General features: G+C 38.5%; 4 protein-coding genes and 1 long non-coding RNA gene across 18 annotated transcripts in view; 1 reads left to right on the plus strand and 4 right to left on the minus strand.

Annotated features, from left to right (window-relative positions):
* Window positions 1-18,102: 18,102 nt before the first annotated feature.
* LOC112278905 (uncharacterized) lies at window positions 18,103-22,042 on the minus strand. Its single transcript, XM_024512799.3, has 2 exons — window positions 19,833-22,042; window positions 18,103-19,716 (listed from the first exon to the last, which is right to left on the minus strand). Exons 1-2 carry the CDS (start codon window positions 21,033-21,035, stop codon window positions 18,715-18,717), a joined length of 2,205 nt encoding a protein of 734 aa, XP_024368567.1. The 5' UTR covers window positions 21,036-22,042; the 3' UTR covers window positions 18,103-18,714.
* Window positions 22,043-23,397: 1,355 nt separating this feature from the next.
* On the minus strand, window positions 23,398-26,227 carry LOC112274357 (gibberellin 20 oxidase 1-A). 2 transcript variants are annotated; one of them, XM_073532133.2, is made up of 4 exons: window positions 25,889-26,227; window positions 25,144-25,763; window positions 24,725-25,046; window positions 23,398-24,422 (listed from the first exon to the last, which is right to left on the minus strand). In XM_073532133.2, the coding sequence occupies exons 2-4, from the start codon at window positions 25,716-25,718 to the stop codon at window positions 24,135-24,137; spliced, it is 1,185 nt and encodes a 394-aa protein (XP_073388234.1). In that variant the 5' UTR covers window positions 25,719-25,763; window positions 25,889-26,227; the 3' UTR covers window positions 23,398-24,134. The 2 variants fall into 2 exon arrangements, with proteins under 2 accessions (XP_073388234.1, XP_024359558.1); XM_024503790.3 differs by having other exon boundaries at window positions 25,144-26,227.
* An 8,589-nt stretch (window positions 26,228-34,816) lies between these two features.
* Window positions 34,817-52,556, minus strand: LOC112274712 (uncharacterized). 4 transcript variants are annotated; one of them, XM_024504422.3, is made up of 37 exons: window positions 52,341-52,556; window positions 51,616-52,003; window positions 51,117-51,256; window positions 50,861-50,885; window positions 50,488-50,678; window positions 50,146-50,280; window positions 49,403-49,504; window positions 49,187-49,230; window positions 48,760-48,814; window positions 48,429-48,553; window positions 48,018-48,228; window positions 47,692-47,778; window positions 47,406-47,528; window positions 47,031-47,083; window positions 46,606-46,723; window positions 46,132-46,347; window positions 45,694-45,804; window positions 45,045-45,164; window positions 44,420-44,530; window positions 44,228-44,302; window positions 43,799-43,953; window positions 43,149-43,470; window positions 42,886-42,969; window positions 42,653-42,742; window positions 41,940-42,443; window positions 40,949-41,522; window positions 40,589-40,700; window positions 40,181-40,294; window positions 38,658-39,936; window positions 38,234-38,499; window positions 37,794-38,037; window positions 37,603-37,684; window positions 37,315-37,391; window positions 36,440-37,063; window positions 36,080-36,264; window positions 35,620-35,735; window positions 34,817-35,352 (listed from the first exon to the last, which is right to left on the minus strand). In XM_024504422.3, exons 1-37 carry the CDS (start codon window positions 52,344-52,346, stop codon window positions 35,240-35,242), a joined length of 7,377 nt encoding a protein of 2,458 aa, XP_024360190.1. In that variant the 5' UTR covers window positions 52,347-52,556; the 3' UTR covers window positions 34,817-35,239. The 4 variants fall into 4 exon arrangements, with proteins under 4 accessions (XP_024360190.1, XP_024360200.1, XP_090112582.1 ...); XM_024504432.3 differs by having other exon boundaries at window positions 43,149-43,464; window positions 48,429-48,556; XM_090256456.1 differs by having other exon boundaries at window positions 37,794-38,031; window positions 48,429-48,556.
* Window positions 52,557-52,671: 115 nt separating this feature from the next.
* Window positions 52,672-60,376, plus strand: LOC112273082 (DNA mismatch repair protein MSH4). Of its 10 annotated transcripts, none has more exons than XM_090256458.1 (24): window positions 52,672-52,828; window positions 53,241-53,441; window positions 53,579-53,614; window positions 53,934-54,046; window positions 54,294-54,339; window positions 54,516-54,562; window positions 54,845-54,949; window positions 55,066-55,141; window positions 55,573-55,645; window positions 55,864-56,006; window positions 56,148-56,230; window positions 56,345-56,484; window positions 56,590-56,732; window positions 56,973-57,023; window positions 57,186-57,249; window positions 57,488-57,631; window positions 57,720-57,790; window positions 58,079-58,170; window positions 58,318-58,474; window positions 58,702-58,754; window positions 58,869-59,006; window positions 59,212-59,326; window positions 59,509-59,631; window positions 59,822-60,376. In XM_090256458.1, the coding sequence occupies exons 1-24, from the start codon at window positions 52,772-52,774 to the stop codon at window positions 59,981-59,983; spliced, it is 2,433 nt and encodes an 810-aa protein (XP_090112584.1). In that variant the 5' UTR covers window positions 52,672-52,771; the 3' UTR covers window positions 59,984-60,376. The 10 variants fall into 10 exon arrangements, with proteins under 10 accessions (XP_090112584.1, XP_090112593.1, XP_090112590.1 ...); XM_090256467.1 differs by having other exon boundaries at window positions 58,908-59,006; XM_090256464.1 differs by having other exon boundaries at window positions 58,079-58,137.
* An 8,788-nt stretch (window positions 60,377-69,164) lies between these two features.
* The window catches only part of LOC141045112 (uncharacterized), a 2,969-nt gene continuing 963 nt past the window's right edge, over window positions 69,165-71,170 (minus strand). Inside the window, exons 2-3 of the long non-coding RNA XR_012217016.2 lie at window positions 70,792-71,003; window positions 69,165-70,520 (exon numbers count right to left, since the gene is read on the minus strand). This is a non-coding gene — a long non-coding RNA (uncharacterized LOC141045112). The remainder of the gene's footprint in view (window positions 70,521-70,791; window positions 71,004-71,170) is intronic.

Below are 71,170 nucleotides of genomic sequence, written 5' to 3' on the forward strand. Positions count from 1 at the left end.
CCTATTAGGTGCTTTAAATCCTAGTTTATAAGTACTTGAATACTATTTTTTTTATATCTCAAAAATCCAAAATTCAAATATTAAAAAACTTAGTATGTAGCTTTACAATATATTAATATATATTTTTAGAAAATTTTAGCCAAACTTTTTTCCAAATATCCAAAATATAGCTAGAATTGAATCCCTCATGCAATTGGTTCACTAAAAAATATCAATTTAGAAGTACTATCTTCAGGCAATTGTTTCTCTTCTAAATCGACTCTAAACCTTTTTTTTTTTGCATAAAAAATTTAGTTCTTTAAACCCAACTTTCAAACTACATAATTCAATCTTTAAAAGCCCTTAATATGCATATGCTATGTCCCAAAGAGTAAAAATAGGTACAAAATCAACACATTAACTTTGAACACCAATATCTCTTTCATAAAAATTCCAAATGATATATAATTTTCATCTAAATTATACAAAAAATTCTAAAATTAAAAATTCTAACCTCTAATATTTAAATTATTTTTAAAAAGTAATCCTAAATCCTAATAAGGCCTCAAGTAGCCTCCTTGAAGTCTATTAGGCATGACTTTTGGTCAATAAGAATAGAGATTTTTATCATCCATTTCCATTCATCTATACAGTTGGCCTAACTATTCTTTTTTATACAAAATCCTTCTTTAATTCTTTTTTTAATAAATTTTACATAGAATGTGTCCTAAAAATCAATTAAAAGAAAAAAAATAAGATTTTAAGAGTCATCAATGTCTAATAAAGATATTTTTAAATATATAAAATTTTTTATTAATATAAAATCAATCTTAATAATAGCCTTTTTAAACTAACTATTTCAAAATAGCAATCTAATTATATTTTGTAACTAACTTAAATCTAATAATATGACTTTCACTATATTATGTAGTAAATTATATATTAATATTATATATGCATTATTTTCACATGATAGCCAAATTACAATATGACAGCAAAAATATATATAAGAGTGATTGAATATAGCTTTAATTCTCATAATATTAGTATTGATAATAGAGCTGACTAAAAAACTTTTGAGGTCATAGTAGTGGAAAATTCCTTTATAGTGGCATATATCATAAAAAGAAGATCTATGATACCTACAAGTACTCTAGATATTGCAATCTTATTATCTCCAAAGGAAGAAAAGTTATAATACATGGAATCTTTATTACAAGAAAGTTTTGAGTATCTATTCAATTAATATGCATTCCAATAACTCTTTGTAAGCTTAATGTTGGCTAGATGATATGACTTCTTGAACAATGCTACACCTTTTTTCAAAAAGTCTTTTAAGATATCTTATTATGTTATTATCTAATGGTGTAATTGCTCTTTTTTGAAGAATAGAAGTTGGACGTATAATCCAAATGTGGTGTCCTTACCATATCTCATATCTCAATTGATTATAAATAATAGATCAGTCATGCATGAAATGACTCAAAGATCATTAGACTAAATAATGAAACTATTCAAAGAGATCCATTTTTTTTAGATTGAAGAGGTTTTTCTTGATGTTTCTTGAAAAGCATGAGGTCCTTATAGATTTTGTGTAGGTAATAACAAAACATTGAGCTGAGTATGTAAAGGATGGTATTCCTATCAAATGGTTGATTTTGGGCATCGAGATAGTAGAATCTAAGAACTTCAACCACTATGTAGAATTTTAATAGTATGTGGAATTCTTATTTTAGATTGAATGATGCTACATGGTGCAATAGAAACTAGCTATGTATTTGGTGTATATATATAATTGATGTAGTTGGGCGTAGAATCTCTATCTATGTCTATTTAATTTAGCGATAGTGTAGATCTTTAGCCTTTCTTATAACAATCTTCCTATCTTAATATTGATGATGAATTGTTGGCTTCAAGTACCTTTTTTGTTCATGATTGAGTTGGGCTTTGCCGTAGAGATGTAAATCTTACAAATAGTGAGTCACTATTGCATTATTTATCATCTACCATGCTAAGTTATTGGATTTTTATATGCTAACTTTTCATTAAAGTCTTACAATCTCTCCAAGGATTTCAAAACTTTTTGGCTTAGGATTCTTCTAGAGGCCAATGAAACCATGCATGTTGACATGATTTCCCTTCTCCTTTTGCAACTTGAACTTCTATGAATTTCGTTGCATGCATATCAACATTTCCGCCAAAGATTTGGCTCATTCCAATTTTGGATTCAACCAACTAGGTAAGACCAGAATGGAGTGGTCTTGATATTATGCTTAGGATTGAGATCTTACTAAAGATGAGTAGGAACGGAGGAATAGAATGACTCAAAGGCAAAACAAAGCAATACATTGGATGAAAACATGCATTATATAGAAGAGATACATTGCTCAACACAACTAAAGTACACCTCAATATTGTTAACGTAAGTAAGTAAGTATTATCTTAAGTAGGTTGTTAATGGTCAGAGAGCAGTAAATGAGTTAAAAGAAATAACTAAGGTAGCAGCTAGGTTAAGAAAGAACCTAGGATTTAATTGGATGAAGTAGAAATGGATGTAATATTAAGAGGATGAAAGTTGTCTCGTTGGTTAGCAACCACCACCTATAAGTAAAGAATGTTGGAAGTGGGAGATATCTCATTCCACACTTCTCTTGTGTCTAATCTTGCTGATTTCTATTTACTTGTGTCTTACTTATTGTATTTATTCAATAGGTTATGGGTCCACACACACTTGATTGTGCTTCTCAAGTAAGTTGAAGTTTTTTGCTGGTTGTTACTTTTTTATGGAATAGATCTTATGGTATTTGTTAATATTAGGATTTGTATAATCTAATCTTGTATTTTGACTTGTAGAGGTTTTGATTTGGATCTTATGGTGTTTGTTAATATTAGGATTTGTATAATCTAATCTTGTATTTTGACTTGTAGAGGTTTTGATTTGGATCTTATAGAATCCTAACATCTGTTTGACGGTTCTTAATTTCTAAGATTGAGTGATTAAGACCTCATACAAAGACCTTGATAGTGTCTTTGGTGTTGTGGAAATTTTAGTAAGAAAGTGAGTTTTATGAGTTAAAAAACTTGATGGTGAAATTGATTGGAGTCCACATACTTATTAAAAGCTTTGAAAGTTGAGTTGAGATTGTTTGGAGTGAAGAAACACTCATTTATTCACAAGAGAGCATTCTCAGATTTTGCTAGTGCAAAATTATTTTGGTAATTTTTAAGCACATAGAAACTCTTTTTTCTTGATATTTTTTGATAGACTTGTTTTTAGAAATGGCTTCTAATGAAGGTGAAGATTTGAGAGTGATTGAGAAGTTTAAAGGTAACAATTTCTACCATTGGAAGATGAAAATGGAACTTTTTTTGGCATATTTAGACTCTTGGGACATTGCAGATGAAAGTGAAGAGCTTCCAAGCATGCATGTTGATGCTAAGGAGAGGAAGGACTTTACAAGACGTGAAAAGAAGGCTTTTGGCATGTTTACCTGTCACGGACATACATATAATTACCTATATGAATAGATAAAAGTATGTAAAAGTAGATAAAAGTAGGTTAATTGTGTAATATCTTCTAGAGAAGCTTCTTAGAAGCTTCATAGACGCTGCTTTGACTTTATAGGAGTCTATAGTTGACTTTTAGGTTAGAAACTTGGTCAACAAGTTAGCCATGTGCCACACATGTTGGAAGCTTAAAGAACAAGCTAACTACGTGGTCCATCCATAGAAAACTTGCCTTGCAAGCAAAGGCATGTGGCCTAGAAAGTCAACATATATTGGAGGTCTTATAGAACATCGCCACGTGGCTTCTAGTTAGATAGTATATATAGAGGCAAGAGTGAAGCCCTCTTCACTCTTGTCAACTCCTTTCTTGCTTCTAGTCTAAGTTTCAAGGGTCTCTAGTTTTCTTGTATTTTGGCAATAGCCATTCCAGTTTCTTTCTTAATATACATATTTCTATTTTGTCCTATTTCTTTTTGAGAAAAGTCTCACTTACTCTTTAGCTTTCATCGAGTTCTTGTCCTTGACAGATTGACAAGAGTACACTTACAATATCAGAGCTTTGTCTTTTCTTGATTAAGAGTGGATTACCCCTTTTTCTTGATAAGACATAAGCGCATTAGAAGTTGCGGATTACCCTCTTTTAAACTGATATTGTTCTTAGTATTTTCTTTGTTATCAATTCCTCTCTTCTATTTGTTTTGAGCGTTATTAGACATCTTCTCTTTTCTAAGTGCTACTATGGCAGAGCTTGTTGAAATGAAGAGTGCAATGGCACAGATGCAAGAGCAATTGAGGGAGTTAATGCTTGCGATGCATCAACTCAATTTACCACCACAAGGAGCAACAAGAATGGTAGGAAGTGAAGATATAGAGATGATTGGGGCTGCTTCAACATCTACACCAAACCATGTCCCTTCTCCCAGAATGGAACACCCTTCGAGTGTTAGAGAACCGAGAGTTGCCTTGCCCGAGAAGTTTGATGGTACCAGATCCAAGTTTCGAGGATTCATCAATCAGGTCCAACTAGTAATTGAACTTCAACCCCAGAGCTATCCAACTCCAGGGTCACAAGTTAGATTCATTGGTACACTCCTTTCAGGTTCAGCATTGTCATGGTTTTCATCTTTTCTTGAACGACGAGATCCAATATTGGATAATCTGGAGGCTTTTTTGGCGGAGTTTCGATCCATGTTTGGAGAACATGATGCAATTCGTGTTGCAACCAACAAGATCCGTATTTTGCGACAAGGCAATCGATCAGTAACATTATATGCTTCGCAATTTCGACAACTTGCAACTGATATCAAGTGGGATGATGCCGCACTTGTGAGTCAATTTCTCTACGGATTACAATATGAGGTAAAGAAATTGATGCTTAATTTACCTGATCCTCAAACATTGAGTCAAGCAATTGACTTTGCTGTGAAGTGCGACAATCGACTTTTTGAATTTCGATCCGAGAGTCGTACAAGTGGGCCTCAACGTTACTACAATTCAATGGCAACACCGACGTCTCCTCAACACATACCTTCGGAAGTAGAGGATATGCAAATTGATGCGGTACGTTTCAAACCTCTTACTGAGCAAGAAAAGTCTCGTCGTCGACAAGGAGGATTGTGCTTATATTGTGGAGAACCTAAGCACACTGCTCAACATTGTCCAAAGAAGCGACGTAACTACAAAATGAGGAGTACGACTGTGAAAGAAGACAGTATGTCGGAAAACGAGTACGTCCAGCTACAATAGGGACCGTGCGGCTGGAATCTTGTACAACTTCTAATGAAGGTCCTATCCTCTCCTCAGAACCATCTCCTTGTTTTATAATAGATGTGCGTTTAGGACCTAATAATTACAAAGCCTCTGCCTTGATAGATTCAGGAGCCTCAGCTTGTTTTTTAGATGAAGAATTTGCTAGATGTCATAGAATATCATTAATACAAAAAACTAAACCTGTACACGTAGAAGTTATAGATGGTCGTCCGTTGTCTTCTGGAGATGTAACTCACGAAACACTTCCTGTAGATGTAGTAATAAATGGTCATAGTAGTTGCGTAATTTTTAATATAATTAGATCTCCCTCTAATCCAGTAATTTTAGGCTTATCATGGTTAGAAAAGTATAATCCTCGAATAGATTGGATTTCTCGTAAACTTGATTTTCCTCGGAGCATTAGTAACAGTTCTATTAATCAAGTAAAAAACCATGAGTCTAGTATAGAAAAACCCGCACTTATAGGTGCAAAAGCGTTTATACACGCAGCAAAAGAAGGATCAACTTTTGCTATTTATGCTGCACCTATTTCTGAAAGCGTAAAGACTTCAAGTGGCATTCCAAGTCAATATCAGGATTATCAAGACGTTTTTGAGAAAAAGAATGCAGATATTCTTCCTGAGCATCGCCCATACGATTGTTCAATCGATCTCAAGGAAGGAACTCAGCCACCATTTGGACCAATTTACAGTTTATCGCAAGATGAGTTGGCTGAACTCAAGACATATATTGACGAGAATTTAGCGAAGAATTTCATACGTCATTCAAAATCTCCAGCAGGAGCTCCAATTTTATTCGTAAAGAAAAAAGATGGATCTTTACGAATGTGTGTTGACTATCGAGGACTCAACAAGATCACAATCAAGAACAGGTATCCATTACCTTTGATATCAGGACTCCTTGACCAGTTAAATCAAGCTAAGATCTATACAAAAATAGATCTAAGAGGAGCATATAATCTAGTACGGATCAAAGAAGGAGATGAATGGAAGACTGCGTTTCGAACCAGGTACGGACACTTTGAATACAATGTCATGCCTTTTGGACTCACGAATGCACCAGCTGCTTTTCAACATCTCATGAATGATGTATTTCGTGAATTCTTAGACAATTTTGTCGTCTGCTATCTAGACGATATCCTGATCTATTCCAAGAACGTTGAAGAACATGAAATACATGTTCGTCAAGTATTACAAAAACTTAGAGATGCAGGATTGTACGCCAAGATGGAAAAGTGTGTATTTCACACTACTCAAGTTGACTTTTTAGGATACATCATTTCAAATGATGGTCTCATGATGGATTCTAAGAAAGTCCAAACAATCATGGATTGGAAGATTCCAAAGACTGTAAGAGATGTCCAATGTTTCTTGGGATTTGCCAATTACTATCGGATCTTCATCAAAGACTTCTCACGAGTTGCAGCTCCACTTACACGCTTGACTAGTAAAGATAAATTTCAATGGAATCAAGAAGCGGAAGCAGCATTTGAAGCCTTGAAGACATCGTTTGTCTCTGCACCAGTCTTATATCGTGTTGACTTTTCCAAGGTATTTTTTATGGAAACAGACGCATCGGATTTTGCCTTGGGTGCAGTTTTATCACAAATGGGAACAGATGACAAACTTCATCCGATAGCTTTTCATTCAAGAAAATTCTCAGCAGCCGAGATCAATTATGAGATCCACGATAAAGAACTTCTTGCGATCGTGGATTCCTTTCAAGAATGGCGTCATTATCTAGAAGGCGCTTCTAGTCCAGTCACTGTGTATACAGATCACAAGAACCTCGAGTATTTCATGTCAGCACGCGTGTTGAATCGTCGTCAAGCTCGTTGGAGTATGTCTTTGTCAAGATTCGACTTCATTATCACTTATCGGCCAGGAAAACAACAAGGTTTGTCCGATGCCCTGTCTAGACGTTCTTATTTTGCACCAAAAGAAGGAGATGCAGCTTTTGAGCAACAAAGAACGGTCCTCTTGAAACCGGAGCAATTTCATCTCCGAGCAGTGAAATCAACATTGACTGTTGATTCAACTTTTCTCAAGCAAATCCAGTCCAGTATGTCCTCAGACCCTCTTGTTCATGATATCGAGAATAATTCTTCCAAGTCTCATGATTCTTCTAAGTTCGAGTTCAAGAATAATCTATTATATTTTGAAGGACGCCTATATGTTCCAGAAGGAAAAGCACGTTTGCGTGTTCTTCAAGCACGTCATGACTTTCCAGCAGCAGGGCACTTTGGATATAATAAGACTCTGGAACTCATATCAAGAGATTTTTGGTGGCCACAAATGTGGAAGTCAGTCAAAGACTTTGTACAATCATGTGATATTTGTTCAAGATCAAAAATTCCTCGACATCGACCTTACGGACTTCTTCAGCCATTACCTATACCAGAACAACCATGGTCTTCTGTTTCTATGGATTTCATCACAGATCTTCCAAACTCAAGATCTTATGATTCTATATTTGTGATAGTAGATCGTTTCACCAAGATGGCACATTTTATGCCATGTACAAAATCTATCACAGGTGAAGAAACAGCTAAGCTTTTCATTGATAATATCTATCGCTATCATGGATTACCTAAAGATATCATATCGGATAGGGGAACTCAATTTGTGTCGAGATTCTGGAGGACTCTTTTCAAGATTTTAAAAGTGGACATAAAGCTATCTTCAGCTTTCCATCCTCAAACTGATGGACAAACAGAGCGCGTAAACCAAGTCTTGGAACAGTATTTAAGGTGTACCATCAACTACCAACAAGATGATTGGACAAACCTTCTGCCATTGGCAGAGTTTGCTTATAATAATACGGTACATTCCTCCACGCAACAAACACCTTTCTTTGCCAATTATGGCTATCATCCACGACTTGATACTTTTGATTTTTCAAAAGTTGATAATCCTGCAGCAGAAGATATGGCAAATCGGTTGTCAGAGTTACATGCAATAATGAAGGCGCAGTTGAAGAAAGCTCAAGAACGACAAAAGATAAATGCAGATGTATATCGTAAAGAGCAACCACAACTCAACGTGGGTGATAAGGTATGGCTACTTCGTCGCAATATCAAGACCACTCGACCTTGTGACAAATTGGACTATCGTAGGCTTGGCCCCTTTTCTGTTTCTGAACAGATCAACCCAGTTGCATATCGGTTACATCTACCGGAGTCAATGAAGATCCATCCTGTATTCCACGTGTCTCTTCTTGAACCATATAAGACAGTGGATATACAAGGAAGAAGACAAATGCCACCGCCTCCTATAGAAGTAGATAATAATGAAGAATTTGAGGTGGAAGAGATATTAGACTCAAGGCGGTGCCGAAATAAGCTAGAATATCTTGTTCATTGGCGCGGATATGATATTAGTGAGCGCACATGGGAGCCATCCAGGAATCTAGCAAATGCATCAGCTAAAGTCAAAGTTTTTCATCAACGACATCCATCAAAACCAAGATGAAAACCTCTCTTATAAAAGAGACAAGATTGAGGCAAGATAACATTCAAATTCCTATCCTTGTTTGTAACTTCTTTGCATTTGTGACGCTAATTAGATGGAGAGCCAACAACCAGCGGATTCAACTCAAGAACCTTCGTTTGTTGACTTACCGGATGAGACATTACGATTGTCACAACCTTCAAGACGACGCAACCGAGATGAAGATCCTCAAGAACGACATGTTCTTCCTCGAATAGATGGTGAGATACAACGCGTTTGGTATCACGACCTTGGAAGAGATTCTCGATGTTTGGTGATATTATTGGAGATAGAAACGACTCCTGATGGTGTTTCAAATGTATTATTTGAAGGAAGTTATGAAGGCCTCAACAGTGATCAAATAACAGGGTGGTCTTCTCGCCCTGGAATGGGACACTATCGATGGCTAAGAGGACCCATCAACTATCTTCGAAGAGAACAAAGATCAGAGTATGTAGCAAATACAATTCGCCGCATATTAGATTTTCTCAATATATAATCACCGCTCCTCGTGGAACTCGTCCCTAGAAAGGGGGGTAATGTCACGGACATACATATAATTACCTATATGAATAGATAAAAGTATGTAAAAGTAGATAAAAGTAGGTTAATTGTGTAATATCTTCTAGAGAAGCTTCTTAGAAGCTTCATAGACGCTGCTTTGACTTTATAGGAGTCTATAGTTGACTTTTAGGTTAGAAACTTGGTCAACAAGTTAGCCATGTGCCACACATGTTGGAAGCTTAAAGAACAAGCTAACTACGTGGTCCATCCATAGAAAACTTGCCTTGCAAGCAAAGGCATGTGGCCTAGAAAGTCAACATATATTGGAGGTCTTATAGAACATCGCCACGTGGCTTCTAGTTAGATAGTATATATAGAGGCAAGAGTGAAGCCCTCTTCACTCTTGTCAACTCCTTTCTTGCTTCTAGTCTAAGTTTCAAGGGTCTCTAGTTTTCTTGTATTTTGGCAATAGCCATTCCAGTTTCTTTCTTAATATACATATTTCTATTTTGTCCTATTTCTTTTTGAGAAAAGTCTCACTTACTCTTTAGCTTTCATCGAGTTCTTGTCCTTGACATTACCACCAATTTGGATGAAGCCAATTTTTTTCACATCATCTCTTACAAAGGACCAACACAAGCATGGAAGATCCTTTGTAATATATATGAAAGTAAAAACTTATCCAATATCATCTTCATAAGGAGGAAATTCTTCACTTGCAAGATAGAAGAAGGTGATGACCTCATGGTTCATGTCAATAAGGTAAAGGTCCTTGCTAATCAACTTGCAATTCTTTATAAGTCTTTAGAAGATAGTGATATTGTTATAACCTTGCTTATGAGCCTTCCAGAGTCCTACAACTACCTCATTGTGGTATTGGAGTCCATCAAAATAAAAGAGCTCACAATGGATTATGTGATGGTAAAACTTTCTCACAAAGCGACCAAGAGGAAAGAAAAAGAGCCTCAAAGTGAGGTTTCAGCTCTCTTTTCAAGACACAGCTAAAGAAATTATTCTAACCAATGTGGCAATGCAAGGACTTGCTTCATTTGTAGAAAACCATGTCATTTTGTTAGAAATTGCTACAAGGCTAAGGAAAGAGATAGAAAAAGTGTAAACAATGCTCATGATAAATATGGAGGTGATGATTATGCATTCATAGCAAGTGAAGGTACTTCCATAGTTGCCATATCCAAGTGGATTACTGATTTGGGTGCCACCAAGCACATGATTCCATACAAGTGTTCATTTGATACTTATGAAGAAATTTCAGCAACAAATATACTCATGGGAGACAATGGCATAGTAGAAGCTATTAGAATAGGCTCTATTGTAGTAGAGATTTTTGTAAAAGACCAAACTAAGAGGATCAAATTGAAGGACGTCTTACATGTGTCAAAGTTGAAGAAAAATCTCTTCTCGGTGAATAAACTTATTTCACATGGTTGTAAAGTACAATTTGATAAGAATAGGTATTTTGTGAAGACGTTGGCAAGAAATGATATTGCAAAGGGCTTTAGAGATGGCAACCTCTACTTCATCAAGTATAAGAAGGTAAATGGAGTTGAAGTGGCGATATTTGTTGAATTTTTTGAAGTTCAAGACAAGTTTGGCATTTAGCATTGACGTCTTAGTGATTTGAATGCCAAAAGCATGAAAGAGCTCCAATCCATAGTAAGTGGCTTAGATGTTGGTCATATAAGCCACAATGCTATGACACTTACTTGTGAAAGTTGTATTCAACGCAAATAACAAAGAGCTACATTTCTAAGTGGAGTTGCAATACATACAACTAAGTTATTGGAGATAGTCCATTTTGATGTTTGTCGACCTATGAAGATGCCATCAATAGGAGGTGCAAGATACTTTGTCACATTCATTGATGATTTTTTAAAGAAGGTGTGGATTTTCATCCTCAAAGCAAAGAGTGAGTGTTTCACAAGGTTTAAGGAATTTAAGGCACTTGTAGAGAGAAGTAATGTGAAAGCAAAATCAAGATATTGCATATGGACAATAGAGGTGAGTATATGTCAAAGCAATTCAATGATTTCTTGAAGATGCATGGTATTGCAAAACAAACCTCCACTCTTTACATTCCACAACAAAATGAAGTTGCTGAAAGAAAAGATCGCACTATTGTGGAGATGGCAAGGAATATGCTACATGCACATAATCTTGGATTTGAATATTGAACATAAGCCATGGTAACAGTAGTGTATACAAAGAATAGGTGCCTTACAAGTGTACTTACATCAAAAATTTCCAAAGAAGCTTGCAGTGGGAAGAAACCTTGTATTTTATACATAAAGACTTTTAGATGCATAGCATATGTAAAAACACCAGATTATATGAGATCAAAATTTGATACAAAAGGTACAAAATGTGTATTTTTTGGATACTGTGAAGGTACAAAGGCTTATAGGCTCATATATTTGGAGACCAAAAATATCATCAAAAGTCGAGATGTTGAATTTTTAGAGCACAAGAGTACTTGTGAGCACTTGGAGATGTGTCTAAGTGGGAGTAATAGTGTATTTGTAGACACATCTTGAAATTCAGCATAAAAAGAAGAAGATGAAAACAATGATAGTTGTAAAAGTGGAAGTGAAGATGAAGAAGCAAAGAAGGTGGAAAACAAAGCCTTTAAAAATACTAAGACTAGCAATAAAGAACATGAAGATGTTGATGATGATGGTGATAAAGATTATCAACCTTTGAGTGAGAAAAGACTATCTACAAAAGAAAAGAAGATTGGAGGAGACTATAGAATATAACAAGTTGAGTCTTCTTCAAATAAAAGGAGATATCCTTTGAGAGATAGAAAAAAATATGGAAAATGGTAGAAGAATCACATCTTTCCTCAAATAAGTGAAGAACATGCCAATGTTACACTTCTTGTTGATCCGTTGTCGTAATATATGAAGTCTTGCTTGAGAATGCTCTGGACATTTGGCTGTGGAAGGTAGAATGGAAATTGCAAGAACAAAATCTTAATTCTAATAGAACACTAATAATGCTAAACAAGGTTTAATGAAATTCAAAGAAACCTCAAAGAAATTCCAAAGAAACAGTAAGAAAACTTAAAGAAATATTAAAATGATTACAAAAATATCTCAAATACATCTTAATTCAATCTTAATTTAATCCTAGTTGAAATCTTACTTCATTCAAACTTTAGGCCAAAAACTAACTAAATCTTATATCCTAAATGAACTCAAATAAAATCCTAAATCCTAAATCAAATCCTAATCAAATCCAAAATCCTAAATCAAATCCTAACTAAATCTTAAATCCTAATCCTAAATCAAATCCTAAATAAATCCTAATTCTAATCCTAAATCCTAAACTAAACTCTAATCAAATCCTAAACCAAACTCTAACCAAATCCTAAACAAATCCTAAATCAAATCCTAAATCCTAAATCAAATCCTAACTAAAACTTAAATCAAATCGTAAACCTTAAATCAAATCCTAACCAAATCCTAAATCCTAAACCAAATCCTAAAGCAAATCCTAAACAAATCCTAAATCAAATTCCAATCAAATCCTAAATCCCAAATCAAACCCTAACCAAATTCTAAATCCTAAACCAAACCCTAACCAAATCCTAATAATTCCAACAACATATTTAAACCTCAATAATTAATGAATGAATTATTGATCTTAACTCAAATTTTGCATACTTCTTAAAAAATAAGTTGAAAATAAGCATAAAAAATTTAAAAAGGATCGGAATTACCAAATAGACGATAACCTCAAAAATGTGCTTGGATATTAGTGAGCCTCCTTCTCCAATCTTGATGCCAATCTCTTAGAGCCAATATCTCTCCTTTTTACCATTCGATTGATCTCAAAATTCTTATATATATAGAAAAATAAGTGTAATATCCTCTCACATAAATTTCACTCCAATCCAACTAGTAGATTACAAGAAATCTTAAAAAACCTCACTAGACTTAAAATTCTACTTTCTGAGACCTTGACCTACTTAAACCTCAATAACCCTCAATTCAATCGTTAGATCAAGCTCAAATTTACAACACATATTGAATACAATTATAACCATTAATCCACAAAATTTCATTTGTAGATCTATTACAAAACTCTTGAAAACATCCAAAACGTAAACACTATTTTATTTCATAAAATCCAAGTCATCCAAAACAAACCTTCGCTTTGCAAAGCTCTTACAAAGTCAATACAGATCCAAATCACCCAAAACCAATGCTTATAGAAATCTTATCTAATCTTCTATCAAATCCCTTTCTCCAATTTACCAAAGAGTCTCAAAGTCGTCTTTGAGACTTAGTTTTGTGCCTCAGGTTTTGATTTTGATCCTGGTTCATAACCAGCCCCCTCTAGGTATCAATATCTAGTTTTTCTAAATAATTTTTGCTGGAATTTACTCTTCACTTCTTGCTAAAGATATTTATATCATTTATTTTTTCAAACTACTTTGATTTGCCTTATTTATGGCCCTACAAAGAAAGTAGAAGTCACTTTTCTAAAAAGGTAGTATTACTACTAAAAGTTTTATTACCTCCCTATCTTTTATCTATATTTTTTTACTTTATCTTTTAACTTGGATCTTCTATAATAAGATCCATATTATTATCTTTCACCATATAGTCGTGTTACAACATGACACTGTTAAGTTTGTATGATATAATGAAGTCTATAGATACTTTGAAATGGGAGAAAGCCATGGAAGAAGAGTATCAATTATTTATGGACAATGGAACATGGAAATTGACTCAACTTCCATCAAATCGAGCTTCAATTAGTTATAAGTTGGTATTTAGGAAAAAGAAGGATGCAATGGACAATGTTGTGAGGTATAAGACAAGATTGGTTGCCAAAGGCTACTCACAAGTTACTGGTGTTGATTTTAATGAGACATTTGTTCCCGTTGCCACCATTAGAACCATTGTGGCAATTGGAGCAGCAATGGACTTAGAGATGCATCAAATAGATGTGAAGATGGCTTTCTTGAATAGAAAGTTGGAAGAAGACATCTACATGGATGAATTTCAAGAATTTGTTGAAGAAAATAAACAACATCTTGTTTGTAAGTTGAAGAAATCCTTGTATGGGCTCAAGCAATCACCAAAGACATGGTACCAACACATCAATACATTCTTTATGAATGAGGGATTTCTGAGAAGCGATGCTGATCATTCCATATATATGATGTAATCAAAAGTCTTCTTATTGATTGTTATTTTTTATGTTGATGATTTAATCATCTTGACCAATACCTTGAAAAAGATGGATTGATTGAAGATAAAGCTAGTAAAAGAATTTGAGATGAGTGATTTGAGAGAGCTCCACGATTGCTTAGGAATGGAGTTTGTGAGAGATCTAGCTAAGAAGATCATTACATTGAGCCAAAAGAAGTATATTAGAGAAGTGTTGAAATGATTCAACATGGAGGAGTGTAAGCCTATTGGAACACCATTGGAGGCCAATATGAAGTTGATGAAGGTCATGGATGAGGAATTTACTAAAGTTGAAGATGAAATGAAAGATGTTCCATACAAGGTAGTAGTAGCCTCACTTATGTATGCAATGGTTGGTACAAAGATGGATTTTGCATATGCAGTGAGTGTTGTGAGTTAATACATGTCCAAGGCTGGATCAATCTATTGAACAACTATTAAGAAGATCATGAGGTACTTAAAAGGTACTTTGAACTTCGAATTGTGTTGTGGAGGTGATAATATTGTATTGCATGGTATTATGATGTAGATTGGGCTAGAGATATAAATGATAGAAGGTTAATAATAGAATATGTATTTTTTGTTTGAGTGGGAGGAATTTCATGGAATTACAAGAGACAACTAACAATTACAAGGTCAACAATGGAAGCAGAGTATATGATAGCAAGTCATGGTGCAATAGAGGCAATATAGATAAGACAAGTTTTAGAAGACATTGAACTTGTACAATTGGAAGCAACTCCAATGAAATGTAACAATCAAAGATGACTTGCCTTTGCAAAGAATCCAAAACATCACTTAAGAACCAAATATATTAACATTCAATATCACTTCATAAGAGAGAAGATTGAAATGAGAGTGATTGATATGAACTATTGTGCAACAGAAGACATGCTTGCGGATTTGCTTACAAAAGCACTAGTGAAGAATAGGCATCAGAAGTTAATAAAGACACTAGGATTAATAGCCTTTGACCAATAGCAAAGTGGGAGTCTTAAAGTAAGTAAGTATTACCTTAAGTAAGTTGCTGATGGTCAAAGGACATCAAAAGGGTGAAAAGAAGTAATTAAGGTGGTGGCTAGGTTAAGAAAGAACCTAGGATTTAATTGGATGAAGTAAAAATGGATGTAATATTAAGAGGATGGAAGTTGTCTCATTGATTAGCAACCACCACCTATAAATAAAAGATGTTGGAAGTAGGAGGTATCTCATTCTACACTTCTCTTGTGTCTAACCTTGCTAATTTCTACTTACTTGTATCTTGCTTATTGTATTTATTCAATAAATACCTATCGAGGTTTATATGAACAACCGATTGTATATTAATATAAGTTTTTGCAATGTTCTTGTTAAATCTTGTAATTACGGTTTAATCATGCTCTCATTGGGTGGCACAAGATTTGTGCCTAGCCCATTCATATCTCTACAGTCCTTTTACTTTGACATGGTGATGTTCTTTCTTTCTGTTGTTATTTTTGTTGTTCTTCTTTTCTGTTTGTGTGTTTTTTTTTTTTATAGTTTTTTGGATTTTTCCAATAGAGTTGGTGGAAAATAAATTTCAACAATCATGCCCTTTTTAGGGACATTGGAAAAAAGTCTGAATTTAGAATGAGTGGTCATTGTAAGAATAATTTAAGGTTTTCCAAGAAAAAAAGTATGGTTTAAATGAGATTAAATAACATAGAAATATCTAATTTCTAAAAACAACCATGTGAGGCTACAACATACAACATCAAATTTATCATAATGGAAGTACTAAAAAAAGTTGATATGAAATCATAAGCATATTGAATTGAGATTTACAGGAGCATATGACGCTAGTTATTACAGGTGCAATTTTTACAGGTTATGATTTTATCAAATCAGTCACCACCGCTCAACGATCAGACATTACGTCAATCGCCAAGATACGTGTTGTGAAAGATATAATCTTATAATTACATTTCTGTATGGAAAACTAACATTTCTCGGCAAACATCAACACTTCAGAAATTGATGTTGTGAAAAAGATTAGTAATGTGTTTAGCAAGTGATGAATGAGGTAGTCATGCAGGAATATTTGCGTCAAAGCCTCACTTGATGGAATGGAATGGAACAATTCGATGAGGAAGATCCCATTGATAGGATCAACGAAAAAATGGCAGTCAGAATGCGAAGGAGAAGCGTTGACGCACGCATCATTAATTACAGCGCATGACTCTCACTCCCTCCTTCCCCCACTCCCACGCAGCTGAGCAATTGGTTTAATCTACCCATCCAAGGATTTAAACCCATTCCATTCCACTCCACTCCACTCTCCGGCGCACACACGCGCACACACACTCTCACACACACACACTTGCAGCTCTCTTATCATCCATCATTTTACCCGTGCGGTGGTGGGATGCTACCAGGGTGCTTGGCTCAGTAAAGCCGCAGGCTGCAAGGCTCAAATCACCCAGAACTTCAATATCATGCTGCTTTGGATTCCACGCTCCAGCCGAAATCAGGGCTGTGGTGGTTGCTGTGGTTGGTCTCCAGGTGAGCTGTGTGCACGAGAAAAAACACCATTGAGTACTTGGTGGATGGTGCAAGGCACTTGCTGAGCCAGATCAAGGCTGTGACAAGCTGCACTTTGGATGCTTGAACCCTCCCTCTTCACGAGAAGGAGAAAGGTCAGGTGGGGGAAAGCGCCCACCGCTTTGTAAGGGAACAAAGATTTGGTGGCAGAATATCTGGAGCCTTTGCGCCCATCACCTGATGGAATCCTAAGATGCAAATAGTACTGGACCATCAACCTCAATAGGAATCGGTTGTAGCGTATTTTTCAATAGTTTCGGTGTTATTACTATTATTATTAGTTTCAAAATAAAAATTTCGAGTGAATTGGAAAAAGCTTTTCTGCAGCCGAACTGCGAGTTTGGGTGGTAGTATGGAGATTGCAGGAATTAGCTTTTGGAGGCTACGCTGCAAGTCAATTCATGGCTCGTTGTACTGAAAGCTTCTCATCAGTCCTAGCCAGAAAAAGGCTCACCTCGAAGTTCAAAGGTTGACGAATCAGGGCCCTTGATTTAACTGAGACGATTCCATCATCGTCATTCAGTGCTTGTACCACTTGCCCAGTACTCGAGTCAGGGGTTGCGGACTGGTCTCTAGTTCAAATTTCTTCACGAACTGCGGACTTCGGTGGTTAGAGGTGAGGGATACGTGGAGCAGGGTCACTCATTTCTGAATCTTGGCAACATTCTGCAGCTTATCATGAAGCTAGAAGAGGAAGAGATTTGAAGTGAAGAGACCTCCTTCGGACGACGCATTCTGCAGGACCTAAATTAGATGTGCTTGTGAAAACGTGTGGCAAGTCGAAACAATTTCAGTGCTGGAGGCTGATATTTGATGAGAATGCATAGAATCCACATAGTTTCACCCAAGATTTGTGACAGATAATATTGGTGCAAAAAGAATAATGGCAACACAATGGAGCGTCAACCACCTCTTCCAATCCTCTGTGACAGCGCTGCCAGAGAAGCGAGTAGTGCATAATGCACGATCTCTCCCCATGAAATAAGGCACCAGCAACTGCTGTTAGCAAGGAGAGACAAATTGAAAGAACGAACTGCTGCTAGGAGGAAGATGAGCTTGAGCAAAAAAAATGGGCGTAGAATGAATGAGCATGTTTTCCGGCCAAATTGTAATAAGACGCAAAATTGGGCCAAAATTACAGAATCCGTTCTGTGACGAGAGATTGAATGCGCCCAGATGTGATGAATCACTGTAGAATGCACAGCTAGCCCATCTGATTGATAGCTTGGAACCAACTAAGTTGGCGAGAAAAAAAATAAGTTTACCTGACATGACCTTTACCATGAAACAACCAAAACCTTTACCAGCGTGTCTGTCTGCCTTTTCTTCGTCCGTCTGTCTGTCTGTAAGGGTGGTGGGATAGGCGCTTGATATTCAAAACCCTATGCCATGCCTCGTGTACTACGCCGTATGACCAGATGCCTCGATGGGGACGCAGGAAAGTTACATCCCCCGCTCCTCTCACTCGCAAATGAGACGTCAATCACCTACGGCTCATTCTGCTCTCTCGGTCAATAGTCTGCCATTGTGAGCCCTCCTCTCCAACTAGATGATGAACACCTCAAAATGTACACACAATCGAACACAGAGTTCAACGAAAAACGAAACGGCAGGCTGTGGAGCCTGGGCTACAGATTTCGGTGTGTCCAGGTGTATCAAAGGGATTTGCAAAGACTTGCTTGCCAATGTTACGAAGTTGCGTTCATGAAAACCTCGTCTGTGATATCTTCCCCAGAGCCATTGCCATTCATGAAAAGCTCCGCGTCCTTCTCTTCCTCGTTGGAGTAATCTCTGCGCTCCAGATTCGCGTGGGACGCTATGAATATCATCTTCTCGGCTTTGTCCACCGCCTGCCGAGAGTTCCCGTTTCGGTAGGCCCACCGCCACAACGACCAGTTGCACTTGAGCCCGCAGCTGGTGGCGTGCAGGAAAATTAACCGCACGGCTACTTTGCCCAAGGATTTGAACTCGCTGAGGCATGTCTCCCACACCAGGCGCCGGGATTGAGGATTCACAGCCCGCATCCGGCCTGTGACAGGATCCCGCTCTTTAACCTGGACAGCTTGAGCGTAGAGCGGATCCAGCCCCTCAGCGCGCCATTTCATGAGCTCCATGAGAGCGATATGCGCTTCTTCTCGCGCAACTAGGCGCGTTATCAGCCGATCCACGTCTTTCTCCTGCTCGGCAGTGAGAAATCTGAAGGGCGGCAAATACTTACCGCTTGAATCCCGAACCAAGTACAGAGGATCGAGGATGAATGAGGCCGCCCACGCGGGGTGGTAGTTCTTGTTGAACCGCCTCTCGACAATTTCGTGAATGGGAGCCTCGTCCTTGTTATATTGCGCGCACCAGTCCTTCACCTTGTTGCGTAGCTCGTCCCAGAGCGGCAAACACTGACTGACCAACGGCCGATCCTGTTCTATATCGTTCACTGTCACTTTCACAACCTTCATTAATTCCTGCACCGCCTCCAGGTCTTGCCAGAACCGCATGCTACCGACCACGCCTGTCACGTCGCGCGCTACCTGATCGTCTTGAAGCTGCAGGCAGAATTGGTCGTCGATCACCGTGTGCTGCAGCGCGCGTGCAGACGCAGCAATATCGTCTAGCATTAGTAGCACGTAGGCGTAGTGAGGATCCGCGAACTGAGGATCAGGGGGCGTCCGTAGTAATTTCAAGCTGTCGTATTCCTGAATTGCCAAAAAATCAGTATTCTTCAATCAACGTCGGATAACGTGAATGCAACAGAACCTGCAACAGAGCATTGAGAAACCCAGCAAATAGAACTTAAGAATGCCGTTCTTACCTGGCGTTGGTATTTTTGGAGATACATTCGAGCTTGCGGCTGAGTGTTAAAGAACGCAGATACCTTCATACATTCGCTGCCTACCGACCTAAGTAACAAGAGATGCTTGTTGAAGTCTTTTAACAGATTGCTGAACCCCTGCGCCTGGCACGACTGGTTTACCATGCGCGGAAACCGATACTCCAACCCTTGCAGCGCTTTCAATGTATACTTATCAGCATCCGCAACGATTCCGACACACCGCTCCGGAGCTGGCCCGCAGATGGACAAGACAGCCTCAGCTAATGTGTCTTCAACAAGCTTGACAGACACGGGGCCAGAGTTCACATTGACCACGCTGCGGAACAGCGTGCTGCCATTAGGCAAGTTCAAGGTGATATTGATTAGGCTCTCTCCCATGCCGATAGGCTCCTTCTTCTTCCACCCGTCGGAGGAGAGCTGAAAGAACATAGCCTCCCGGAGCTTGAGTTCAGAATTCTGCTTCACCTCCTCAAATTTGGCGTCTAATTTGGCTCCCGCTAGGTAGCGCCTGCTCACGGGCGGCAAACCGAGTTGGCTCAAAAGTGCTTTGAATTTGGGATGTTCTACGCACGAAAATGATACGGTCCCACAAGACTCATACAGCCACTCCGCCAGAAGATTGAGAGCCGCCTCGACCTGGGCTTTGTTCGGCCCTCCGAGCCCACCTAGGGATCCCCCCGTCTTCAACCCCGGACTCTTGAGCTTCTTCACGCTGTCCTCCAGCAACGCCAGCGCGCCTAGATCCTCCTTACCCCCGGACAACATCCGGGGCGTGTGCACCAAAAGTTCAGTGCAGGGCGTATCGTCAACCGACAGGGAAGACGCCGGAGCATTACGTTTTCGGGGGGTGGTGGCACCGAGAGTGCCTGCGAGCCGAGGTCCCGACTGGGACGCCAGTGGCTTCGGCACTATTCCATTGAAATTGGGGCACGTACCACGTTTCAGATGCTCGGAAGCGGTGCGAGAGGGATTGGACGCGGAGAACATGGCATTGCACAACGAGCATCGGAGCTTAACAGCTTTGGGCAGCCCGGAGTCTGGGTGCTGCACCAACAAGGGCAGCAAGTGGCTCCAATACCACGCACCCTTCCCCTTGATAGCCTTGCTTCGCACTGTCACCAGCCCCTCATAGCGCTTGTGCAGCGCCTTGGCCGAAAAATCGCTGTCCTCGTGACTAGCCATACACTCTCCTCCGAATTGCTGTTGTAAAACTCCTACTAATTACCTACAAATTCCTACACCTTGAGCTTGTGCTGTGCAAACACGCCATTGTTTCTGCCATGCCCGACTCTAGCATTGGCGAATCCTGCACCCCTCACAACGATGCTACACGCAGAACCTCGAGGTAGGGTGGCGCTTGCGAGGGGCGTCGGCCCCATAACCTGTAGTTATTCATATTCCAATTAGTCGCTGCGGCCAATAGCACGCCAGGGGAGGACCAAAGGAAAACGACGAGCAGAGACCCACGAGATCAAACCCTGAAAATTATCAGTCCCCCAACCTACACCCCGCTCCCATCTGGTTTTAGAAAAATTCGAGAAAACAAGAGGGAAACAATTCTAATCCCGCCCAACCGGTGCCTACAAAGAATTCCACTGCGACTGTGCGCGGAAATCCCAGAACGCTCCACTGCCCCGCAATATAACCTCCTCCATTCCCATGCGGATTGCTGCCCTCTCCGCCCTTGAAATCTGTACTGCAGCTGGCCATCGCACGCACCCGGATCCCATGTCCTCACTACCCACCCAATCCCATCGCACCCAGGCCCCCGCAATACACCACGAAACTCCACCAGCCCTAAAAGCTCTCCACCCACACTCAAACAATCACGCAGACGTCCACAACAGAGAAGCAAAGGAGAAGCCTCAAAAAAAAAGTCTATGAAGGAGACGCAGTGGAAGCAGAGGGAGGAGGTGATGCTGGCGCTCATGGGGCAACAACAACAACAGCATCAGCCTTGAAAGGCATAACTTAGAACCCACATGCGTAACTCTACAGCATAATCAATACAGGCAACGACCATTAACCACTCTCCCCCCCCAACCCCCATCAACTTTCCGTTGATCTGTTTCTTTCAAGCTTGATGAAAACGGGGAACACACAAAGAGCCCGCGCAGGCGGACAGGCAACTCCCACAGAAACCTCGCATGGAAAAGAGCAGAAGTGGGGCCAGGAGCGCAAAGATGGGGGGAGGAAGGGAGGGGGGGGCAATTAGAAACTGGGCATGATCTATCTATCATCCCCAAAGGGATGATGCCTGCCTGGTTTGTTCACGGCATCACAAACACACACACGTAAAATTGGACACCGAACAGACGGACGGACGGACGGCGCGAGACGGTCAAAGGGATGATGATGGGGCAGCAGCGCTGGACACCGTCTCTCGCTCTCGATCTGACTGACTGACTGCCCCTGCCCTGGTCAATCCCATCCGATCCCATTCCGTGGCCCCCTTCCTTACCTCGCATTCCGTTAACCGCTCCCAGCTTCCAACCATCATCCCCTGTTGCTGCTGCTGCCATCGCCTGCTTGTCTTGTGCCCGCACCGCCGCCGTGTGCCTGGCCCCCGTGACTTCGCCCCTGCTCCCTTCCCTTCCCTTTGTTTTGTTTTCGATTATGTGCAGTGCATTGTCTCTGCTCCCCTTGCGTATTGTTTGCGCTCTCCCTCGCTCGCCGTTTCCCCGTGGTGACTGGCGATGGGCGAGAGAGTGCATGGTGCTCTTGCTTTGCTGAGTGATTTGCTCCTATTGCGGGGTCCAAACATGGCTTTTTTGGGTGATATTTCACTCGTGATGAGAACTTGAAGTATCCAGTGGTATTTCAAAATATCTCTTGATACTTCATCAAATCATCTACCTCGCTAGGTGGGTGATTTTGAAATCCAAATATCAAAAGTGAAATATCAAAAATGAGCAAATGAATTATTAAAAACTACTAATGAAATATCAAAAATTGCCTCGCCTGTCTTAAATCTGTTTCCTTTTTTGACTCATAAAAGAGGTAATAAAGTTTGAATCATGGGGTAATATCAAGGGTAGTAAAGTTTGAATGGTGATATTTTAGATTTGATAATTCAAGTGATCCTGAAAATATCAAATGTCAAATCCAATTATTTGGTTTTATGAAAGTACCATGTTTGAACTTCATATTTTTTTTGTTTTAACTTTCTTTTTTCTTTTTCTTTTCTTTTTTGTACTTGACTCAATTTTTTTGTAGAAAGACTTTTGGTAAAGTCTACCACATTGTTTGATTGTCACATATGGTGTTCATATTCCACACCATGAATGTGACATGGCATGTTTTTTTTACCATTGGGTAACAGGTTTTTTTTTCATTGTGTTAAGTTTCATATATGTGTATGAATGGTTTTTTATTCTTTAAACATTCTGTAATTTTCATTTTGGATTATTTCCATCTCAAGATTGTACTTAGTAGCATTTGTTTGTAGTTGATAATCATGTGAATGGTATCATGTTTAATTTATAAGAACTCATTAGAAATCCTTCACAGTTTTAGTTGTGGTTATCTTCAGTACTCGAAGAGGTTTTTTTTTTTTTTTTTTTTTTTTTTAAATTTAAAAAATAAAGAAAAACATAGAAACAGATTTATGTACCCACCATGCAGAGCAGAGAGACTGCTTGACTGGTTCCTGTTAACGATGGGCTTATCACTTGTGGATGGAAAAGCCCAAGGCTACCACTTACTCTCTGTGCTTCTTCTTCAAGGTGCTTCATGATTCCACCAGTTCAGTTGCGTTTAGAGCCGCTTATCGTACCCAAATCAGAAATGTTAACTTTATGTGCCGCATTAACACCCCACAAATGAGGCTTTTCTTATACACTAAACGCCAATTCATGAAGGCTGACTTTGCCTCGCCTTGAAGTTACTTATGAAGAATACATGCTCATGCACGCATCTCATCATCTACGAAGCTTTTCTCGTGCATCGATATCTGTACATCTATATCTATACATTCACGTATACTCTGGTATTGGTCAACTGCTCACTGCTGAGGACCCACATCGTCAATTTTTTCCTTTTTTGTGGTTTGGCTGCATGCTGATCGAGGCCTACTCCTGAATGTGCATGTCAAGAAGCTGAACTTCAGGAAACTCACAGCTGCGGAGACGACCGTTGATTACCATCGAAAAATCTTTCCAATGGTGTTCGATCGGACACCGTTTCGAGCGACATTGCCACGGAAGGTGTGTCCCACAGCAGCGCAAATGAATCTAGATTTGGTGTGTCAGACTGTTTCGGAACGGTGTCCGAGTGGATCGATCAGGTCGTGTGGGATTGGGCTTCGATTGTAACTACACCGTTGTCCCGAGTGTCTGTCCGGAGGAAGAGCTCGAGCGTGTTCAGAGTCTGCGCCTGTTTGATCTTGGTGTATGTATCGATGGTGAAGGGCTCGTACTTGTTGGGGTTATGCTCATCGACAAGCTCGGGGTGGGGGACAATATCTATGCCTTGCACTGGCACGTGGAAGTAGGCGACCGAGATGCGAGTCTGGGTTTCGTTCACAACTGCCCGGTGTGGCACGCTCCTGTATTTCGCATTTGTCAAAACCTGTTAAGATCGATTAAAGTAACAATCCGAGCGCAAGGTCAGTACCCGATCAACGACGTCACGGTCAAGCGGTACAGTTACTTCATAATCTGCACGAGAATCATGTACTCTGCGATTGCAGCCGGATTGAAAGACCAGCTCCCTTTCCGAGAATTCCACACCATTGGTTGTGATGTCGTTAACCTTACGGCACTCTATCTTCGGAATGTACCAGGGTATCTTGGCCTTGACAGACAGTCAGTGGGTTTTAGTGTTCAGTTATTCAAAAAGTAGCTTGAAGTTTAGGCTCTGCCACATCCTACCTGAAGAGTGTCGCCTATATTCACTGCCAATGCCCCAGGGCGAGGTCTGACAGCGACCCACTCGCCGTCTTTCTCAATCTGCAGACCGCCGACATTGTTTTCATGCAGGACTGTCAAGAGATTGAAATCCGTGTGCGCGTTTATGCCGATGGCCTTTTGGGGCTCAGGGCATGCAGGGTAGAAATTCCAAAGTAGCAGACCGCTCGTATTCTTCCAATATTTCTCAAAATGGACTGGGTCGACCTCCAGACCCTGCACGATGATACGAATCAGGCTCCCGGATAGCTGATGCACCTTTTCGTAGTACTCGCTGTAGGATCCACTGCAAGCGCCAACGAACACAGTGAGCAATTCGTCCTTTAATAACTATCTGCTCATTAAATGTGTATAGACGTCAACCAAAAGGATCAGCCACTTACATGAAGTCATTCTCGTCCCAGTTGGACCACAGTTTTTGAGCGTTTTCAGCTACGGAACCGTCGTTAGCGAAGAAGAAGCGTTCAGACGAGGGGCGCACGTCGCCATTCTTTACTGTTGCATGTCCATAACCAGCGACAGAACCATCTTGCTTCACAACCTTCATTTTCTCCGCAAATGGAAGGTTAAAGAACCGATTCACGTGGTACTGAATTCGAGAGAGAAGCTCCTCGGATATGTCATGGTTTACGATCTGGAAGCATCCCCAATTTAAACATGCCTCTCTTACTTGAGCCACTAGGGCCTCCTTGGCTGTCGCATCACCTTCAAGGGAATTATTTATCGCCGCCACGTCGATCACTGGAATCTCTAAGTCAGTGTACTCATCGTGCTTCAGTGTCGGTCGCTGGTGCTCCGGCAACACGAACTTTTCCGACACCGTACTGCCCTTGGAGCTACAATTATTCACTAGGGACCAGGGCCCGGTAAGCTTAAGCGCAGCGCCAGATCCATGCAAGGACTTTGGAAGTCTTTGGACTCCGACATCGGAATGGGATGCCAGCGATCTATCAGGCATCTTGAGTAGCTACTTGATCAATCCGTCTCCGAGATTGCGAATGACCTGAAAAGTTGAAAGAAATCTATCAAACTCCGGACAAAGTGTCGACAGAATATACACAAGATGAAATGCGCCTTCCGATCAGTTTGATCAATATGCGTTTCGATCAGTTTGATCAGTATGAAGACCTTTTTCTTGCATGGCAGGCAGAGCCAAATCGAATTTGTGACCTTTGAGTGTAGGGGCTTCGTTTGAACTCAAGATCGAGTACAGGGAATGTGGGTACACGGTTACATCTGCAGGCTGCCCGACGTTCCAGCCCACCATGCTATTCATGACGCAGTTGACAAGGCATAAGAAAATCTCCCAGCCGCCACGAGTATTGCTCACCAAATCGTAGCTCTATAGTCTGTAAGAAATCATTCGGCTAGCGAGTCCTCGCGCCAACACCAATATCCGATGCTTATACTGAAGTTGAAAGCAAAAAGCAAACTCTCTAGCCCAGATATCGCTCCACCACAGACCCGCATTAGAATGTAACAGGCTCCCGATAACGCGTTGAATCCACCTTCAGTCAAAATTCTAGGTGATTACTTGCTTCTCGTTGTCTGCATCTGTACACCACTTTAACATTGCCAAGGACTTCATCCCTTATTAATTCCAACTGGTCAATCAGAGCTCGCTGTCGGAACACCAAAAAGAGCTTCGCCCTCGAAATTCATGGGCTGGTTAGACAACGAACAACTCTTTCAAGTGAGCCGATTGATGGTTGGACAACTTCCAAGTCAGATGAGCTTCCATTTGATCTTATCTTCGCGAGATCCACCATTCAGCCGAGTAAGTCAATGAAATCCATTCTGTGGTGGACCAGCAGACGAGAGGGAGACTAAAAGGGCATGTACCCTCCACGTGGGTTCCTGTCGGCAGGCAAAATGGCGGACGGGCTTGTCATCGACGGCAAGCCGTTGATGAGCTCCAGCTGCAGATTGCAGATTGCTCGTTCAGGAATGTGAGACGAGGCTCTGGATTGGAGTGTACCCAAGCAGAAGTCAGATTCGGTCCACTACAACAATCATCTATGCAGCTGCATTTGCCAGTGTAAAAGGGAATATTACGCGGCGTATAACAAAGTTGAACTGGAATTGGTCCTCATGCATGGACCCTAGTATTTCGTAGAGTCGATGTCTGTTAGCGGAGGAAGGAAGGGTCGAAGGTGCATCGTACACTTGCTTGCTAGTCCACCTGTGCGAAGCATTAACATGGTTGCGGGCCCCAACCCAGCTTCAGGCCTAAATTTTTTCCCGCGCATCTTCCTCCCTCAGGTGAAAAACCCATCACCATTCAATTTTAGAACTTCAAGACATTCCGTCTGCCAGTTGCACGTCTGAAAAGCTCTGGAATCTCATGGAATGATTTCTGGTTGTGTGACCAACACATACAACTGCGAATTTCCGGAAACCGAGTCCAGTAAATCTGACTTGTCACGTATAGGCCTTCGGCGTTGGACCTTACATTTCGAAGAGCCATTGGTAAGTGTGCACATCTTGCTTGCGGAGGACTGTGAACAGTGATGTAACCTGTTTAAGGTGTTTTTCTCATGTCGTCAATCGCGTCGCAAACATCCAGAAACTTTCACGAATCTTAATTCGAAAACAAATCTCCAGGTACAGTTTACGAGGGTTGACATGCACGACTTAATGACTGTGAAGTAAAAGATTCAGGGCTGGTCACGACAACAGAACCTTGGTGTTCACAGCTAAGCCTGCAATAATAATGCGGTCCGTAACAATGCATTACGCCTACAGGAAAGGATCATTAAACCTATCTGGATATCGATTCTCGTCAGGGGGAATGGTATCAAGCGAGACTGCGTGACAAATTATGAACAAGGCAAAGCAATTGCGTAAAAAACAGCCGTTGTTAGGACCTGCTGATCAATCTAACTTGATATTGACCTTGACCAAAAAAAACCTGAGACCTGATAATTTTCAACTTTCACTTGGATTAATTGCCATCAATCAGCAAAAGAACTTCGAGAGAGTTCAGCACGTAAGTACCCAATCAATGAACCTGATCGCAGGATTGATTCAAATCTACTTCCAACAATGGCAAGAACTTGTTAAGATACAGATTTTGATGATGATGATGATGATGATGTTTCCGGGAGATTTTCCTCTCGAGCTTGGTCAGAGTCGCTACACAGCGGATCAAGACCCAGTCATCAAAGTATTATGGGGGCATTAAAGAGGTGGCCGCTTTGGAGAGCAAGTTGAGGCGAGTTGCGATGCCCCTTGGAGGCGCTCATTTACCTTCACCAACGTGTCGACAAGGCGAAGGAAAGCGGCCACGAGGTATTTCTGGCTTGCTGGCGCCTAACTTTCGCATGAAAAGACTCTAGGGCATTTGGCAATGCTCATGGAGCTTGCATGTCAGAGTAACTGCCCAGTACAATGGAAAAGCCGCTGAATTAAGGTAGTTGCTGGGGACCTAATTGGTCAAATTATTTTTGCCAGTTTCGAGATCTTCAACATGAGGAACTTTTCTTTGATTAGTTGGCATTTGCGGCCGGCGTACAATGAAGAATATCTGCTCTTTATTCATCGCAATTTCTGGTTATGATTGGTTATTCGGACATCAAATGAGCTTCCTGCTGTGATCATGACAGACCCGATCGGTGATGAGATGCGGCAAGTAATGGAAATTGCATGATGAGAGTTTCTCTGTGCTCTTACGATACTTCAGTAAGAATTGTAGTGCAGAAGGTCCGAGGGAGACGAAGTAGGAAAACTATCCAAAAAGACATTACCGCAATAGTAACAGCTCCACAGTGAGGAAAGTACCAACACAGATTTGAAACATCTGCATGTAGCATCGCACATTTGTATTCATTATAACCAAGGCAAGGGTTTACACTTAATCATCTCCCTGAAAAGGTGTATGATGATTCAAACATCACTACTAGGTTTCTTCCTTCCAGCTTTGTCCGATGGTCAAAGCAGGTGACGCAGGAAACAGTCACGAACAGTAGGCTCAACCCACGATAATGATCAATTCTCTCTCTTGGTTCCCGATTTCGCCTGTCTTACTTCTGCAAATAATGTCCATATTACCAACTACTATATGAAGTTCTGGGATAATCATCTTGAGTCATGAATGTAAGAATGATGCTTAGAATTCAATAACGTTTCGTTATCGGAAATCATCACGAACAAATTATTCAAAAAGTCACGAACGAACTGCCAATAATTCTGATTAGTCGGCTGCAGGCAAGAGTACGTTCTTGCATCTTATGCTGTTCTCGAGAAGTTTACTAATAAGACATTTTCAACTTCCAGAATTGTTCTCGAGATTTCGTAGCAAAGATGACATTGAGGCATTGATCATATTCTCTTCCAGCAATGCGGTATGAGGTTAAATGTATGGAAGTCTTACAACATTAACGTGAACTGCAAGACTTTCATTCCGGCCTTCGTGATACTTTACATTTGACGGAGTCGCTGAGAGGGAAGATGCTTCTAATTAAAGCATGATGTGGAGGAATGACCACTAAACAAGCTAGGGCAAATCCTGCAAGAAATTAAACATCGTAAACAGAGAGTTTCGTGTTCGCTCCAAGACTTAGGATTTTTATTTATTTATTTATTTATTTCATCACATAAATAAACTGGAATTCTCACTAAATCTTCGAGGGTAAAGGGTGTAATTCGTAGAATGAATATGGCACTAGGACTCAAAACCGATCTCTAGAGCTCCCTATTACCCCCTACGAAGAAAACACAATAACAAAGAAATGATGGGAGCCGATTAGTATACTCAACTCCGGCAATTGTTCCAGCTTTGTCTATTAGAACCTCATCGACGAGATTGCGGAAGACTTGATCGATCCCTCTGTAAACGGGCACATCAATTTACGAGCTCTCACGGAAAGATGGCATGGTCAATTTGAATTTGCGGGAAGAAACTGAATCTTTAAAGTGGTACCAAACAAAATCAAGCGGATAATCCAAGCAATTTACTTAATTAATTGGTCATTGAAGACCACAATCTCACTCATCGTCGACATCTTGATCAGTCATTTGCATATTGATGTTCTGAATGTCCTGAATGAGAATTCTACTCTGCGATTCATTTCTGCACTTGCTTTCTACTGGAATATTTCCAAAAACTCCAGAACTACATACCTGACAAAACCACCGAAGCATGCCTAAGTTTAATGCACAAAACGACGAACATTACATTTTGCAATTTGTAGCATCTGGTGCGGATTGTGATACTGATTAACATAACCTCAAGGCATCAAGTGGCCTGAGTAATCCTACAGCCTAATGCACCTCTTCACATTGGGCTACATAATCCTCCGGGTTTTTTTTTTTTCTCTATTCAACTTATTAAAGAGAAAAGATTTAACCAGCTTAGAATACAAAATTTCTCAGTAATCTTGTGTGATTTGTGAACAAAACAGAAACCGTGTTTCAATTGGGAATTAACCATTTGGTTGATTATTCAGCTCTTTTAAATCTTGTTGGTACCTTTTTCATTTAAAATTAAAACAAAAAATTCAAATTTAGAGAATTATTATCAATTCGGGATGTTGTACAATCAATGTGAAAATTTGTTGCTTATTTGAAACAAGCTGTTGATGAATTGCAATATTTGGTATTTAAGGAATTCAAATGTTTATATATTTTAATGCACTTTAAAACTTAAAAAGAGAATACATATTTTAATGCACGGAGCTAATACAAGATCTAAAAAGAAAGACAAAATGTATTCTCTTTTTAAGTTTTATATAAAAAATATTTATTTAATTTATTAAAAAGAATGAATTATAAAATATAAAATTAAACAAATAAATCAACAATGGAGACTTATTGTAATTGATGTGTAGATTGTATATAATTGAGTTTTAAATTCTTTAAAAATGATTAGTAATAAACCATAAATTGAGTAATGAAGATTTAAGTGATAACAAGAAATTGATTGATTATTTAATTAATAGTAACATAATAAAATTATGCTAATTAATGTGATTTCTGGTAAGATATTTAAATAATATGTTAAACAAAAAAGGATTATTTATTTATTTATTTATTTATATTTACCACCAAACTATCCTCAGATTATTTTACCATGTTTAACAGTTAGTACATTTTTTTTTTAATACACACCAAAATAAAAATAAAAATAAACATGAGTAGATATTTATTAGCTGTGACAACTAATTAAAGACAGGATCTTAAATTATATTATTCAATAGATTTATACCTAAGATTTTGTAATCATATCTTAATAATTTCTAAAATATATTCACTAATAATTTATTAATGATTATTTAGTTATTCAGAGTAGATTAGATTAATTGGATATTGAATATTTTTAGAAAGATGTACATAATATTTCTACAAGTGCATGAATTTTTGTTTTTAATTCCTAACATACTTAAAACTTATAATATTTTTTAAGAAATTGCAAATTTACAATGTACATCAGAATGCTGCCCGTCGATCCCAATGGTAGTGTCGATGTTGCTGTTCAAGAAGCGGATCACGTGCAGTTGGATGCCGGGAATAACAAAAGTTCTCTACTAATCGACAACTTCTAGGATATGTAGCAGACCTTGCTCAACTGTCCGTAGGTTTCGAAGGCTGCAACAATCTGATCCCGGCTTCCCGCAGACTCGAGGGCCATCAGAACCATGATGGCAAACGTTTCCTCGTTCAGAACTCCACGATCTTTTCCGATATTGAGCACGACAAGCTCCACGAGACCTTTGGTGTTCATCAGCACACCTAACGTGAGCGTCTTGCAAGGGTTCACTTTGGGAGCCGTCGCAGCCAAGAATACGCCAAACATCTTGCCGAAACAAGCCACGGCAATAACCAGCACGAGAAGTCAAGAGGACTGACCAGTTTTAATTGTTCCAATGTTGGTCTTCAAGCCACTTAATGCGAAATAGAGCGGCAGCATCAGAGTGGAGATGAAATCCTCTATCTTCTCCACTAAGGCAACTGCGAGGGGTCCGTCCTTCGCGACAATGAGACTAAACAAGAATGCACCAAAAATTGCGTGAATTCTAATAAGTCCGTGGTGAACGCGGCTATCAAAACCCCGGCAAACGTCAGGCATTCTAAGATTTCCTTCACAGGCTCGTTGTCCGCTGACCAACGAACCAGGTGCGCTGCGGGGATCAGAGCGCGGCGGGCTGCGCCGACGGATGACGAGGGCACTGTCGGGCAGCTACGGGCAAGAGAGTCGCAGCTGCCCGACAGTGCAGAACAAACAAAAAATTAAACACACACATCATAAACACAATGGATTTGTGCCCCTTATTAAAAAAAAAAAAAAAAAAAAAAAAAAAGTCTATTTATTTTTAAGCAAAGTCAACTCTATTTATTAAAAAATCAAACAATTATTATGATAATTATTATGCTATTATTTTTATTCATAGTTTTCTTTTGTACATAAGTAGAAATTTGGTTTGGAAAAAATATAGCCATAATTGAAGGACATTGTTAATAAAACTAAAGATGGCCTCAGTCTCGGCTTTTTGTATATTTGTTACGAAGAAAGTCTTGTAGAAGCTTTCTAGGAACCATAAGACTTATGGCCCAAGTATTAAGTTGTAGATTGTTTTTAATGCAACTCTCTGAAAATAACAAAACTTATGGAACAAGTTTCAATAATTATTTGGCATATCTATAAATTTCTAAATATGTAATCTATGTCTAAAACTCCCTCAATGCTTCATAAAGAAGATATTATCTTTCCAACATTTTTTAACTATTTTTAATTACTTCTATTTATTTAAATCATATAAATATTTGTTAGAAATCCTATTAAACATCTATTATAGACTAGAAACTTATTTCAACATATATTAGGTTGTACAACTATCATTTTTTTTATAATTTCTCTTAAACAATGATAGAAACTTAAGAGGACAATACACTCTTGTGTCAATTTATTATTTTGTTACAACTTTTTATTTGTAAAAAGTGATTTTTGGATACATTAATTTATATTTAATCTAACCATAGACTAAAAATAAGGTCTAGTAAGTGTAATATATAGTAGTTTATTTGAAGATGATATAGAATAATTTGAGTTTTTAAAATAAAAAACTCTAGTTTTTAAAGTTGTTTCTATAGTTATAAAATAATAGAAATTTTGTGAAGTTGTAGACAGTTGGCTTTACTAAGCTTAAATTATTTGCTAATCTAATTTGATAGGACTACAAGTTATTTACAATGCACTTTTTTGGGATAATGAAGACTATGGGCTTATATTTAAGACACCAATCAAATTATAATAAAATTCTTCTATCATAGATCTATTGTTTCATTTATTGCAATCACAATTGCATTTGAATAATTATAATATATTATATTCTAATCTTAAATGACTTGATTATCTATTTACAAAAATAATTTTAAAAAATGATTAATGATAGAAAAGAATGGAAAAATATGGTGGTGATTTGGATAAAAATAATAAAAATAAAAAATAAATTAACAACTCATTTAAATTGATTGGTTGCTAAAACTATGAATAATAATAATAATAATAATAATAATACTATATATACCAAAGGTAGAATGGTTAATTTGTTTAGTTGAACTACAACTATTATGATAACATTGTTTTTGTCTAGTTTAAAATAATTGACTATAGACTATTTTCATATTTTTTCTTGTATATATTTGTAAATATTTCTACATTCTTTTTTAATAAATTGTTGAAGCAGCCACTAATGGATTTATGTCTAACACTATTCTTTCTATAAATATCTAATAAATAATTTAAATTATAGAAAGTTAAAATAAGAACAGAAGTTAAGATATGTTCAAATTGATGGTGAGATTTAATTAGTTTGATATTACAATCTAAACAAGGACTTGTGGTACTTAGTGGTATTGTTAGATATAAGTACTATTATTGATGACATTTGAATAAATCTACCAAAAGAAAAATAAAAATCAAGTTAAGAAACTATTATAATATAATTTGTAATGATAAGATGAATATTTCATACTAAAGTAGTTGTAATACAATGCTTTTTATACCCCAAAAAAAGAAAAAAAGAAAAAAATTATAGATTTTGATATCATGTTTGATCATTGGTTTCAAATATTATTTCAAAAAAATCTTCCAAAAAATGCTTGATTAAGAATAAACTATACAAATCAGAACTTTATAAATTACTATATTGCATTAAATTGTAATTCTTGCTTTATCATTTTACAACTTAGACAATACAAATTGTTACAAGTTTTGTTAGTTTTTATATTTATTTTTATACTATAAAATCTAAAAATCATTATTTATAAATATAAATATAATAATAGGCAGAAATATAATTAGAATTTAAGTTGATAGGAATCCAATTCAAAAAGTATGTTATTTTAAAATATTTACTTACCAATCTAATGGTAAATTGGCCAAATATGATTTCTTAGACTTTCATCTACTTTTTCTATCCCCTATATACCACATCCTCACATAGAATCTCTATTTCTCTTCATTAGTAAATTTATAAGATCCTTTCTCAATCATTGTATCTTAATACAAGTCCTTTTTTTCAAGTTGTAGATCATCTATTTTCTACAATGTAACTGGACCATTCATGCCTCTAAAATTAATATTATATAGAACTTCCAAGGAAAGTATTCTACTTTATAAAAAAATAAAATAAAAGAGAACGTATTCTCCAAAGAAAAACCTAAATAATACATCCACAGATTCCATAATCATTGAAATCTATACTCCTTCAATTACTCCGCTCTCATCGTAGAGCAACAATGATGCAACTTAGACATCACATGTAGCAGAAGTGATCACAGTTTACACTAGTTGCTTGTGGCCAATATCTCCTAAAATTGAAGAGGTCATCCTGGTAATAAGCAAGATCCAATTCATGACTCAACGTGGAGAAAGTTGAAGAAATTGGATGTTTGAAGTACATACAAGGCACTTGCTACTGCGTTAGTGTAGAGAGGAAAGACTGCCAACACATAGATGCATAGAAAACAATAGAATGAACTGATGATTTGGTTACATAAACTCTCCGTCATGGTTTTTACCATCACCAACAAGCATCTCTGATGTGCACCAATTAATTCATGATTTGAAGACAACTATATATTAGTATGGAGATACTCAAGCTGCATCAAAACGTGTTCCTATCCGCCGGAAGGGAATAGGCGCCAAAAGAATGGGTAGCTACAGAGTATTCCAATGCTATGATTAGACCAAAACCTTGGTCCACAAGCAGTATTGATGAGATTACATTGCAAATGGTTCTAATGAACCATATTTTGCTACGTGCAGTCCCATCCCAAAGAATTTCAGATATCCTCAAGGTAAATCCCATCCCAAGGCATAGCACTTCAAGTGGAAAGACTCTTTTACTCTACCACCTTTCATTTATTCCGATAAGTGCCACTTAGATAAAATGCACAGAATGCATCTTTTTCGCCGTCCAATTGATGACATGTCAGTTAACGCTCTATACAACATTTGAAAAACGGTTACGGACATAACTATTGTAAAGGGCCACCAGAGACTGTGAAAAGACCTAGAAGCAGTTGCTGCAAATCTTCTGAGGCAAAGCGACCCATCTGTAACATCTCCACCAATATGGTCTCCTGAAACTCTGCAACCATAAGATTTAAGCAGAGTTCAAGGGTCAGCAATCGGAGAATAGATTCTACCAAATCTTAGCTAGTATTATGTGAACACAGCTGAAAAAGCTACCGACATATTAAGCAACCGTGTACAAGATCATTAGAGTGTTTAGACTTTGCTAACAAATAATACAATAAAATGTCTAGAGCGTAAGGTAGTAGAAGTAATAGTATTGCTTATACGCCAACGAATTAAAACTGAATGACCAAATACGGGCCTGATCAAATTAACATGCCTGAACAATAGTAGAAAAATCGAACGGCCTGTCGAGCAGCTGTTTTAGCTAGGGAGGTATCTGATGAGGAGAGCTGTTGAAGGAGCCTCTGTAAAATATTGGTGGCACTGCTCTCACTGTCACATCCAACAACGACTTAAGATATCATGGTTACATTTTCAGACACTGGACAAACTCAAGAGAGCAAGGCCTGCTCCTCATGTTTCTATTTCAGACACAGATTATAAGCAGAAGTTGAACCAATAAAGTTTGCCTAGACAGGGGATGCAGATGACCATCGAACAGTGCTATATATTGAGGAACTTCTTAAATTTAAGTTCTTAGTATAGATAACGGAGTGACGAGCTACATGCATTGATGCTATATTCACGAAAACAAACATAGTATGAACTAATTGAATGTGAAAAGGCAACTAGCAGAATGACAGCACTTCAATGAGCAAACAAAGCAGTGGCTGTACCTAGGACAATGGAGTAGCAAACGTTCAAGAAGAACATAGGCTCGATCTCGCACGTTTGAATCACTGACATCTGTTAATTCTAGTAAAGAATCCTCTAGTGCAGAAAGGATCATGGGCATGCGGGCTGAGGCTCTCTCAAGGTCTAAGAGCGTGGCTGTTAGATTGACTTCTTCCACGTCTAGTCCCTGATTCATGCATGCGACACGTTATGAAATCTTAGAAAAATCAATTAATGCCCTTTCACGACATGATACACATGAGTAATCACAAAAATTAGTGGTCAACCTTTTCAAAACAGAGAAAGCAACTTCATAAGTCAAATGGTAAAATATCAATAATTGTACAGTAGTCGCTGAATACCTTCATCTCGTACCATACGCTGTATGAATTGACTCTTGTATTAAACAGCTCCAGTCTTGAATCTTGAGGTTTTTTGGATCCCTGCCATCTGATACACTGCAGAAGTTGAGTCCGAACCTTCAAAACATCTTCCAGGGGTAGCGATGGAGGTCCTATCAAGTTTCCACCCATTGAAGTCTTCCCTTCATCTGCACTGCTTGAGGATTTCGGTACGGTATTTGCCCACGTCTGTACTGGCTTGTCAAGCATCCCAAGAAGGAAGCCTAGTTTTTTAATTTTATGAAAAGTCTGTGCACAAGTTTGAAGAACAGGTGTTCGATAGGACAGTACGTAGTCTCGATAAAAACCACCTGCATCTACACAGTGACAAAGAAAGTCTGCTAGACGGGCGACTACTTTTGCGAACTGAGGACGGTCCGGTATCTCCAGACATTGAAGAAACTCAAAATAAAACCCTAACATGGCCTCTAAAGAAGCTTTTCTGCTGGACATTGGAAGATTGTTCTGATTATCTGCCAGCAGGTATGGACGCAAAGCATCCAGCAAGCTAATGCCAAGTGTGTAAGTACGCGCAACCGTTGTTCGAATTTGAGTATCTTGCAGTTTCACTGAAGGCAACATTTCCTGATAAAGATGAGAAGCAAAGTTAGAAAGCCGTATCTATAAATAAAGTTGTTAGGGTATCAGGGTTTCAGATTACCTGATAGAAATCGTTTGCTGTCCGTGAAGGATTCGTACATGTTTTCGAACCGCCAAATTTCTCTGAAACATTGAAGTCTCTGTTTGCTTGCTGAAACCAGCTTCAACACAGATGCATGCGAGATTTCGAATGGAAGACATGAATGACGGTATAAAAGGTAGTAGTTGCAAGTTACCTTGAGCAAGACGGAGAAAGTTGGTAAATGAGGAACTAGCAAGGCTGGATGTTGTCTGGCCATGTCATGGCAGAAACCTTTAGGCATGGAGAAGAAAATTAGTATCCAGATAGAAACTAAAAGTACAACTCACTAAGAAAACATATTTGCATTTGCCAGTCAGCTAGCAAATCGTCTATACGCAAAGCGGAACAACATGAATTCCAAGATGAACACAATCCCATGGGGTCATTTATTCCGAAAACAAATCCAGAGTAGGTGATATAGTTAAGGGGAAAGTAGATGTACCGTAAGCTGCTTTGGCTTCCTTCTCACAACCTTTACAAATAGATCTTAATGCACGGTGCAGAGTATTATTTAATGTACAGGTCTGTAATTAACAATTTCAATGGATGAAACTTAGTAGAGATATAAAATCGGAGATAACTGAAGTATTTGAGAAAAGATTGAGCTTTTAGTCAGGGGTTGTGATAGTGTACCTGAGTAAATGTTCTTGATATGAATTTGTGATCTTGCAGGAGGGAGGACAAGTCAATAGCTTGGCATTTTTTATCTTTTAAAGACTGCAAAACTGTCCGGACTGAAACTGGGAATGCTACATAAAGGCCCGCCAAAAGCTCTTGAGCTGCGCCAGCAGCTGCTTTTCTTGTGCTTTCCTTCGCTTCTGACTTAGAGTTTAGACTAAAAAGCACATCAGCAAAGCTCCCTTGCCCAACTCTATTACTGACAAGTACACCCAGTATAAGTTTAATAATGTTAATTTAAATACTATTAAGATAAATTTGAGCACAAAAATGCCTCGCAAATGCACAAATATGTCAGATTACAGGTGTAGCAAGTTTGACAAATGTATTCAAGACAGTCGTAACCAAAAAGAAAAAAAAAAAAAAAACAATGACGTTTGAAGTGTTTTCCTTACAGCTGTTCAATGATAGTTGAGAGAAAGCGTTTTCCTTGACAAGCTGCAACCAATAGCACTTGCATAGCCCTACTTGATGATACTAAAGCTGGTTGGTCAACCACACAGGTACTCAAAGAGAATTTGCCAGAATAGTCACTTTCATCTGAATTATGATGAAATTGAAGTGTTGACGATCTTGCGACCATCAAGTCCGCAATTGCTATTGTTGCCAATGCCTCTTCTAGTCCATGGTCGAATGAGGAAAGAATTGTCTTGGTGCTTCCCTGAATAACATGAAGCATTTAGAGGTGAGAAACGTAGTAGAAGTCGACCAAGGGATTCAATTCACTGACCAGAAAGTCACAGAAAGACCTCGAAGTGAATGCTTACATGCCAAAGGCAATAAATTGTCTGAGCAATAGAGTTGGAAGTGGATACTTACAAACGGATCCAGTTCATCGTTTAGGCGACAAGCTAGAATAGTCCTGGGGTGCCGCACACATAGCAAAATAAATTCCAATATTGAACCAGCCTCATCAAAAACCTCCCTCCTCGGCACCTTTTGGAGGTAGGGATCTTCACGAACTTCCTCACGCACAAAACGCGCGGACGTAGCTTCACTTGTGTCTGGAATTTTTCCTTCACGAATACCTTCATTCTGCTTCACAAATACTCCCAGGATGACTTTGAGTATCCTTGATATACTCTGCCAGGAGCTTCTCAGGGTGATGAGGTCCAGGGCCAGCTTAGGGATTGAGAAAACAGTGGTGTTTTTGTACAAAAATGAGTCTTCAAAAAGAGAAGAAAGATGTGATGTGGACAAAAATTCAGGATCTAAGAACATTAGATATTCACAAACGAGAGCACACCGTCCAACCAGTTCGACTTGTTCTTTCAGGTCTAAAGACTTATGAACGTTTCCACGATTAGGTTTCCAAGCCCTTAGTAAATCTAACATTTCCAAAATCAACGTTTCATTCACATATTCTGAGCCTGCACCCTCGGGAACTTGTCTAACACCATCTTCACTGTTAACCGGAACATAATTCAATTTTGCACTAAGTGCATAGCGTAAGATCCTCTCTATTCTGTGTAAAGGAACTTGACTAAATTTTCTTAGGGTCAAATTTTTGACGATACGAACTAATTGATCGGTGCTACTCTCATTACATTTAAGCTCATTCATTTGTAGGAGGTTCTTCTTTTTGAAGATTATCTTTTGGTTCAAAATCCTATCATATAAGTTATTAGCTTCAACTCCAGTCTCGATCCGGGATATAAATGCACTCAAAAGTTCCTGAAGATTACGACTGTTAATTCTCTGAAGAATGTTGAGGATTGGAAGGATTAATAATAATGACTCATGAAAATGAAGACTTTCTAGCGAACGCACACAAGCAGTAACTGATGATACTACGGTACTCTCGTTATCGTCATTGGCACACAATAAGGCTTGTTGTACGGTGTGTCTAAAATCCAAATAAGGTGATGTCTTCGTAAGTTCTAGACCAATATTAGTACGGTCAGACGAGAATGTTCCAACGGGCAGCAGTTTCAGCCAGATAATCAACTGATTAGCCAGCTCCTCCCCTGTCAAAGCTCTTGCATTCCCAGAATCATTTCTAGCCACATCATCCGAATATTCAAGTTTTGAAGGAGGCAAAAGTATCTGAGGTTGTGATACGTCTCGCACAGCCGGAGGAGCATATGCATCCAGAAAACTGCACATCCTCAGCAGAAATGTGGAATGTTACATAACAAACAAAGACCAGTATAGAAAGGGAAAGAAACTGAACATTGTTCAACCAGCACATAACAACGTAAAACTCAAAATTAGTTCTCCAAACAAAGGACCACATTGCAACAGACGAATAACTTGAATGATAAGACGAATACCGATTTGCGTATCCATGACTCTGCTTGAAAACTGTATAAAGTAAATCTTAAAACAGGATACATGCTTACCCTGAAAAATAAACACCCGATGGGTTTCCTGGTTGCATAAGTGCACGCACGCATTTCTGAAGTTTCTTAGCATGCCGGCAGAAGGAACCTCTTGGACCCAGCTCTGCTTCCAACCTGCTTAACTTAAAAACATCAGTTTAGTTGCACTGTTTCTTCATAATCCTGCCACCTTAAAAGACTAGTATTTCCTACAGAAGATGCAGGTCGCATCAAGTCACGTCCTAGTCCTAAAGATTATCATTACTGAAGCTCATATGAATAGCTAAGTCAAAGTGCTGTAATCACCTGTAATGGCAGCAAAAAATATGCCTCCCACAACGATATGTTTGTGAACGCACAAAGAAGTGAGAAACCAGAATATAACTTTGAGCAAATTCATGGACAGGAATACACACAAAAAAACCCTACCTGACTTGAGACACAGCATCAAGATCTTGCAGAAGGGCTGTTGCGGCTGTTGAAGATAAACTCAGCTTTTCGCATAGGTCGAGCTTGGATCGAAGAGATAATGCTGCCAAACCTGCGCATCATACCACAAATCATCTTCGCTGCCTTACTAGTAACATTCAAATATAATCAAGGCGGCTAAAAAAGAAGAATTCCAAATGTCCAAGTGAAAAATATGATGCATTAGCCCTGGAAATCTTTCGTTACAGGAACCGCTGGGGATCAGCATGTGACAAACATGCGAACTCTGAACAAGAAGTCGTCGAACCCTACTGCAAGGTATCCAAAAAAAAAAAAAACTACATCTTGTGTAGTATTCACCTGCACGTATAAGCTTTGCCACATTGCATCGTGCAAACAGAAGTGCCTGATCCTCTGAAAGTAAAGGCAACTTCTCTCCCTTCCTTCCTTCGAGCCAAGCAACAGAAAACTGCGTATCTGGAAATAGAATGCTCAACAGCCTCGAAAACCCTTGTTTCTCTTCATCGACATCACTATGCTTCAAGGCTAAGAGAGACAGCACTTTAAGTGAAGCATCTACTACTACCTTCTGTAGATTTACTCGTCGAACAACTTGTTCATTTCCAAGGTTTTGTGGAGACGCAAGTGTTACCATGTGGGAGTGGGAAGCGGCCTCATCTGTAACTGAATCAGGATGCGTACCAGTTTCTAAAGCTTCACAAAGAGACTCCAGAATCAAATCTACTATATTAGAATGAGACTTTGATTCCACACATGCCGAGACGAAGGCACTAGGGAGTGTCGATGGGCCCGACAAGAGGCTGGCAGTGAGCATTTTTCTTTGCATAATGAAAGTCGCAAGTATGCAAGCCATAGATTGTTGCGAAGGAAGAGGTGATGCGTGTTTTTTCAAAAATTCTAGATACGCAACCACCTGCATACAAGCTCATCATGTGAGTTTTACCTAATAGTAATCCATGAAAATGAATAGCTTGCACAAAGTAAGTTCCCGTCTGACTACTCTTTTCCTGGTCTTATGTCGACTATAGAGGGAAAAAAAAGACTTCACCAGGTCACTAATAAATTGGATTGGCAAAGCTTATATCCCACGAAAGTTAGAATCGCGGGAGACAAAAACATACAACACAAGAGGCAAGAGCACTTCAAAAGACTCTGACTGGGCACATACCCTCAAACAAACAATCAAAAAAACAAGAAAAAGCTCATCAAACCTGATTTAAGAAAAATGAAAAATACTGACGAAAAATAAGCAAAGAAACTCCCTCTTCAGACCTATATTTGAACGGAGATTCATTTCCAATGAGTATTGCATCAAGGGTAGAATACGAACCACACTAACAGAAGTTTCTTGCTGTATAGCAACCTGTATAGAAGGCAATAAAACAGCTATAAGCCTTGAGGCTGTCGGTAAACTTTCCAGTGAGGTCAACCAAGCTGTATAGTCCTCAAAGCCCGAATATTGCGAAAACGCCCTTATCCGCTCTGCAGAAGATGTAGCGACAACCAATCCAGAGGAAATTCCTGGTGAAACATGCAAAGATGAGGTCCCACTGGATCCAACCATTAATTTTTTGGAGTGATGAGGTTGTGCAGTGTCCATGGCGTGAACAGGCCATCTACTTGTTATTCCAGAAGCTGTATCTGTACGTTTATGTTCTCGTGGTGATGGAGGAAGTGAAACTTGGGTGTCATGTTGTTTAGGAGTAGTATGAAATAAGCTACTTAGGCACCTTCGTGCACGAGATCGGACAGAAAATTGTTTGGCCATAAGCTTTTGAGCGAGAAAGCCAATTATGGTTTCGATTTCCTTCTCGTTGCTTGGAGTGGTGACGGTCTGCAAGCATAATGACCAAGTTAAAATTGTAATGGCCGAAAACAAGCTTCATTCCCTTTGATAATATAAGTTATTACAAACTGTCACAGTAGAACGACTTTTGAGAATCATTCAGCTCTGAATCTACAAAAATCGATTTATTTTATAATTATTTTACATTTACGTATTTATCTGTTTATTTTCAGTTGATGAATATACACATGACTTACCTCACGTAACTCTGCTTGCAGCTGCAAAAGGTCCACTGATAACATCTGCGTGGTGGGATGACTCCCCTCTAGCATGTACAGAAGCTCACACTGTTCAAGTGAAACAAGCACTCTATTTAGCTGAAATAATCAATAACTAGCAGTTTGTAGCAACAGCCTCGATGACATGGTAGAAAATAGATTTTTTTTTTTTTTTTTTTTTTTTTTGTAGAGATGTAGGCAGAAGTGTATACCTGCCAGGCAGTGGGTAAGTAAAAAATCACTTCAGGTTCCCTTGATACAATACTTTGTAACCACGGCCAGGCCTGTTGCATAGTCTGTGACCAATAGATGGCACCAGTTTTAGAACATAAGGGGAAAATTCAACATTTCTTGCCACATAGAACAACTGCACATGTAAACTATGGCACTGAGCACCTGCACCAAATAATCAATCTGCAGAAACAAAATATAGGTCCGCTATGGCCGGATTGTTGGCGCATAGACTGCGGTATACCTGAAGAGCAGTCACCTTTGAGAAAAAGTCAGGATTGCGACATTTTCTCAACAGATGTCCTAGCTGGAACATTTCATCGAGCTTATTCAGCTTGTCATATACAACTTGGGTAGGTCTGCGTATGGGCCCAGAGTGGTTCAAAATCATTAACTTCCCCTTCCACTCAGTCTCTGAGCTCTCCAGATCATCTCCATCTACCATACTAGATTCCGAACTTTTCTTTTCAGCCAAATTTTTTTTTACTGCCTCCTCTGCTTTCATGTCGAGTTGCTCTGCATCTGCTTCTGTTTTTTCAAACTCCAACTGCGAAGCTTCACTGCAACTGGACGCAATAAAAGCTTAGACAAGTAGTAATAAGCGTACGTGTTAAAAGAGGTAACGCTGCAAGTATCTATACAAAATTGTGTTTTCGACTTGTTCAAGCCAAGAAAACTTGATCGTCACATCCTCAACTCAAGTTTGACTCATGCTATTGGTCAACATAGGACCTAAGAATTAATGCAAATCGATAACTAGTAACAAATGCACCAGCAGGATTCTAAGAGGATACCGAATTTTGTAGATTGTAAAGATCGAATAAGATTTTCTAAATTTCAATAAATGTGACCTTTATAACAAACTTGCGAAAGACAAGTACGAAAGGATCTAACCTGTTGGATCTGAAAGCTTTGTCACCAGCAATGAGGACCTCCATCAGGCTTCTAAGAGAAGGAATGCTTTCCCACACAAAATTACCAATGGTAGTAAGATTAAAAACAGCTACAATGAGCACCACGAGGCAGGCCTTCCAATACATATCTTTCACCTGCAAGGGAGAATAATTTGTTAGACCAGAGACGTCCGGAACTTGATTCATACCAAATATGTGTAAGATCTCATACTATCTGCAATTTACAAAGTTATTGTAGCAACCAATGTTACCAGGTGAAAAGCAAACAGTACAAAAGTTGCTATCTATCTTGAAATACACAAAGACACGTCAGACAAGGCTAGAGACTTCAGTAAACGCATGTCTTGACTCGCAAATGAGTTTCAAATTTCACTTCAAGTACTCAGAAAGTCAATAGACAGAGTCCTACCACAAGCTGCGGTAAAGGCTGCCGAGTGACACCTCGCAAGTTAAATGATGCGAGTTTGAATATAGCGGCTGGCAACTGCAAATCCAAAACAATCAAGTTACAGCAGTTGATGGGCGCAAGATGTCTAACAAAGAAATACAGCATCGTCCAAACAGGAAGCGTTGATTTGACGGAGAGTAAAGGATAAAAAACCTGAGAACTTGAAGCAACAAGAGAGCCCTCCATGAACCTTTCAAGCTTCGCAGCTCGGCAGACGAGAACTTCAATAATATCCAGTGATTCAGCAGGTTCCATTGGAAAGTTCTGCACAATAGAGGAACGATGAAATAAAGAACGGTTGAGGTCAAAGCAGTACTACTACAGGCTACTCTCAGGATCAAGTCTACTTTGAATTGAAAGTTGATGATTGTGACAGCCTCCTATTGGATAAAGCAGCATCGAAAATGTTTTCTGAAAGGTAAGCTAGTCCTGGACATGTTTAGATATATTTGAGCTCCACTCGCAACTCACCAACACCAGTGAAGTGCGCTCTTTCCGCAAAATATTCAGGTGGACCTCGACAAGAATAAACCCAAATAAATATCCGAGACTAGTGGTAAAATTTTAATTTTGACAAAATCCCTGAACATTACTAAAATAATAAGTACCTAAGTCTTTCGAAGTATTTGAAGATTAGGCAGAGAACTTTTTAGATTCAGAAGCTGAATTCAAGTTTGCTCGTCATCTTTGACATTCATATTAAATCCTGAACTCTTCTCAAGCTTTCACAAACCTAACATAAGTTAGTTAGGTACATGAAGGTAAAGCTGACACGTACAGAAATTCCCATCAGGATCAACCGTGCAACAATCTCCTCCGGTGCTCTTGTACATGCTCCCAGCAATTTGACGCACTTTGATTCCGCGTCCATTGCCGGATCCACGTGTGAAAAGTATGCCTATAGTACACTACGAACTATTAGATTGAGACTTTAGGTGTCATCATTGTTTATCTTCGTCGTGGATTATACGTTAACATTAATATTCATTATATTTGACAAATCAAAGAGGTAGTATCAAACAATTGAAATTCAATGAAGCAGCTGAAAAGTCGATTGTTTGAATATCTTGTTAAAAGAACCCAAAATACACATCACAAACAAATGAATCTATGGTTGATAGGCAGAAAGCCACTTCACAAGAGAGGAAGAAACAATATATTAGAATTTGATGGTCATCTGTCTGGGGCATGTAAGTCAATAAAATAGACTTAATCAATAATGCAATCGATCAGAGGAGCATCAGTCATCAACTTCACCAACATCAGCAACTAAACTGTATATTTGCAGACCATTACCTTCGCAGGTAGCAGACAAGGAAGGAGTGTGCAACCGACACAGCCTTTTGTATCAACTCTTAACTTGTGAACATAGAACGGAAATATAGATGCGACTGTAAAACTGTGGTGCAATGACGAATATTAATTACCTCCGCTTCTTCTAGAAACAGCAGCTGACGCACTATCTTCTTGAAATGTGCATGCCCAATATGTGGTAGATATAATGCCAAAACGTCAGTGCACCAGGCCATGGCTTGCATCTAGTTATCACCAACACAAATTTGTCTAAGTTAACCGTTACCAAGCACTTGATTAGCAAAAGTGAATGTATGCTGTATGGTGACTCTGTGATCTCCTAACGCAGTCTGAGTTGTAAAATTGCAAAAACATGATTTCGGTTCTAAGCATCCTGCTGAAGGGCAAAAGACAAAGGAAATCATAATACAACTTTGTTAAAAAAAATTCGTGAATTAAAAATACTAGCTTTTCACTTATTTTAGTGACAGTGTATCTTCTTTATACTTGATAATCAGCATTGAGAAACCCCCAATCTCTACGTCAACCCGTGCAGAAATTTCACAGCTCACCTGAAAGTTTTGTGTCTCAATGCTGAGCTTTTCCAACGTGGCCAATTTGTCTCTTAAGGGACCACCAGAGCTTGACCTCTCTAAACCAAATCCAGAAACAGACGTCCCTGAAGTAGTACCCAAATGTGATGATGAGGTGACTGTATTGAACAAGCCTTCATCCTCTACAAAGGGGGCAGCAGCATGAAGCAGTAACTGACATGTGAGATCCACCAGCTAAACAGGAGGCAGACCAAAGTACAAAGTCAGCAATTACAAAGAAAATGCTATTCACTAGAAACAGAATGCCAAACCATGATATGGATGAAATGGATCACAAGAAAAAAAGAAAAGAAAAAGTAAAAAACTACTGCATCAATCGATACAAATACCCAGAACTACTATCAGAAAGTCATATTAAACGCTACAAACTTCTGAAGACTGCAACTTCAGGGACGGCCACATTAGAATGAATGGGACATGGAAGGACCATACCTTGTTAATCCAAGCCTCTTTAAGTGACTCCTCCTGCTCAGCCATAAGTGGCCATGGCTGAATTAAACCGTGACATAAAGCATGGACATCAAACTCACCACCTGCTTGCTTCATCATCCTGTCAGATCATAAATTTTGCCAAAAGATATTGATTAAAATGCAACAACCTAATCGTTATACATCCCATGGCCCAAGAACGCAAATCATCCATTGTTCGGACAAAGTATGTGTTTCATTGAGGAAATGACGCCTATTAACCAAAGCACCAAAATTTAGGTTGAGCAGGAGGCTCAAAAACCTGCACAAGTAATCTTCTAGGAGAAATACATCTAGTGGCACTAGATCGACAAGTAAGACCATCCGATAAGCAACATGAACTATGGAAGATAATGAAGCGAAAAGTAGGTAAGATAATTAGAAAGTACCTTCGTACAAAGTCACATAGGAGACCACGAGATTCATCGCTAGCTGCTAGCTCCTAGAACCGACAAGTCTAAAGTCAGATTGTAAACATTTGAGATTGGGTTTCAACTTGACTTTTACTTCAGGTTCATAAGTAATTAGAACTTCACTTTTAGTTCTTTGGCATGATTGAGTTAAATACTAACATATAAACGTATTCCATAAAACTGCATGCCTCCTTATCCCTAGCGTCCACATAACATGCTCTTTGCTATCTGAAATTCCTCCATAGCGGCACTAAACATTCTAAAACAAATAAAATGTCAGTCGAAATTTTGTCTACGATGAGCATGATGATTGTGTCTCGTAATTCACTAGCTTTGACTTAGAAAACAAACCTGTAAAATATTAGCAAGCTCGTATTCTGGAGGATTGTCTTCAGATGGCACAGCTTTCAAAACTGTAATGATACTCTTGATATTGTGGGGATTTTTGCTTTGTAATTCGGTTGTAACAAATGTCTACCATGACCACACAAAAACTTAGCCCCAAAAAACCAGATATTTGGTGTTGAAAAACCTGCTACTACAACAGGAAGAAAAACTTCAGTACGAATGAAGGTACGTCAAGAAAGATGGTTAGCTGAGAAGTAGAGTGGCTGATTGAACCCGTAAAGCACCAAACCTTCAAAGCAAGCGTTGCATACTCAGGTCTACGCCTCACAAGCTGAGTGATCATTTCAGAGAAAATGTTGTTGTGTATAGTCTTTATCTGGCAAAAAACAAAGTATCGAAGATTAATCTATTGAATCAACGAGCCATAATTTGCGAGATATTTTAGCTCTAAGTATGTTATAACGACCAATATCTGCGGCAGTGACAAATTGCAGGAGGTAACAGACAGTGACATGAAATTAAGACATACTCTTCTGATACGCTACAAAAACCTACTATTGCAAGTATTTATATGGGCTTATTGCAACATGGATTGTTAATTGTGAGGGTATGAACCTGCCCGGGAGCTTGGGTTGAGGAAACGCGAAGAGCGAGCAAGTTTGCAACAGTATTAAAATCGTTTTCACTCGTTCCACGCGTATGCTGAAGAATCCGATCTAGGAGAGTTTTGGCAGATCGCAAGTGAACTGGGTTGTTTAACCAACCCTCTAACATACTTGAAGCCACCACTCTTACCTCCTCAAAGCCAGCACCTTGCATGAGTAGCCTGATCAGAGGGAAAAAGGGATTAAAAGAATAACAAAATTGATGTTTGAGTTTGCAGCTGTACTTGTAATATTCATCAAATCACAGGATCTTCCTTTCAAAACTTCATTGCAGCAGCTTAGATCTGAATTGCACTCGCTTATGAAATCAAAACGTACATAAAATTAAGGACAAAAGGTGCAAAAGAGCTGAACATTATACCTTATAAGTTGTCGAGGGTTTTCCTTGGACATTGCTGCTCCTAACAGTTGATTTAGAGACTGACAAAACTCGGCTCGAACTTTCTGTTGCATTTCTCCTTGTGAATACCTATTTTTAATTGCTGACTGCTAGTTGAACATAAACAGAACCACAACAGGTAATCATCAGCGATTTCAATCTCAGTGGATTCCACCAAACGGTTCGATGATACAATAAAGCCTATCCTTGGTATAATCATGACATTTCCCCCAGGGGAAGCAAATTGTCTCATACAGTTGAGTATGAAGACTTAGGTTAAAAGGAATATAGCAAAGCAGAAATCAAAACATACCATGCCATGACCTTCTGCTTTAACACCTTGAATTTGCTGCGAATCTCCAGTTCCTCTAGAGATTCATAACAATAAGAGATGTTGTCAATACTATTTCAAGTGAGCTACTAATTGCTTCCTGCCAACAACATCGTTCTACAAAAAAGAATCCAACCATATAAAGAGCACAACAACACGAGGTCTTTCCGAGTGATTCATCATTCTAATTGAGTGACAATGATTATGACACTCTAAGACTCAAACACTACACGGCATTCCTTAGATGCAAAAATCTTAGCACAATTACCCAAGAATCGGGCAGCTACGGTTAAAGATGACAACATAACAGGGAACTTGCATAGGGAGTTCTTTCTCTCTAGAAGAATCTCCACACTAGTAAGTTAGAAAACTCATTATAAGATACAGTTAAGAGGTATATTTAGCTTACACTTGTTCCGAAGATTTCGGACCAGTGGTGTCCTCAGAAACATCCTATCCCAACGAAGAACGCCACAAAGAACACCCAGTAAGGGAAAACGTGCAATCATTAAATCAAAGCATGTCAGAAAAGTGCGAACTCTTGACAACAAATCTAATTGAAATTCATGGAACAAGAAAATCTTTGAAAAGCTAACTATTCACATATACGGACAAGATAACTTACGAGCACTGAGTCGGGAAAAGCCGTCAATACATTAGAGACAAACTCCTTACATCCTTCATGATCAATCCAGGCACGAGAACCAGTGGAATCCAACAGATAAACCTGCGTAACATGGATTGTGCTCAGGACACCTAATGAATAACAATCACTATCAAGGCAGAATTCAAAATCAAGTGCCACAAATTCTGGCAACTGGATAACGACCATCACTAAAAAAGTCAGCTATATAATTGTCACTGATCTTGAATACAAACGTCATAGAAAAGTAGCTAAAACTCATTCATTATTACATCGATCATTCTTAGTGGGCATTAGGTATTGATTGCAACTTCAAAATCGATAGAACTAATGCACAAAGTTCCTAGCCCGTAAAGACTATATATAATAGTTAAAAACATACAAACAAGCTTCTGGACCCTGACCAGTGAAAAAAATAATTACAGGATATGTAAGGATGGTGCAGCTCAAAAGCCAGAGTCACAACCCTGAAAGCACCATACTTACATCGATGGAGATCAACAAATAAAAGTCGAAAAGTCAAAATGGAATCTCAGAAACATTCTCAGACCTTCTACTTTCAATAACTGATGCACCCAACACCAGCACATTTCGGTAGAAGTTCCCCTTTCTGTTTACTGACCTAAGAAACATCAAACTTCTAATGTGGATATACATTGGCCAACTGAATCCACTGATCAACAATGCTGAACGTGCTCAGAAAACATTCCGGGGTAGATGACTACCTGTACAAACTCAATCGGCCAGTCAGGTTCTCCAGCAAAAGCTCGAAAGAGAAGTTTGCACGCCAGCATTGGAAGCAAACTTTGACGCTTAACCACTGTTTGCGCAGCCGCTGATTCCAAGAAGGTGAGCAAGACCTGCACCAATTGAGGAGTCATTTCAGAGAGAGAGAAAGACACGTGCTACAGAGTAGGGCGACCATGGCAAAACTTTAGTCAAACATTTTCAAACAAAATGTTAGTGGGGTTCACCTAAAAGTAACGAAGATATAAATTTACTTTTCAGTGTATATTTCAGAGACATGCAAATCATACGACATTTTAGAAACCAACGAGAGGAGTTACCTTGACTGTTCGAGGTAGGCTGAATGCTTCGGGAAGCTTCTTTGCTACATATATAGAGCTCAGAAGAAGATAACGATTAGGATTCAAAGCATGCTTTCCTAGCTCTTCTAACGTGTCTGCCATTGTCATATCTAGAGCCTCCACATCTTCCTGCTGCCACGCGCTCCACACGGATCTAAGGATTTCCAGTTCTGAAAAGAAGGGCAAAGAGGAAGCCATCAGTCAAGAAGCCAGTTGATTTCCATATTCCATAATGACATAAAAACTGAGGGCATATATTAACCGAGAAATGATTATAAAAGTCGGCATCAAAAAGAGCATGCGGCAACCACTACAGCTGCACATGCAGATTAATCCATCAAAAGATCAGTACCTTCATCAGATGCGGTGAGGTTTAACTGTCGTATATGTGGTTAGGAAATGTTACAATTAAACCGCACACTAAAAAAAAATACCAAGAAAAATTGCAGCCAGGAGGAAAAATTAAGAAAAAAAGATGGATGATAATTTAATTCTGGACATTTCATGTGAGATGGAACTGGCTCTAAACCCTTGTAAGCATTGTCAAGTATTATTTGCCGTTTGTTCACTTCTAGAAACATATTTGTTCCACGTGAATTAAAGGATACAGGTTCAAATGGCCGACAGAAAACAGCTGGAACTGTAACTTGGGGTTTCTCTTCCAAATCCTCGATTTCCTCTGCTTTCACGAACGGGGACTCCCCTTGATCTGAGCCCTCTTCCTCTTTCGGACTAAGCCCAACAGGATCTGCTTTTTTACGAAGGATTAGAACATAGGCAGGTTTGAGCCATCCATTTAGAACTGCATTGCATATGCAGAAAACAGCAAAACACCCTGGCTTGCGACTATCTGACTCAATCATCATGACAATAAATTGAGACCTACTGAATTGATTTAAGATATAAGATATCAATCCATTTAAAACATATAAGCTAAAAATAATAACAGTGGAGCTTCAGACATATCTTTCAAGTAAGCTTTGTATATTGCATTTTGAAAATCAAATATTCTAAAAAGATATCAAGAGGAAAAGTAAATGTAACAACTTGGAAATAAAGTCGAGATTCATTTGTCAATTATTGTAAAATGAAACGCAAAGCAATCACCTTCATCAGGGATTGGATGTCGAGGTTCATAGACATCCTCCGACTTTATCACCGCCTGCACACTATCGTGACCTACGAGAGGCACAGTTTCTGCCTTCGATTGATCAAGAGATGAAGCCTCTGATGGAAGAGAATTTATTCTCAATGCCTCGTCAATTTCAGCCTTGTTCTCTACGTCCTGATGAGAACTCAGCCAGTTGTTGTTGGCTTGCAAGACATCCTCCTCTTCCACTGGAGCATTGAGGTCGAATCCTAGAGGGGTAGCATTCAAATCAAGATCACCTGATCCTTCTTCATCACTTACTCTCCTTCCCGTAGGTGATATCCGACGGGTCTTTGTCTGGTGCGAAGCTTCAGGCGTCTCATCTTCATCAGGCTGACTATGACGCTGCGAAAAATCACAAAAATTCAACTCACCCAGCTTCGACGGGAACCAATTCGACCGACATCACTTAAATTCGCAAATTCACTGAGGAAAGAATAATCCTTCAATCGGCACTCCAAAACCATCTCCAACAACAGCACAAAATTGACACCCGTGCCACTGAGCAGCGAAAAAATTCTCACAATAGAGTTTCAAAACATACAACAACTCAACAGTATTCAATTTCATGAAACCAAGTCGATACCAAAAAATCAAAAAATCAAAAAAAAAAAAAAAAAAAAAAAAAAAGGAAGTAGAACAACAAGAAGAAGAAGATGACAGAAATGAGAAAAACGATCACCTTCATTGTCAAGCATCACCAATCGTTACCAAATGCTACAAACTAAGTCAAAACTTCCATGTGTCAAGAAACCTAAACCTCAGCCGAGTAGGGCGTAGTGGCGGGACGTGAAAGTAAAATCAACGTGCATTGTATTAGAGGCCTGCCAGTTGTCGACTTAAACAATTTGTTTCGTCTAGTGCAATCGGAGCCCGCTTCTACGAGCTTGCGCGTTGCATTTCTTTAACACAGATGTTCCCCTCTGAGAATTTAGGCTCAGGAGTCGACAGTGCCGAACCTAGAATTTGACAGGTGCGGTACCGAGCCTCATGTGCCGTGCCTCTGTTCACACCGTCATGCCTTTAATAGAGATAAACAGTTGAGCGTTCCGATCCGTGTGATGCGCTTTTTATCATTCTTGCAATTTGAGACCGCAGCTCAGCGATCTCGCCATGGCGGATGCAGCAAGCTCGTTCGTTGTCTCTCTCATTGAGAATCGAGCTAAGGAGGTACACTGTGCAGCAAGTTCTAGCGTAATAGATCGTTGCATTACATCGTGTGAAATGCCGTGTAGTGAAAGCTCCGGTCAAGGAGGTTTTAGTGGGAGTAGGAGCTGTTACGATTATGGAAAATGCCAGTCTGTCATCCCTTGATGGCTTCTGCTTCAGAAAAGTCGTGTGTTTATTGAGATACCTAACACGAGAAAGAAGCATGTGCACGAGTTGCTTGAATTTTGCTTTCTCTGAATTCTTGTAACATTATCATCTCTTATAGAGGCACGATGATGTAGCTTTGAAGAAGGATGGTTTGGAGTGAGACTAGAATTTGGCATCAACGTGTAGCAATCGTTTGCAGAAAAACGTTATCACTATTAGCGAGTGTGGATGGCACTTAGAGTATATGGTGAACATGTTTTTGTAGGTCGGTCTAGCGGCATTTGACCTCAGAACTGCAAAGCTACATTTATCGCAGTTCATAGAAACCAGTCGTTCATATCAAAATACTACAACGTTGCTTCAGTACTTCGATCCGACGGATATTGTTACACCAGCTAATATGATTACGCCTCAAGGCATAATTGGATTGACCTCAGTAGTTAACCAATGTACTTCAGCTTCAAAGGTGTGTCTCTTTGCATTTGAGCTTTAAAAGAATTTTTAATTTGATGCATCTTCGTATCTAATTCATCAAAACCACCATGCTGAGAAATCATGCACCATGATGCTAATAATTGTGTATCTAGTCTTCGTACTCTGCAGGTGATATTATCCCGAAGTTGTTTCGATGATACGAAGGTGCCTTTATAACTGTTGGATTCCCTTATTGCGAAATACGAATGTCCTTTTTTTTCTTCTTAATAATTTTTCCTTAATTAGCGAAGTGCATGCTTAATATAAGGGATTTTTCAAAGCTTTATATGTAATACCACTTGGCGTTGATGCGATACTCAGTATAGAAAAGTCGTTTTATGCAGAATTTAGTCTGAGTTAATACCCCGAATTTCGTAGAAATGACAGTTCTGGGCGGATGTAGCTTCGCTTCATGCGCATAGGTGTGACAAGGATGTCGTGTAATTGCTCACTCACTATAAACTTGAAAATTTTGTGCACTTAGGGAGCTATATTGGTTCAGAATTTGGTCCTCAACGAAGCACTCAACAGTACATTGGAAGCTTCGTATAAACAATACTATCTCTGTCTCGGTGCTGCTGCGGCATTGTTCAGATGGTATATTTATTATCGAGAGTGCAGTCGCTATAGATAACCAGTTAAAAGTATATTATCATTTCAATAAACTTTAGTAATGAATCGGTTAACGTAAATAGAGGTTCGTAAACGAGGTTAACTTTTCAATGCCGCCATTTGTCTACAGTTTAGAGCTGGAGCTGTATTAGGTTCGTAAATTCATAAAAAATCACGTTCTGGACTTAGGCAAAGAATTACTAGTTTTGATCCTGAATTTTGTGAAGTTCAGGATTGATCGTGAGAAAGGCATCACACTTGCAAATCGATCCGTAGAGGTAAGCTCTGAAATAAAACTTTTCCTAAAATTTTCTATGGATTACAGTAAGGAAGTGAACTTTTTATTCCTAGTATTCAATCTTGTGGTATTTATGTTGTGCTTCAAAAGCCCGAATATTCGTAGAGTGATTATCCAGTTGGTATGGCAAAACCATGGTGATAACGTAATTACCAGGTTACTCTCAATGGATCCTTCGACCACATGAATATTGATGGAACAAGGTGAGGCTCATGTCGAAAATAAATGTTCCATATGTTTCTAAAGATTGATAGACTTGGCTCTCATTTGCACAGCGTTTTCATCAATAAGGTCGATGTTAGTTTTTCTTCAGTATATGTCACGCGTTCCTTCAGCATCAGGAACGCCTCAATGCTACACTTGTGTATATGGTATTGCAGAATATGGTCTACAGTAATTCATGGTGGAATATACAAACAACCACATTCGATACTGGAGATTAGCCCTAGTTCTTCAGTCTATAATAGCCATATTTATCTGTGCAGTGTACAAAATTTGGAGTTAGTGGAATCGCTTCATATTCAAGTCGGACCACAAAAGAAGCGAGGTTGCCTTTTCGAGATGCTTAAGACCACCAAGACTGCTGGAGGGTAAGTTGAGCATGAACCTGCTCAGTAAACACTACTACTTGTTTACACTCATACAGATCGTTCTCGTAGATTATTTTTGTGACTGTAAAACTCATAACTTTTCCGGCGAATCGCAGAACTCGCCTATTAAGGGCCAATCTTCTTCAGCCATTGAAGGACAAGAACACTATCAACACCCGCCTGGATTGCTTGGTAAGTCTTTGAAGAGCACAACTTAATTTTCGACAACGTTCGCACTCTTACGTATTGTTTCATAATATTTGATGGAAAGATGAATTAGCAGAAGATTCTTAAGAAGATACGCATGATTCAATACGATATCCATTTGATTAATAAGTGACAATAATGGCCTCTTCACTTTATTTTTCTATTGTCTCTTCCCTTGTTCACTACCTCCGTGATATCGTACTCTTATCGGTTCTATGTTACCAGAGCTTGTCTAAGAGTTATGACATAAACTGAGTTATGATAAATGAGCTGCAGCATGGGTGTTTACGTTAAGAAAGAGATGTCTATCTCAAATTTTTCTGCCTGTCATATGACTGAATGTTTCTCTATTCTGCGGGTGCTTTAAAATGATTTCTCTCTTCTGGTTCTCTTTCCGTCGAATCTGACATAAGCAGGATGAGCTCACAAGTGATGACAAGATATTTTTCGGAATCTCACGAGCTCTTGAGATGTTTCCCAAGGACATAGGTACAGGTCTATGCAAACCATCTTCCGAATGATTTTTTGTATTGGTCAAATAATGTCAATAAATGTTGAATACTGTCTTCTTCTGAAGTACCACTCATATGTAATGACCTTCCAAAATTTGGTCTCCGCGTGGGTAGGTGCTGCCACTGTTATTTCGTTTACATGTTTAGCTGTTGAAAAAATAAAACCTTATTGACGCTGACATTTTCATGCGCAAGATCGTATTCTCTGCTCCTTTTGCTTTAAGGCTAAGGTAAGCAATGATTCCACCACGAAATCGACCACACGAGCTGGCCAGTTTATGGTTAGTAACATCATTCTTCTGAAGGAAGCCCTTGACCACTTACCTACTCTTCAAGAGGTACTTGAGCGCTATCTTTTCATTACGTTTCCTTGTTGATGTGAACACTCTCAAATGTAGTCCTCGGTAAACTACGTCTCAGCCATTACAATCCGCACTGTTAGAGTCGGCATTTGAATATCCCAATCATGACAATTGTAGGCGTTGCAAGGTGCGAAGTGCTCTCTCCTAAGGAACATCAAGGACATTTGTGCTAATCCATCCTTCCGTCTACTTCTGCAGAGGTATGAGAAATTTGGCTATGTTCAATTAGCGCACTTCTCGATTTGTATCATCTTATTTAAAATTTGTGAACCCACAAGTATTTTCTTGACCTTAACCTGAATTTTCGAACACAGAATTGAGGAAGTCATCAACGAGGACATCGTACATTCAAGGGCACTGTTCTTGTCTCGTACACAGCAATGCTTTGCAGTTAAAAGTGGCATTGACGGCTATCTTGACGTCGCACGCGAAGTCTTTTCTTCAACTAGTGAAGGTAAACTGCCAATGTTTTACGATGCTCTAAAATAACTGTCTCATGTCAATCAAAAGAAAATGAAGTATTAGCTCGGAGGCATCAATAACATTTGTTTGTCTCCAGCAATTCATGAGCTGGCCAGGAGATATAGAGAAGAATTCAACCTTCCGAACTTGAAGATGCCCTTCAATAACAATCGTGGATTTTACATCAGCTTTCCAGAGAAGGATTTGAAACAAACTTCCATACCTTCAATATTCAACCAGGTCTCCATATGCGCTTCTCTGAAATATTCACGATCCACAACCAGATTGACCAAATGGCTATGTTCTAAATATTACCATAATTAACACAAAATAAGACATCTACATCTTTGAAGTGATTGCATGCCCATCTCTTAGAACAGTTTAGGTCTATCATGATTAGTGTTGGAGGGCTAAGCAGCAGGAAAAGCCCTTAAAATGTTTGTTTTTACATTATCGGTAACTTTTGTAGCATGTCTTCAGGTGATAAAGAAAGAAAAGATCATCTGTTGCTCCACATCCGAGCTGACGTCCGTAAGGATCATTTACCAAGATTTTGATTAAATATCGCTTGTATGCTTTTCTTATTGTTTTCTTAACTCTACCTCTTCGTACGTGATGTTATGTTTGAGATTGACTTAGTGGTTGTAATAGTTTGCAGTATTTGACAGCTTTAACTTTGTTGTGGTCTCCAAGTTGAACGACAGGAATATGGAAGCCGCAGCAGAATGCTACAAACGAACATCTTTGTGTCTTGGAGGTCTTACTTAAAATTCCCTATTTGTAGATAGCATATTCAAGTAGAATCCATTTTACTTTAGCTTAAGATGCAGACTGGAGTCTATTCAGTAGCCGCATAGTTAATTTTCATATTTGAAGTTAATTCGGTTCCCTGCCTTTTAGCAACCTTACAGTAGGAGGTAATAGGAGTAGAACAGTAGTCCATATCTTTCGTATATGGAGTTGTCACGACATGGTTGGAAATATGATTGTCGCAGAGCTGATCACTCGAATCAGAGAGGATCTTCGTCTCCTAACATCATTGTCCGAGTCCCTTGCCCTTCTGGATATGATGGTGAACTCTTTTGCTAATCTGATATCAACGAATCCTGAAGAGAGTTACATCAGACCAGAATTTACAGGTAAAAACTTCCGTATATATAACTTTTGAGCACACTAAGAGCACTGTTATTAGGTGAAGGGTGTAACAATCATTTCTTCTTGTTTTAGAAACTGGCCCTGTGGCGATTGAAAAAGGCAGACACCCTGTGTTGGAAAGCACCATACCTGGAGAATTCGTGGTACAGCTAGCGCTCCTAACCTCTATTTGTGTTCTTCCAATGTTGTTTTGATTCTTGTGAAAAATCAATCTAGGCCCTGAGAACAATGCTATCCTGATGATAAGGTAACGCATCCCCTCGATATGAATTTTTTATTTTTTATTTTTTTAATGTTTTTCACATTTTGAAGAAACTTGAGTTACATACATCGCTGTTGAGGGCTCTGGCAGTGGAAAACACTCCTTAATTGTATGCCGTTACTTGTGCAAGATTATCCTCTCACATGATGCCTTATGGATATTTATACAGGCCAATAACGCTTTTTTATCAGAAGCGTCAAATACTATGATTGTGACAGGACCCAACATGTACGCGTCTGATAACAGCCTGAGAAGTATTAGGTGACTGGAGTATAGTTTCACACAAAAATCGATCTGTTGTTATTGCGATGTCGTTACCGCAGTCTTAGTTTGGACTGCAGAGCGGCATAGAAATTATAATTTTTTTAAAAATCCCTTGAGAATAACTTGATGATTTTCTCCAACCAGGAGCGGCAAGAGTACCTACTTGCGCCAAGTAGTGCTCATAACGATAATGGCACATATTGGATGTTACGTGCCAGCTCGATTTGCTTCATTTCGTGTAGTAGACAATATTTTTACTCGCATCGGGACTTCCGACAATATAGAATTAAATTCTAGCACCGTACGCTCTTCAGTCCTCAACTGCCAATTTCCGCTACACGAAAATGCATTGTACTGCGGGATCAGTGCTTAGAAAGTTAATGTTTGCTGAATGGGCTTGTAAGCGGGGAAAAATTGAGTCCAATTTCAAATTGTCAGACGTAAAATCTATGGTGGAAATTCCTTGGTGACCATGTGGTTCATGCTCCTCCTTGAACTGAATTGAGGGAGTGCTCCTCTTCTGTGCAGTTTATGACCGAGATGAGGGAGACGGCATATCTACTAAATAATCTAACTTCAAGGTAGAGGCTCTCTATACTTGAATTACTGATACTAGCAATCACTTTGTTCCATACATGGATGATGTTAGCAGTGTTTCAGTGAAGCCTCGGTTCTGCGTTGGTGGCTCTACGCAGGATCTTAATTGAAACTAGCGCCATTGATCCTCTATGCAGAAGCCTCGTGGTGGTTGACGAGTTGGGCAGAGCAACGTCAACTGGGGATGGCTTTGCTATTGCATGGAGTTGCTGTGAATACATGTTGTCCTTCAAGGCGTAAGGCTTAAACCTTGACCTTCACTGCGGGAAACACTAGAACACCTCCCAGTATAGTTTCATGTTCTACACACACAGAGCAGAGAAGCTTGCAAAACATAGATCATAGACTACTTTTGCTTCGATAAGGATAATTCTCCAATTAATCGAAATAGCTTTCATGATTACTTTATTATCGAAAATCTTACCGAGTTTTGAACGGCAGCTATGTCCTTTTCGCCACACACATGCAACGACTGACAGAATTATCAAGCGTTTACCCTAATGTGCGAGTTTGCTATTTTGACGCGAGTATCCTCAATAACCGGCTGGATTTCAAGGTTAGATCTTCCCTCAAGCCTATCCTGTTTTATGTGATCGTTTTTAGGGTAGGTTGTTCTCCAAACTTATCCTAGAAAACTTTGAAGCTTGTATGATGGCATTTGAATTTCGGGGTTTAATTTTCCACCATAGGTTGTGAATTTTTTTAAGATGGACTTACCCGAACAACTTGGTACATCAGTTTCTACTTCGAGAAGGGTGTACAAACGTTGCACATTACGGCATACGTCTAGCCGAGTTTGCCGGCATTCCTACATCTGTTATAAATGATGCTAAATGCATAGCAGCTAAAATTGATGCGAAGGTAAGTATTCAAACCGAGGCTGATTAGTTTCCTGAGATGGAAAGGTATATTGTCAAGCCTGGATTTAATGGTTGCTTTAAAGCGGTACAATACGACCTATCGTGGAGCCGAGTAAGTAGACTCGAGGTAATGTTTCTGCACTATGACAGGGACCTGAAGTTTTGTCACGGTTTCATCTGATATTTCTCAGGAAAAGAATAATGTCTCCATCGCCCACGCCAAGTATGGACACCTGCGTAAAGACTACCATATAGCCCAGAAGCTCCTATGCTTGCAATATTCAAACCTTAACAATGACATATTACGAGCTTATCTCAAGAACTTGCAGCAGTGCTATGTGGAAAATAGATGAGGATGGGCAGCTTAATATAGGAAATATCTTCTCGCTGTATGTTGAATAGACAAGCTGAGTAGATCTCATGACTTACAGATGGTTGCAAAGGAATTCGTGATGTCAGCTAGTTCGGGGCCAGTTAGTCCTGACAGTTAGTTTGGCACCAGTTGAATTCAGCGCACGATTTTCCACCTTACAAGTGGACTTGACATGGTTGAGGCAGTCCTGTAGCAGGCTAATAGTCTCCTAGATAGTTGCATTACTCTGATCGTCTATGCTATTACTTTCTGTATCCGCATCTACTTTTAGAAGACAGAACTAGCTATCAAACTCAAATTCAGTGAGATTCACCAATGTACTCACTCCAAGTTAACATTAACAGTGTAACGCTGTCAAATTACCTATTAAGAACCACCTGTATACTCCCGCGGCGTTTCAAGTTGGTTGCTTACCCAACTCATCAGTAAGATAAGAGGAGACCCTTGCCCTGCCACTTCTAACCCTTCGAACTCCTTTCTGACGAGAAACGAAGTACAAAATCTTCACTTCTACAGTGCAGCTCATACTCCAAGTGCAGGTTGGGCCTCATGTGGCTGTCCTCTCAGACGCTGACCTACTAGTGGAAATAGGGTTCCTGGGTCTAGAGCTAGTCTTGACCTTTGTCTGAATGAGTATGAGTTTAAAGTGAAGATGTTAAAGCAAGTAATTATGAGCAGTTCACAGACCCTCAAAAAAATTAGAACTCTGGGATTACGCTGTTGAAAAGGTCAGTATTCAAACTTGGCATAGTTATCATGTCATGTCATGGGATGAGATACATTGAAAACAGTGGAATAACCTACAATTTTATCACAAATGAGTCTTTACTAAGCAGTTGGTTTCAATGCTCATCAAAAATGACACAGCATTGCAAAGATTGCTTGATGGTAGCGCAGAGAGGGAGGAGGTAACATTGCAAGTATAACTATTAGTGTAACCCTACTGTTGTATCACAACAAGCAGATCCAAATGTTCTTGAGCATAAAAAATGTGACTTAAAACATGCTAATATTTTCTACATCAAAAAAATATTGAAGATGTCCATGGTAAACTTTGTGGACTTTGACATCAATAACTATGCCAAGGTTCATTTCAAGGTGTAAATATTTTGAATTCTTCTATATTCATTAAATGCTCAACTTTGCTAGTATGGATAGAATCTACAAAAGTAATAAATGTCATGTTGTATTGAACTTTAAAAGAAAGCATTCATTTAACACATTGTTGATATTTTATTTTGTTATATCACCAACACATTGTTGTTAGATTTGTGCCAAATTTTAGTCAAAGCTTCATCTAATAACAATTTGTGTAATTAAGCATATTTTTAATAGATATTGTGGCAAGAATTTTATTCTATTTCTCCTTCATATGCCACTAAAAATGAGCTATTATTAAAATTAAAAAAAAAAAGCTTAAATTTAGTCACCTTGCACCAAGCAATCACTTCTAAAAGATCCACACATGGGCATGTCACTTTATTGCCAAGATTAAATTATGCAACTACTAAATTCAAAACATACACCATCCTTTAGAAAAATATAATTAAGAAAAAGATCATCCAAGTAGAAATGTATGTATATATTTATATATTTATTTATTGCTGCTGGTAGTGGTGGTAGTACAAGAACTACTACTACCACCATCCCCACCTCATGGTGTTTGTGCACTCATTCACTCACTCAGAGCAAGGCAGGACAGCCACCTTTGCCTGCAGGCTTAGCTGCAACTCTGAAGCCCACACAGACAGAAGGGTGGATCATTGTGCAGACTTTGTCACTCATGAGAACCCAATTGCTGATTGTTTTGGTATGTTGGGGTGGTGGTGCCAGCCTGCTTGGCTCGGTGTTTATTGTGATTGTGCAGTTTTGCATGGTCACATGGAGGTCATGGATGGAGCCTGTGTTAGGGTTTAGGAGGTATATGGTCCTGCTATGCTTGCTTGCTGTTTGTGTTGCTCCATATGCTCACCATGTGCTTCCCATGCAAGCATAACAGCTGCAGCAACAAAGAAGTCTTGCCCATTTATTTAGTGTTGACAAAGGGAAGAGTGGAGGTGTGTCTCTTGGCAAGGATTTTTCTCCCCTTTCAATGTGGATTCTTAGAAGTGGAGCGTTTGGGGCATGCTTGGAAGCTTGAACAGTTATTGTGAATGACCAACTTAAGTTGAAATCCTTGTCTTGTGCATTTGTGCATGTACATTAATGACACTGTATGTATGTGTGAGAGAGAGTTCATGACTTTGGATGGATTGTGTAGGTTGGAACAAATTTTTAAACAATTCTTGAAAGATTTTTCTGAAACCCTATGTGAAAATATCATATTTGTGTGTTCATGTGTTTCCTTTCTTTCTTTATTTTTATTATCATATTTGTTTTTAGAATATCCTTTTGTGGTTTTACTTAAAGTTCATTCACACATTTAAAACACAGTATGTAAAAGTTTTCATTTTGGATTTTTAAAAAAAATTATATAATAAAGAATCATATTTGTTTGTGTAATGATTCTGTTATTTTGTTATGATCTCTTTATCAAAATGTGGTCACATTGTTTTGATGAATTGAGGTAATTATAAAATTAACTCAGCATTCTAGGAATGTTTTTATCTTTTTGTTAATCTTTTCATCTTAGGGGTACTTTATACTTTGGAAATAAGGTGAGAGTCACAAACTTGTAAATGTTATGATTGATTGAAATTACAAAACCTCCTTGAGTTGGTTTTATATCTAAAAAAATAAGTCCAAAAACACTAAGAAGAAAAGATGAGGTGGATGTAGGACTAATATTTGGTTGAGCTCTAATCTTGTGTTTTGACTGATCATGACAAGGGTGTAATGAACATTGGTGCAATGGGAGTTTGCATGAGGCAACTATTTTGTCAGTTGTAGCTGCATCATGTTGAGTACACATGGCATCAAAAGAAACATAGAGAGATGCAAGACTGTCATAGATGTTGGATGCCCACGATGAATGAACAATGCCCAATACTTGACTGTTCAATTAAAGTTAGGGTTCTTATATTAATTTAACATAATACAAATGATAATCTTCCTAAGTTCTAGATAGCCTATTCATTTAATTGGCTTATGCAAGATTGTGACTCATTCCAATTCTTATCTCTACATGTATAGGGCTACTTCTCCTATATGGAATCCATGGCAATAAATATATTTGCAATGTTTGAATACATAAGTTCTCTGCCAATATTGTTGATGTGAGTAAGATTTGAATCCAATGCATGTGGCATGAGATTGAAACTTGGTACCATGAAGGAAATTAGCTCAATGTTTGACCACATGGATACAAGAAAAAACTTGTATTGAGGTTCATCTTGTGCAATAATGTGGTATGAATCAATATACTTTGCATGGAACTTTTTTTTTTCTTTTCACATCACTTTTCTTTCCTCTAAAATGTTAAATCTTCAATGGTGAATAGCCTTGTGTACTTGATAAGTTTGTCATGGCCTTCTTTCTGCATGCACTGCTCTTTGGCAACATTTAGGTGCCTAGTGGTCCAAAGATGTTCTTAATATTGTAGGAAATCCTCATCTTGGCACCCCAAGTCCGCTGGAGATTTGATAATCACACCCATTTGGTTTGGAGCCATGAGCAATGATGATTTATAGCCCATATATGAATTTGAAGGGCAAGACCCAGTAGATGAATGCACACTGGTTTTATATGCAAAAATGATTGTAGGAAGCATTGTATGCCAATGTTCATCATACAAACTGTTGGGATCAAAAAGCAAACATAATGTTTAATTAAAACGTTTTGTCAAGCCATTGCATTGAAAGTGATGTGGAGACATCATGGTGTATTTGACTCTCATCTGCACAGTTAGTATATCTACCAAAGCATTGCAAAATTCAGAGCTATTGTTGGTGAGGAACTTGTGAGGGCTGCTGTGTGTCATGATCACCTTGTCTAAGAAGAACTGTGCTATGTTTTTGTAGTCTTTGGATACAAGTGGTCGAACTTCTACCCACTTTGTTAAGTAGTCAGTTGCAACAATCATGTATTTGTGTTTCTCAGTTGTTGTCATCAGAGGTCCCATCAAGTCTAATCCTACGTTGGCAACTTACTCAGTGACGGAAATGGGTGTGAGCAGGTGCAACTCGAATGTCATGGAATATGTTTTCTTCACCTAGAATATCTCACATGCTTTGATGAAATTCATCACGTCGCCCACCATTTCTATCCAGTGGTACAATTCTTGCAACCTGCAGAGTGTCTATTTTACCGCAAAGTGACCTGCTAGTCTAAATGAGTGGTACAATTCTGAATTTTGCGGCAATTCTAATTGATTAGATACCTGAAGCATTGTTGCGCCCCCGAGCACATTCTTTTTGTAAAAGAAGATTTAACCTTGCAAGAGGTAGTGGAGAAGGTGATATCGTATTCTTTTTGCAAGGGTCTTATCCACTTCCTCCGAAATGGAACTAGAATGGCAGGCATCCAACATGGCATCATATAATGCGGGCTCCATGTGATCATCAAATGTTTGGTGTGAGCAACTGATTGCGTTGAAGGCGAGGTAGGAAGTGTCTACCTCGGTGAGCTCCGCCTGAGCCGCCTGTATCAAGTGTCTGAACATTGAATTTCAACAATAGTTAATGAAATTGTAATCACAGAGAATGTTTGCAAAGAAAAGTGTGACTAGAGAGTGGGCAGTAGCCCGTGGATTTGAAAGGATTGGATACGTGGGTAGAGTTTGCATAACTGCCTAACAATACTAACTAAGAAAAAAAAAAAGAAAAAAAAAAAATCTCACACCATTCCAAATGCACATGGTTGCTAAAATAAAACAATGTTAATAACGATAATAAAAAAACATGATCAGTTGTCGGTCAGGATGCTGGATAAGGAGCTGCGAGGAGATTAGCAAACGTGGTATATGACTCGAGAACAACTGCCTCGGATTGGGTGAGAGCGTCTATGTTCTTGTGTAGCCTCTCCGGTTTGTAGATGATTTCACATTCATATGAATGTAGGAGCAACGCCTAGCGAGCTAGTCGGCATGTGAGCTCTCGTGATTTCATGAGAGCTCAGAGTGGAGCGTGGTCAATTTCCACCAGGAAGCGGGATCCATGTAGGTAGGATTGATAATGTTTAACTATGAAAATGACTGCTAGGCCCTCTTTGTTGTTGATATTGTAGTTCTTCTCAGCTTTTGAAAGTCGCCGAGATGGGTACGCAACTACCTGTTCATTACCCTCTTATGTTTTGACTAATGATAGCGCCAATCGCATCCTTGGAGGAGTCAATCTGCAAAATGAAGGACTTCAAGAAGTCGGGATATACGGGTAGGGGAGTGGAGCATAGGGCTAGTTTGAGGTGTTCGAACGTAGTTTGTTCCATTGTGCCTTCTGTGAATGTTACACCTCTTTTCATGAACCGGTATATTGGTGCTGCTGAGGTGGTAAAATCCCACACAAATTGTTGATAGTGATTGACAAAGCCGATGAATGATTGAGCACACTCAAGGTTTGTTGGGCAAGGAAATGTTGCCACAGCTTGGGTTTTTTTAAGGTTAGGTCTTAACCCCACGGCTGAGGCAACATATCCCAGATATACTAATTTGGAAAGACCGATGCACTTCAGCTTAAGTCCCGCTGCACGTATTCGTGCGAATATATTGCAAAGATTGTTGACGTGAGCCTCAAATCCTCGGGAGTATATTTTCACGTTATTGATGTACACCAAGGCACATTTCCATGGCAAGCGACCTAAGACCATATCCATGAGCCTCTGAAATGTATGAGTGGCATTACACAAGTCCATCGGCATGGTATTGAATTGAAAGAGGCCTTCCCTGCAAATAAAGGTTGTTTTTTTGGTTGAATCAGTGAGACGGACCTGCCAAAAGCTTGCTGCCAGGTCTAATGAGGAAAAGATAACTACGCCATGTAGCTGATCAAGCGTATCATCTATACGCGGTAGAGGATAGGTGTACTTCTTAGTGATAGCATTGAGCCATCTGTAATCTATGCAGAATCTCAACCAATACGACGGATGAGGCCCGTGGTGATACGGAGGGGCTGGCCACTTTTGAATCCAATAAGTTTTGGATTTCGTTGCAAATCATCTCCCGTCCCTTCTGGGATTCTCGGTAGCTTGGTTGACAAATTCGCGGTGCTTCAATCATGATGTCATGCAAGACGAGACATGTTTTGCCTAGATCCGTTGGCCCTTCGCTGAACACATCTAGATTGTTGTAAATGAGTTTGGTAACATGGTGCCATTGTTGCGGTGTAAGCCCTGTGTCCAACTTGATCTCCCCCATGGCTTGAGTAAACTTGCTTTGTTGTCCTGGATCAGTTGCCAAGGGTGTCATTTCATCCACTGGATTGTGCAGCGGCGGTGAAGCTGGACTTAGTGCTCGAATATTTTCAATGCCAATGTGTATATCCAGGACCATTAGCAGATTGTGTGTCTGACTAGAAGGTGGCTTTGTGGTTCGACCCATGATTTAACTCGAGGATATGTGAATGGGAGCCGATGTGAGGTTCGCAATTAGGATCTTCAACTGCCCTTGGTAACGTTGATCATTCAGCCCATGAACTACTAATCCATCACCTTGTTGAGCTAAGCGCTGCCACGGTTCTACTTGAATGTAGCAGTTGGAAGGGCATGCAACGGTGGTGCTGGTGGCATGAAGTGCTTGGTTGAAGACAGGGACGTCAAAGGGCCGTGAAGCTTGAAGAGGGGGGACATTTGTTAGGCCTTTATGGAAGAAACACCCTTGCGGCTGGACTCTGGTACTTGCCAAGTATTGAGAGCTCCGTTTGGTGGTTTCAACTTCAGAAAGGAAGACCAGTCAAATTGATTATCAGTTGGAGTGTTGGAGGTGGTAGGAGGTAAGGTGAGGTTTAAGGTGCCTAGACGCATCGTTAGGGAGGCTAGAGTGCAAATCAACAACATATTGACAACAACAAACAAAGAAATTATTTGTGCCTATGGACCAAAGAAATGCCTCATCGGACTTCTTGACATCCACAAAATACAAATCATTTGACAATATCAACCTACACTTCTCATGATTTGTAAAACATGCCAACTCGCCACTGGAGATGAGGTCAAATTCATGCAACAAACAGCTCGCACACATTTCATTTGCTCCCTCCTACCTGATTTGATGCGTGAAGCAAGTGTCCAACAGTTTGCAAGTGATGATACCATGCTACAACACCTTAAAATGTGCTTGCAGTTCTCGAAACATCACAAGCCCAAACCATCATCATCAGCCAACACACTTGAGCAAACTGTGGGGCCAAGCACCACAAAAGAAGAGGCAAATCTTGAAAAATTAGTAAATGAGCTCTCGGGGCAGCCACAAGCATAGTGGACGTTGGCCTAACAGCAAACAACCTCTCACTCTTGCCCAGGAGGATTTGATCTAATCTCGTTCCTTTCAGAGATGACTATTTCTCTATGGGATCTGCGTCGAAGAGAGAAATAACAACTTCATGTACACTTTGAGACCAATTTTACACCAAATGCTCCTTGTGCTGAGGTAACGTCTGGCGGCACAATAGACTGAGAAGTCATTAAACTAGCTGTTGCCCTTTCCCGTGGCACGGAGGCAACCACCACCACTAGTCCACAACTCATTGTAATGCCTCGTGCCAATATGTTGTTGATTTTCACTTACTGTTGAAAATAGTAATGTCAAGAGCTTTATCATGTCTCGTCGAGCATTTGTCTATGGCTGTTTTTGTTGCAATAAAGGAGGTCTATGTTATTCTGTTGTTGTGTAGTAATACAATTATATAGTGAAAAATAAAATCATGGATGTTATCATAGAAGAGCTTAATACAAAGATATAATAAAAAAATATAAGCATAAATAATAAGAATGTCGTAAAAAATTTAGATTTAATCTTACCTTTTTATAGAAGAGATTATTATTTATCTTCTAGGGATATAAATGAGCCAAATTAAAGTAAATAAAATAGGTAATTGACATAGACATGTTTGAGAGAAGATTAAAAATAGGTTTTAACAAAAATTACCTCAAAATATAAAGAATTGATATTCAAAGAGAATTAATTGAGAATCAAAGACAAAATCGAATTTTAAGCCACAAAACTATGCATCTATAGCAATTCTAGGGTTCTTTGATTGATTAAAGAATAATATTTGAAAGTAGACAAAAGAAAAGTTCTTAAAGCATTAATTTTAAGTAATTTGAGTATGTAATGACTTTTTAAAGGTTTTGCAAAGTTTGGGTTATTTTTCATTGACTTTGAATTATGAAAAATTTAAAGAATTAGTACTTTGGACAATTGTGTGAGATTTGTAAATGGCCTATGGATAAAATTCTATAATTAAGTAGTTATTATTATGAATAATTTATATTACAAATTTGAGCTTCATCTAATGGTTTATTCAAAGTTTATTAAAGCTCAAATATATTGAGATCTTAAGAATTAGGATTTAAAGAACCAATAAGAGTTTCTAAGATATCTATAAATCTACCAATTGGATTAAATTAAAATATTATGCACAAATAATAAACATAATTTTTAACAATTTTTAAAAATTTGGGACCTATTAAAAAATAAAATTAAGAGATTTTGGCTCTAAAATATCAGCATTAAAGTTAGAGAAGGAGGCCAAACAACATCCAAGCATATTTTAGGAATTATCTTCTATTTGATGTATTTGATCTTCTTTTAATGTTTTATTCTTGTTTTCAACTTAGCTATTAGGAAGTGTACAAATTTTGAGTTGAAATCAATAAGTCAATCATTAATTATTAAGATTTAAATTTGTTATAGAATTTATTAAAAGTTTGATAAAGTTTTAAGATTTGATTAGGATTTGATTAGAATTTAGAATTTGATTAGGGTTGGTTTAAGATTTGGTTATATTTGATTAAGATTTTATAAGTATTTTATAAGGATTTCATTTAGAATTTTATCTAAGATTTGATTAAAATTTATTAGAATTTTATTAGAATTAATTTAGGATTTAGAATTTGATTAAGATTTAATTAGAATTTAATTAGGATATAATTAGAATTTAGTCATGATTTATCTAAGATTTGTTTAGGATTTATTTAGGATTTATTTAGGATTTATTTAGGATTTTTTTGACATTTTTTTAAGATTCTTTATTATTTCTTTAATTTTTTTATTTCTAATATTTCATTAAGGTTATTTTTATTTATTTAGGATTTTATTTATTTATTTTTTTTAGATTTTTTAAAATTTTTTTCTTTGAAATTATCACTTCTTTATATTTCTTTTGTAATTTCTTTTAAATTCTTTTTGAATTGGTTAAAGTTTGATTAAAGTTGTTAAGGATTATTTATAGTTTATTTAAGACTTTATTACACTTAGTAGGATTTTATTGTTGTATTTCTACTTAACTTCTATAATTAAGTGCCCAATGCATTTTTAAGCAAGAATACATGCAATACAACATTGCATCCAATAATTATTTCGTATTCTCTTACATAATTTCTTAGTGCACCACAACTTGGAAATACACAATCAACCTTTCTCTAGAAGCATCATTATCTATATCAATAGTAGTCATCTTTGTTATCATTTGTATCAATTCAAGAAGGCAACTTCAATTCAAGGAAAACATCCGACAATAATTCCAAAACCTTAAAGATACATCTTAGTATATTCTTTTTAAGTATGAACAAACAACCTAAGAATCATCTTTGACACTATAGATTCTCAATACACTCCAAAGTGGGATGTTAGGTACATAAATGGTGTTACACTTGGATATTTCAACATACTCTTAGTTATGCAAGAAGAGTAGCACTACCTACACTTTTTTACTTGGTAAAGGACAAAAGTCGTCTTTAGTGAGTAAGGAGCTGCCCTCTTCTCCAAAAGCTTTATTTAGCTAGATTTAGAAGTGTACAAGACATTCTAGATGGAGAGCCCTATTTATAAAGAAACCAACACATGACACTAGAAGAAACAAAGAGTGACATAAGATCATTACAGTCATTGAATGCTTCAAATGAATGCAAAGTATGCAATACTTGATCCTTCAACCAAGGTTAAGGTTCTTATATTAGTTTAATATAATACAAATGATAACCTTTCTAAGTTCTAGCCAATCTATTTATTTGATTGGCTTGTGCAGGATTATAGCGCATTCCAATTTTTATTCCTATATTAGAATGCATTTTTTACCTTCATGACATAAATTGTATTGTCCTTTGGAATTTATGTTGGACCCCTTTTAAGAGATTATCTTTAGAGAAATTCAAACAGCCATATCAAAAAAATGCTTTAAATAATCTTAAAAAATAATAGTTTAAGTTTTTTATACTTTTTATATTTGTTTGAATCAAAATTTGAATTGAAATATTTAGACTTATAATAAAAGAATGATTTGATTTATTTCATGCTTTCTTCTCTCTTTACAACACGTCCAAAAGTCAAGATTTATAAAAAATGACTTTTCTTTGCTAAGTGAAAGATCTTCATAAAGCTTTTAAACCATAAACTTTCAAAGTGGGCTTGTAAACACAAAATTTCCCTTGAGAAAGATGTGACAGTTTTAAAATTTACATTTCTAATAAATTGTGTATTTAAAAATAAGTACAAATAGTTGAAAAATATTTATAAAATAAAATATTATTTGACATGTGTATGAATATATATATTTATACATATATAATATGAAATAGGTGCTTTTTTCATTCAATTACATCAAAATTTATAAATGAAAGAGCTTTAAAAATGACAGTTAGATTTGTGGAGACAAAGGTTCAGATAACATAAAGTGCAAATAATGTACCAAAATGTACCTGACATATACAACATCATTTCAGTACATTTTTATTCCATAGGGTGACTATTGTAAAACATTAAGTGTATTGTTGTATATTACAAATATGAAAATTGATCCAATATCAACAATGAGAGATACTTTATTGTTTGCATTCAGTTGTTTCCTGTTTTGAGGACACAGAATTAAAAATCTGTTGTCACATGGATGTTCACAACTACTCAAGTTTTGCTGCACATTCCAAAATTTAATTTAATTTCTATAATTAGTCATGTATAGAAAAGAAGAGAAAATAAAGAGGGAATTAAATAATAAAGTTCTTTCATGTATAAATTTCTCAATATTCTCATGCATTGCCTTCAACACTACTTTCACAACCAAAGAAAAGACTTGCATCC

This window comes from Physcomitrium patens, chromosome 2 (genome assembly GCF_059467195.1).
Source record: "Physcomitrium patens ecotype Gransden chromosome 2, ASM5946719v1, whole genome shotgun sequence".
Lineage (NCBI taxonomy): Eukaryota > Viridiplantae > Streptophyta > Bryopsida > Funariales > Funariaceae > Physcomitrium > Physcomitrium patens.

Excerpts from the sequence above, each read along its gene's own strand:
- LOC112273082 (XM_090256458.1), top strand. The coding sequence starts at position 52,772 with ATGGCGGATGCAGCAAGCTCGTTCGTTGTCTCTCTCATTGAGAATCGA. Across the intron at positions 53,442-53,578 it reads AATGTACTTCAGCTTCAAAG|GTGATATTATCCCGAAGTTG; the intron begins GTGTGTCTCTTT and ends CGTACTCTGCAG. Across the intron at positions 54,950-55,065 it reads ACCACCAAGACTGCTGGAGG|AACTCGCCTATTAAGGGCCA; the intron begins GTAAGTTGAGCA and ends GGCGAATCGCAG.
- LOC112274712 (XM_024504413.3), bottom strand. Across the intron at positions 45,805-46,131 it reads TTGAGACACAAAACTTTCAG|ATGCAAGCCATGGCCTGGTG; the intron begins GTGAGCTGTGAA and ends GGTGATAACTAG. Across the intron at positions 40,295-40,588 it reads GATGCTGTGTCTCAAGTCAG|GTTGGAAGCAGAGCTGGGTC; the intron begins GTAGGGTTTTTT and ends TAAGTTAAGCAG.
- LOC112274357 (XM_073532133.2), bottom strand. The coding sequence starts at position 25,718 with ATGCCTGATAGATCGCTGGCATCCCATTCCGATGTCGGAGTCCAAAGA. Across the intron at positions 25,047-25,143 it reads TGGGACGAGAATGACTTCAT|TGGATCCTACAGCGAGTACT; the intron begins GTAAGTGGCTGA and ends TGGCGCTTGCAG. Across the intron at positions 24,423-24,724 it reads ATATAGGCGACACTCTTCAG|GTTTTGACAAATGCGAAATA; the intron begins GTAGGATGTGGC and ends CGATCTTAACAG.
- LOC112278905 (XM_024512799.3), bottom strand. The coding sequence starts at position 21,035 with ATGGCTAGTCACGAGGACAGCGATTTTTCGGCCAAGGCGCTGCACAAG. Across the intron at positions 19,717-19,832 it reads TCCAAAAATACCAACGCCAG|GAATACGACAGCTTGAAATT; the intron begins GTAAGAACGGCA and ends TTGGCAATTCAG.